Source organism: Haplochromis burtoni, unplaced genomic scaffold (assembly GCF_018398535.1).
Source record: "Haplochromis burtoni strain Fernald_Lab_line unplaced genomic scaffold, NCSU_Asbu1 Contig_37, whole genome shotgun sequence".
Lineage (NCBI taxonomy): Eukaryota > Metazoa > Chordata > Actinopteri > Cichliformes > Cichlidae > Haplochromis > Haplochromis burtoni.
The window spans coordinates 1,785,680-1,855,389 of record NW_024582398.1 but is presented as its reverse complement, the minus strand read 5'-3'; the positions used below and the strand labels follow the sequence as shown (position 1 = coordinate 1,855,389).

The window sequence follows — 69,710 nt, the reverse complement described above, 5'->3', positions numbered from 1 at the left end:
TTAAGTTGTACAAAACCGAGACTGTGCACTATCTGCCCGGCTACTATGGGACCCATAGCATAAGCGACAGAGTAGGAAATATCTGCAATAGCATAAACACTACCATACACAGAAACATGACGCACATCAACTAAAAATGCAAGTGTGGGCAGCAGGGCAGTGTCTACCAGCGCTATGCCAAAACAGATGCCGCACAGCGGGGCGATAAGCTGCCCAAAAGTTTTGCATGCGGGAACTGTGCAGGAGCTCGCCCCTATGATAACCATGCCCACAGCTCCGTAAAACCACTGCAAATTTGGATGTTGTGCTGCCAATTTAACCGTTATGTAAACACCGAGAACGTGAGGGAAGAAGGCTGGGAGCCAGGTGAGCCCCATTTCCCACTGAGATGAGTGCATGGTGGTTTCCATCCAGTTGGCTATAGTTGGCTCTAGAAAGGCAAGGGGGATGTTACACACTGTCAGTGCCCCGGCCACCACAGCTATGTAGGGATCAATCATGAGTCTGTATATGGGGGTGCCGACTGGCATGTTCTCTCTAGTCCTGTTAGAGAATGGCTTGATCACGGTCAGTAGCATTAAGCCATCCGCCAGGCAAATGCAGGCGAGCACGATGAACGGCACTCGTTTGCCGACAAACTCGTACAGGACGCCCCCGAAGGGAGGCGCCACCAGACTCCCGAAAGAGATGAACGCCAGAGCAATGCCGAGCGCCCTGCTTCTCTCTCCCTCCTCCGTGTATTTGTCAGCTATCATTGCGATTCCAGAGGTGTCTGCGAAAGCAGAACCGAGACCCTGCAAACTTCTGGCCATAAAGAGAGTCGCGTAATTCTCCCCGAAAGCGAAGATGCAGGTAGAGACAAACATGACAGTCAGTCCAATTAAAAGTGGAATGTCATATCCCACCCGGTCTATGAAAGTTCCCGACAGGGGGTTAACTAAGAGCTGGAGGATGGCTTTTGATGCAAAAAGTATTCCTATCTGGATATCTAAATTGTCCTTGTTGCTTTTGTCCTGGCTTGTGCTGTTTGCCGAAGTGTTGGAGTGCATCACAACGTGGACGTGTTCTGACTGCTCAAGCTCCAGATCAGCAAGATAGTCTGGAATAATTGGCACGATTACCATGTAGAGCATATTGTCCAACAGGAGAGCCACGCAAACAATCACCAGTATGATCCGTCTTTGCTGGTGAGGATCCCGCATCGCGGTGCCTAACTGCTTGGTTCTTTCACCCATCTCGGACAGTTTTACAGCGGCTGATTTGGCCAGCCCCGAAGAGCCTCCTTCTCCATCCATGGTGTGCTTTTCTTTAAAAAAAAAAGATTTTCGATTCAAAACTGTATTTGTGCTTCTTCCGTCTGATGCCGATCTTTTTAACACCTCGGATGACTCATTGGTGCTTTCTTTACACTGAAGTAACGCTCTCCGTCCTCACCTCGCCTGTGCGTAAAGGGAGAGGCGCAGATGAACTTGGTTGCCTCATCTGTGAAGATGGTTTTCTTCAGCTTTCTCCTCTTGTCCTCGGCTCAGCCACGTCCGATGATGTTTCATGATCTGCCGAGAAGTGACGTGGTGAAATCGTAGATTTTCTGCACCTTGCAGAGGTTTCAGCTTCTATTCTTACATATCAAAGTTTTTGTTTGGAGAGATTTTTGATAATTATTTGCACAACAGAGAACACTCAATCTCGCTTATCTCTGTTGTCACACCTCCTATCACCTGTGGCACTTTTGCGCTCTGCTCCGAGACCACGAGTGACTCCGTGGCCATTGGTGCACATTAACCCGCAGGTTCGGCGCTATTTTAGTCCCTTTTTTTGTCTCCTCTTTTCAGCAAGTGCTATGACGCATCACCAGCTTGCCCCCAAGTGGATCCCTTCTCCACTTGTCTCTTTTATGTTAATCTCCAACCATTGGCAGCAATCACTTCAACCAATAAGAACTGGTGAGCACTATTACAAAGGCGCAGAAGAAAAATCGTTTCGTACTCTCAGTGTGTGACTCTAGACTTTGGAGATATAGAAAAATATATTGCGCTTTGTCATCACCAGTATATACGCACAAGAGACGGTACATGTTTTCAGAATAAAAGTCTATCCATATCAATCGCACAAAACACAACATTTACGACATTTCTTAGACTTGCCAGTAACGTCATTGACCTTATTGTTTAAAGTTACTTTGTCACACTGCCCTTTTCTGCACCCAAAAGACTCCAGTACCGTGGACAGATTCAGCCCCCACGGGCTCTTTAAACGGCCAGGTTTGAGTCTCTCACTCATTTTTTGAAGCAAAGATACTTTTCATCGCCTTCTTAAAAATGTTGCCTAAACTCCCAAAAGTCATGGCGCTTGTTAGCGTTTGCATTTACACGGAATAATGTCGCATGCAGCTATCAGCGCAGACACTGTGCAGGGTACAAGTTTAACATCGGCGACACCTCGTGGAGAAAATTCATTGGTACAAACAACAGGAGTGGAAATCACTGCATTACCTTTACTAAGTACTACAGTCCTGACATTTTATACAGTTGTAGAATTATTTACAGGCTATTACTACCCAAAGGACCCATTAAAAGAATTTCAATTAAGTGCTTTAGTTTCGGTTTCTTTCAAATATTTTGTCTTGCGCAGTACTATTGCTATTTAAGTCTGTTGTTCGTTGTATGACGCTACAAAAGAAACTGCAAAATATTTTTTTTATAGTTGTTATTCTTACTTTCTGTCAGTGTGTGATTCTAATATATGCATTTTAACAAGACTTCTTTCTGTTTGTCAGTAGAGGGCGATAACGACCTACAAATGATTAAAATCACTCTATTAGCCTACAGTGAACAGGGTAGCGCATGCTCAAGGACAGACTACAAGACTGGCACCTCTTCGTTGGTAGCTACTAGAAAACTAATATTAATTGAAGTACAGCAATCTGGGTAAAAAAAAGAATAACATTTAAATTTATTAAATTAAAATTTGCTAATACAACAACAACAATAGTAGTAATAATAAGAATAATAATTAGGCTCAAATAGTTCTTGGTCATTCCTTTAAAAATAATTCTGCTCTATCCCTTGGAAACAGGGAATAAGGAGATGGGAGAGGTGGCTCAGGAGTTTTGCACAGGAAAGTGTATGAATATATATGTATGCACATGAGTTTGATTAAATATTAAATATTGAAGATAAAAAGATAAAAAAAAAAAAGATATAAAGATCAAGCAGCATGTACTTTATGTAAGTGACGGTGCCTAAGTGATTTATATACATATATGTATATGTGCAGGCACACACACACACACACACACACACACACACACACACACACACACACACACAGAGATAAACATACATATTACATAAACGCTTAAAAAAATGTATAATATTATTGCCTTATACATCATTCATGCATAACTTGGCAGAGTCAAGAGTTTCAGCCTAATCCTCAGGGCTGAATTATGGATGATGACTCAGCCTCTGACGTGAAGACAGTACAACAGAGAGGCTTAATGGATGAGACTAGGGGCGAGGTTTTCTAGATGCCTAGTGACGCAGGCGTGATCTAATCCTTTAAAAATCATTGCATGAAAAATCCACTTCAGATATGTCACATCTTTGACACAGTTCGTGGTCTAATGGCATCAAAATTTATGATAAAACTTGTGACCGAGAAACTATTATGAACAGATAGTATTATGTAACACTAAGCCAAGCATCAGAGCTAGGGTTTTACCATCTAACGTGCTTCCTTCCACTGATATGATCTGACCTCTGGACTGTAGTGTGTAATATTTAATGGAGGGTTTAGTTGCCCTTTGGCTTTCTTCTTTGATAGGCAGCTTTCACCTTTGTCTCTTACATGAGTAAACACATGCTCAGTATTAATGCTGTAAACATGCAGGACTTCACCAGCTAGGTCCATATAGTGTCTCTGGAGGTTTTACAAATAGTGTTTTCACTCAGCTGTCCCTTGTGGCTAAACTTCAAAGATGATTTTTGCATCACTCACTTTTCCTGTTTTTAGATATTTTAGGGCCGTTTAGCAAAGCGAGTGTTCTTCGACCAAAATTCTTCAAAATGTTTTCACCAATTTAATTCAGCTGCACAAATAGATGCTTTTGGAATGATACACTTCCATTATATCGGCTTGCTGTTTCGGAATTAAACACTATTGTGCCAATTTAAACTAGGATAGAAGAGTAGGGGAGGGCATGTAACAAACTGAGGTTCTTTTGAAGCATGCAAAAGAACAATCTTCACAAGTGATTACAACACTGTGGAAGTTATGACGCTTTTTCATTAAGCAAGCCTACAATTGATTGGTGTTGACGTGGTAGGTCAATAAGTGTTTTTTAGAACTGAAGATAATGTTAAAGCAGTGATATCCTCTGTATTTTAGTGACCTAATTAATTTTTCCAGCCAAATATAAATGGCACACAGTAGATTTTTAAGGCTGTTCTTTAAACATCTTGGACTTTTATTTTCTAGGGATGTATTTATTTATTCATTTATTTATTTATTTTAATTGAAGTTATTATTATCCTCATCCTTATATTAGAGAAAGCTGCCAAATAAGGATAGGCATCATTCTGTTTTCTAACATTGTCTGTGAAGAGTAATAAATTTAGCACACCTCTATTTTCAATTAACCTTCAGCTTGCCTGGTGGATCCCAAATCTTAACGTTTCTATTGGATGAAAAGGGTTGTAATCGCTTATTTGTTTTGGGGGAGGGCTCAGTCAGGCTTTATCTGTCTGTGACAGGTTCTACTTTGTTCCTGTGAACTTTCTGCTATTTCCACAGTGTCTACAGCTCTGACCAAATTAGATCACTAGACCACACACACACAATCAGCCAACTGTTTCTAAGAACTTGATGCTGATCTTTTAGTTCTTTAATCTTTCTCAAGAAAAGTCCTGATCGCAGCAGGAGACGTTGGAGGAAGGACATGATTGTGCCAAATATTTAACTCCTCCTAATGAGCAGAGCTTGCTCATATACTGGAAGGAAATCCGATGCTAATGAGCAGGCTGCATAACAGCATTCCCGAGGCAGCTTCTGATTAGGCGATGCATTTTTTCCCCCCTGCTCAAGCTTTTCAACTTACTTTTATCCCCACTTGTCACATTTTTACATTCAAGAAAAGATACAGGAAAAAAAAATTCAAACTCACAAAGACATTGCTAACTTAGCACAATGTTCAGCCTTTTTTTTTTTGGTTAGGCATGCTACTGAAAGTGCAGCTGAAGCAAATGGGAATGTCATTTAAAGTTATTGTCACTGTTCATACTGTACATTAGTTCTGAGTTGACTCGAGTTTTCTGTCTGTCTGCACTATTAAAAACAAAAATGTTCCAATAGCAACTTTAAGAGATGCCTTACTGGGGTAAAAATTCTGACTTCATGCAATTCAACATTTAAATGCAGGGGTTCATCATTCTAATTTAAGCAGCCAACAGTCTAATTTCAGGACTGCTTCACTGTTGCTCATTAGGCTGAGTCCTTCTCCCTTAAAGAAGGCTGCCATTGATGGTGAGAGAGTTTAATCCCCTTACGACCAGCCTGCGGGCAACAACGTCACACCTCGGAGGTTAGTGTGACAAGGATCGTCTCACAGTAGATTATTTCTGCTGTGGATACATTTAGCATCAGAGCTGGAGTCGTTTCTTCTACAGCAGAAATGGCAAACTCTTTTTACATCGTGGGCCACATATAGCCCACTTTGATCTGAAGCGCCTTGAGGCGACTTTTGTTGTGATTTGGCGTTATATAAATAAAACTGAATTGAATTGAATTGAAGTGGGCCGAAGCAGGGAAACCCCTCTATTTGTCAGTGTAAAGAAGTTTATATAGACATTTAATCCAATTTAATCCAAGAAAAAGAAGTGCAATTTCAGCAGTACAACTCAAGTTTTTCTACACAATAAAGAAATGCTGACATCTGTGAGCATGTCTAAAATGACAGAAAAAGCTAAATCTAAATTTACTCTAAAGGTTAACATAAATTTCTTTAGTAGATTGCAATAAAACCGTTTTTTTGTCTTTTGTTATTGTTTATCTATTACTTAATTACTTTGATGTAGTATGAATGACAGTAAAGGAGGTTCCTTATTAGTAGGAAAAACTGCAAAACAGTTAAAAATCCAAACTCTATGCCCTCCTTCACATTTTCCAAAGTCATCAAGTGGGCTGGAATAGAGTCCTCGATGAGCCAAATCTGGCCCCCAGGCCTTATGTTTGACAGTCCTGCTCTACAGTATGTGCCCCTTCTGTGGTGATCTTTGAAATATACGGGGCTTAGTAACTCAACCCACAAAGACATTTCATTGCTGGTATTATGAAATTGCCAAGCCAATATAGCTTAAGGGTAACTGCAAAGAAAATCACTCATTTAATCTGTTACAGGTAGGATTATGTGTTGAATAGATGCTCTGAAGCATCTATTCATGTGCATGCAGACAGAAAATGCAAACGCTTGCCTATTTACTAAAAAAACTACAGCATTTGTTTTAGAACTATTCGGCACACTGAAAAGTAAAAACAAAATTGTTAAATATGTTTAAATATATCTGAATATGTCATCAAAATTTATCTCAGTGTAAGTTAATATGAAATGAAGACAAAACGCTACCAAACTCTGTGTAGTTTAGTGTATGCATTTCCTAATTTAGACAAGTACCTGAAATGAGATTAAGTCCACGTCGCCTAAGAAGGAGCTTAATTGCGCAACGGGCTTAACACAGTAAATATTTCCTCACTGTACAGAGGAGCTGTATTATTTAGCTGTCTACAAAACAAAACCACTATTAAATAATCTGCTTATTAAAATACTTTAGATTTGACACTGACATGTGATAAAAGGCACATTTCTGCTTGCAGCAATTAGGCTTCTTGCTTACAAGCATCTCCATTAATCGGATTAAAATAGAAAGCGCAAACAGCAGAAGAGGAGCAACATCTGTGTTTATTGCCAGTGGATTCACGTGGATGCTTGAGCAGTGCAGGTTAAAGTCAAGCTGCTGAAAGAAAGAATGCATGAACATTTAAAATGGTCAGATTACCTGCAGCATGTTTTTTTGTTGATTGAGCTAAGTCCAACATGAGGTATGGTGGCTCCAAGCAAACAGACCGTCCTGTAATGTCATGTACTGTACAAATATGAAATATGAAAATAACACAACTGTACATCTCTGACCTGGCAATGTTTATTTCAAAACATCCTACTACGTTTGAATGAGGAACCTATCATGAAAGCAGTTGATGATCTTGGATTTTTGCCCGATTTTACTGGGTTTTCTTTTACTTTGACTTCTTAATATCTGGTTCAACAATCTTCTGTCCAGTGAGGAAATGCCAAACTCCCCCTCGGTAGAACTCATTTCCAAATGAGTAGAGGAGAGCGTTAAATATAGGATTTGTCTTTGCAATAACTGGAAGCATCTACAAGGGAAAAGGCACACAAAAAAGCAAAGGTTTAAGTTGTCTCACATACTATGGCAAGTGTGACATTAAAATGATTGACTCCTTTCATTGTCTTGCTTGTGGAATAAGTCACAAGAATGATGACTGAAACTGCAACTAAGAAACTGTTAAACTAAAAGTCAACAATAAGAAGAAGAAAGAGGTGTTTAACTGTTTCATTTTCACATAGTGTTAGGTTGCAAAAAACAAAATAAATACATACCATTCTTAGCTTTGGAGAGACGAGCTTCACATTGTCAAAGCAGGCATAGACACACATGATGACATATGGGCCCCAGCACATCAGCAGTACCCTCACAGGCAAACTGGTGTTAAACTGTAAAATAAAGTCCATTGTGTTACACACAACAAGGCTTCAAAAACGGAAAGAGTGTGTCACAATTAGTCTAATAATGATAGTGATAATGATCTTATCAAGCTTATGTGTAGTTGCTGAAACAAGAGATGAAGTAGAGATGCATTTCAGTGGTTTCGTGACCAAAAGTATGTGGTCAACACAAGGTAACAGATCACACTTGAATAGGATGGAAACCAACTCAGAGCCTTACATGGGTTGCTTTTCAGACATTCCAACTTATGATTGCCATCTTTTTGAGATCCCCTGCATGAATCGCCACCTTATCACGGTGGAGGGGTTTGTGTTTCCCATTGATCTAGGAGCTATGTGGTTGGGGCAATTTGCTCTGGTAAGGTCTGCCATGGCAGATTGTCTGACTCCTTACCTATGACAAAACAGTGGTACACATAACCTATGCAGCGTAACAATCCAGGGGTCCAGTGCTCTCTGCCCGGGATAGGGTTACTGGGGTCCTACCCTGGAGCCAGGCCTGGGGTACAGTCTCGAGGACAATTGTCTGATGGCCAGGCCTTAAGCCATGGGGCCCAGCTGGTGTCAGCTTGAAAAAGCAACATAGGTCCATCCTCCTGTTGACCACCCACACGAGGGGCCCACAGGAGGTGTTCAGTGCTTAGTGGATTGACTAGCAGTCAGAGCAGAGGTCCTGGTACTCTGATCCCTGGCTTCCAAAACTGGTTTGTGGTAGATTCAATATCACCTCACTTATGAGGGACGAGTCCAAGCTGATATAGATATAGTCTGACTCACTCAACGTACAACTTGGGGTATGGAACCAGTTTCCTTCTCACTGAGGGGTTTGACTCTGTTCCATTCTGGAGTTTCGGTGAGAAGCCATGGTCAGGCTTAATGTTGTTTTTTATACTTGCATCCCTGTTTTTTGCTGCCTGTGTTTTGGGGTTTAGATTAGATCCAGACCGTTTGTGCCTATATGCCAAATGACAGTTCAGAGGACCCAGCCTTCTTAGAGTCCCTTGGTGAAACCCTCTCCAGCACTCCACCAGAATGCTGACCAAGTGTAAGTCGGACTTAATTCTAATTAGTGTTGGACACTGCCAGGGCTGCCCTCTGAGCTTTCTCTCAGGGTTGGTGAGGAGCTTGATCATTCAACAGGGATTTGGAATAGAGCCGCTACCTCCACATCAAAGGGAGCCGGTTGAAGTGGTTTGGGCAGACTAGGATGCCTCCCGGACACCTCCTAGGTGAGGTTTTCTGGGCTTGTAATACAGGGAAGAGGCTCTGCGGCAGACCCAGGACTGGGTGGAGAGATTATGTCTTTGAGCTGGCTTGGGAACATCTGAATGTCCCCCTAGATGGGCAGGAGGAAGTGGCTAGGGTGAGGGAAATCTGGGCTTATTTGCTTAGACTGCTGTCCCCATGACGCCCAGATAAGTGCCGTGCCTTTATCAAGCCATAATTTTCATTTTCTATACAAATTAATCATTATCTCACATTTTTGGAGGATTTTCTTCTTTACAATTTTGCTTCAGTTCATTGTCTGTGGACTTTAAGCAAAATAATACAATTTTGGAAATTAACAGAAAAAATTAATAAATGCAGAATATTTTTTCAGAGAATGTTTTTCTTGATTTTTCCTCTGTAAATTGCCCTGTTTTTATTTTATTTTATTCATAACCTTATTCTTGGAAATTACTTTTTTGCCTGAGTTTATTATCCTTTTGTACCTGAGTGCTTTAATAATAATAATGACTATTTTTACCTACAATGGCCCTAATATTGCAACCGGTCTCACTTCTATGCTCAGCATAAAAAAACTACAATAAAGAGTGGCATACAAATAGAAGAATGGAGAAATAATAAGCCTGTTAAAGATTAAATAAAATAAAGAAGAAAAAGAAAAGCACTCACCAGCAGGTTTAAAGGTTGTGTTTCATTATGCGTAAAATTAATCTTCTTAAACTCGTGGTTTGATTAGAGCCCCTTTGATTAGAGCAAAATAACATTTAAACTGCTTTCTTCTACACAGCCAGTGATCAGACTCTTTTGTACGACTGTCCAATACTTAACAAAACAAAATATTTTGAAGGCACAATTGGATGTGCTAATACACAATGATTTTTAGTAAGACTGCAGCATGTATTACCCGGTGGTGATGGATCTTCTTGAAATGCTTGTAGATCAAATCATAACACGAGTACATGTTAAAAGCTGGGAGCATCAGGTAGAGCACCACCAGACTTAGCATGTAGGTGATGTAGTCCCTGTTAGAAAAATAACCATGAACAACAACAACAGCTGTAAAAGTCTATGTACCCGTTTTCCATGTGAACTGGCAGCTATGAAAACAGAAAACTATTGTTCATGGTAAGATTATCTTTTAATATTTACACATTTACCTGTCCCCTTTGGTGTAGTCCAGCGTACAGCACGTCCTCATGGGCTCAAAGTCATAGACGCCCCATCCCAGTAGAGGAACAGCAGACCAGAAGATGGAGAGAATCCAGATGATGCTGCTGATCGTGATAGATGTGGTCCAGAAAAGCTTCTGTCCTACACAGTGTTCATTTTTTAACAGAAAAATCTGATTTAGTTTTAGTCACAAACTTTTGACGTGAGCATAACTTAGTTTTAGTCTTATTTTGGGAATCGAAATGCTTTTATTTTAAGTTGACTAAATATCACAAGGTTATCGCCGACAAAATATAAAGTCGATTCAGTTGACAAAAACATGAAGAAATATAAAATGTAAACGTTTAAGAGTTGCTCCACATGGTTTACAAAGCGGCTTATAAAGCAGCTTATCCCCTGCCCAACATGAAACAAAAAATTAATAAATAAAAAGTTATACCATTTCCCAGGGGCAGATAAAATATGCATGTAGTGCCTTTACTCACTGGTGCAGTACTGGTGATATCTGTCCCAAGCGATTGCAGCTAAGAAACTGATGGATGCCAGTATGGATATCATCCCCTGGAAACCATGATAGGCACAACCATCTTGACCAAATGGCCAGTATCTGAAGAAGACAAAGAAACATGTGTCATACTACAATTTGCAGAAAAATGCACCTAAAGTTACACAAACTTATATATAAAAACAAAGTGCTTAGGTATAAAGGTATACAGCTCAATAAAATAAAATAAAATAACCAGAAACTCATTAATGTGGAGGCTATTCTGATCACAACCCATCATAATTCATAGGTTGTTGTAATTTGTGAAGCACAGAAAGTTTTTTCGTCATTGAGTTCTCTAATGAGAAATTAAATTGAAAGAAGTCAAAAAGTTTCACAAATAGTCATATACAGGACATATTAATGTAGATCAACACAAAATAAAAGTGTTTAAGTTGAGGAGTGTTATGACTACATGGTCAGCAGTAACCATCGCCATTCAGTAAACGGCATAAATATATGTGACCATATCACTGATATGGTCACATATCATGTCAGTGTCAGTGTCACACGTCAGTGGTGACAGAAAGGCCCTAACTGCAGCATTCTAATGCGGGAGTCAACCATTAGCATCACTCCCTCCATAATTATGAACAATAACGTCATTATCACCATGTAGGGCACATGTGAGGCAAAGCAAAAAGTCAAGCTATCACCTCATTTGGTATTTCATGCAGTTTCCTTTATCATTTTGTGTACACTAAATTCAAACTGTAAATAAAATCCATAAAGCTTATGTTGTGAAAAGGGAAAAGTCCCAATGTAACACCAAATGTGTCTCTGACCTTGAGCAGAATTTGGGAGAAGCATCAATAGGTTATCGTTGTATGCACGTGTCACTAAAATAGGATCAATTCTCTAGAAGGAGAAGTCTTTGAATTGTGAATGGATGGATGCTTTGCCACATATTAAAAGCAGCAGACAACAAGCATATGAAATATCATATGATGGGTCAGTATACACATCTGTATCATAATAAGTTGTTGTTTTTGTGTTTCATTATGTTCAACTGCACAAACTAAATAAAGTTTAACTTCATTTTATGATAGCTGTGACACTACGAGTGCAGTGGGCTGCTGGGTTTATGAAGGTGTACTTACAAATGATCCCACTTAAACTTAAACAATTGATTCTAAAATTTGAAAAAGTGGTTAGCTTGATAACTGGATTCCAATTAAACACGTGGACATTTTTACAATAAGCAAAAAATGAGAAGAGAAATGCAAAAACCAAGTTGATTTTACTTAAATAAATGTATTAATTAAAACCCCCCACTGTAGTTTGTACAAAAACAACTGTCTTGCGTAACACTTTACATAATAATTTTAAGGAAAAATCAGCTTTCTTAATAGGTCAAGCTGGAAATGTCTCACAACATCAGTGCACATTAAGTTTTATAAACTTTGGGCTGTTTGGTCACTTTCAACATATTTTCTTGCCAAATGTGAACAAAGTAGATTGTGGATTTTATTATGAAACCCCGAGACTTAGTCAGCTTGTGCTGGACAGCTTAATATGAAAACTTCTGCTGAAAGATTCAGATATAAAGTGGTAGAAGGCCAGAAAATACATTTCTAACAGAGCATGCCCTGTTTGTTACCTGAGATAGCTTGCATAGGCTGCAGTGAGTCCATTAATATTCAAACTGAGGTCAGCTACAGCAAGGTTGAACACCAGGAAGTTGCTGGGATTGCGCATCTCCCTCACCCTGAGGAAAGAAAGGATGCTGATGGCATTGAGGAAGAATCCCAGCATCCCTAAAAGTGAAAACAAAGAATAAATTACGTTTCTATTATTTGGTTTCACATTTAACCTGTAGCTGTATTTGTCTGCATGGCCGATCTTATTGGTTTTTTGGCCCACAAAGTGTGCAAACAAACAAAATGCAATTTAAGTAGTTTTGGTTTGGAACTTTTAACATCTAACTCATCTCCAAGCATTACCCCTAAAAATACAGCTCTTCCAAATTTATTCATGGTTATCTGGGTCCTTCCTTCTTGTATAACCATACAGCGCGCTTCACTTACCGCCAACAAGGAGTGCTGAACCGAATGTAAACATGTCAAACTCCGTGAATCCCTCCGGTAACGTATATGTTGCCATGATGAAGCACACAAATTAGACTTTGCAAAGAAGACGAGTCGTTTTCCTGCAGCGTAGCCACCCACAGTCTGTGCCACAATAAGGCCTTATAAAGGTGCTTTCACGTGAAAAAGCATGAACGCGCTAATCTTAGCAAAGCCCTCTTTACAATCCCCCGAAGAATGTCCTAACAAGCAGACTTCCTGCACACATTCTGCAAGTGAGTGGTTGCAAACACTTTGCGAGTTTTCTGCGCAATTCTGTCATCTAAAGGCTCTGAAAGTTTATTGCCGAACACTCTGTGGCGAAACCAACCTACAGCTTTGTAAGCGATAAGAGAAAGGAAACATGGGAAATGTTGTCTTTTAACTTAAAAGAGTGTTGGACTCTTAAGCAGACTTTGACCGGCAGTCTGGACAGTTACACTGATAACTCTTAAATGCACTTTAGGGCTCACCCCACCGATTGGGGTGGGCATAAGAAGACAAGATGATCACAGACTAATGTAATAATGGTGTATAAACACATGGGGAGTGGAGAATAGAGGTGGGCGGATCTATGAAATTTTTGCAAATGAAAAAAAAATATACCTCGAACATGCACTTTTTGTGTTGACCGTCCTGTCTATTTTATTTATAGTAAATAGCATATTCAAATTACAGACGTTGACCCAAAGTGCTTTAGAAAAAGAGACCTTTACATTCCAGGTTTCCAAAAAACTCCTTTTAAAAATATATGAACAGCCTAAAGGTGTGTTTTCTTGTCCAAAAAGGTTTGATCTGTTCATCTGGATGTAGCATTATCAGTGGGAGAAACGTTTCATCACTCATCCAAGTGACTTCTTGTGTTAACTAAGTATTGTGGAAAGTACTTATTATAAGCGTAAAAAGGAAAGTTTTCAGGCTAATCTTAAAAGTAGAGAAGGTGCCTTTCTCCTGAGTTAAAACTGGGAGCTGGCTCCACAGGAGCATAAAAGCTGAAGGCTTTCCAATTCTATTTTTAGCTCTTTTCAAAAATCACAAGTGCTCTGTTACGATAACAAGGGAGGTGTTCAAGACCTTGTATCTGAGAAGAAGGATCTTAAATTCAATTCTGGGTTTAACAGGGAGTCACTGTTGGGTTTTGGATTAATTGGAGGCTTTTCAGGCAACTTTGGGAACAACAGTAAGTTACTTAATGTCAAGAGCCAGTACCCACTTTCATGACTACATCAGGCTATCTCTTTTCTTTCTGCTGTAAGAACGAAATGTTTTCCAGACCAGCCTACACATCACTTTCAGGAAGTAGACCTCTTTTACCTTCAGAACTGTTTTATTTCCTTTTGGCATAGATTCAGCACGGTACTGGAAAAAATCCTAAGAGATTGTGGTCCACATTGACAAGATAGCATCATAGTTGTTGCAGATTTATTGGTTGCACGTGTGGGATTACATCCTATTCCACCACATCCCAAAGGTCTGTGATTGTATTGAGATCTGGTGAGTGTGGAGGCCATTTGGATACTTGCTGTCATGTACTTGCTGTCATGTTCAAGAAGGCAGTTTGCGAGGATTTGAGGATCTGTGACATGGCATGTTGTCATCCCATGTCACAGCTGTCCTAAGTTACCTTTGGCTATTGTGGCTGCTTAAACCTTTTAAAATGTAACATTTGGGTAGAGTCTGATTGCACCACTAAGCTTGCCACAGATTACCACAACCTCATTAACTATGAAGTAATGAATTGTCCCAATGGACTTATAATACCCTTTTCTAAACTGTCCATATTGTCTTTTCTGTAAGCTCTGTGTTCAATCCACACACACAAAAAAGCTATGACATGTGTACTTGTCATCTGCTGGCATCTGCTGCTCTGGAACATTTGGGGCGGTAAAAATGCCAATATTTCACAGATAAATTGACCAGTTGGAGCATCTGAATCACATCGCAGAATATTTGTGTGCTGCCCTCAATCCCAACAAAATGCCTAGCAAGGTGTTTGTTAGAAGCTGGTGGAGCAGTGTGATGCCATTCAGGAACATAAAGCAATGCCAGTTTCTCAATTTCAAAATATTTAATAGCACAATCTGTTAATCTGCTGGGGCTGAGTGTGAAGAAAATAGGATTAAAATATGAGCATTGAAGTAACTAAAGAGCGTTTTGAGGTTGAATAAGTTTTAGTCCAACAGCTGCATTATGACCTGCACTGCCAGACTTAACATAATGCCAGAGATCAGGACTGTAGCTTTCTTTAATTTAACTGTTTAATTAACATCATCTCAGTCAGAGAGAATTCGTCGTGTTTAGCCACACACAAATGAAACTGTGGCATAAAACACAAGGCTACAACTCCCTACAAAGGCTAAACATTGATCCGTTGACAAATAGTTAATTACTGCAGCATAATCTGTTGGTTTTGCAATGAAACAAAGGCTTTATTGTTGAAACTCCATTTGAACAAATGACCAGGAACTGAAAGCATTTTCAAAAATATATTTCCTAATTTAAAACTAGAAGCAGTTAAATGGGATAACTCCCATTTTCTAGACACTGGTCTTTTTCTACCTTTTTCTCATAAACAGCTCAGATGGAAATGCCCCCCACCCCAGTGCACATACAGGCGCCAATATACTGTGTTTACATACAGCACCTACTTTAGGTATTGTACTTTCAGGCATGTGAAAAGAAATGTTTTCACAGGACTCTGCAATCCTGTGAAAAACTAAGAACACCCAATGAGCAAGAGCTTGTAGAACCACCGCTATAAACAATAATAGTAATAGTTTTCTGTGTGATTTTATGAGTCTCTCATGTTATTGTGGAGGAATTGTATCCCACCCCTCTTCAAAACAATGCTTCAGCTCACTGAGGCCTGCAGACATTAATTTCTTCACAGCTTTCTTGAGGTCCTAACACAGCATTTCACTTTGACTGGGCTATTGCAGCATCTTGATTCTTTTCTTATTCACTCATTCTGTTGTAGATTTGCTCGTGTGCTTGGGATCATTGTCCTACTGCATGACCCAATTTCAGCCAAGCTTCAGCTGTCGGACAGATGGCCCCAAATTTGACTGTAGAATACTTTGTATTGCTTGGTAGACAGAGGAGTTCATGAACTGGTCAAGGACAGAATTTCATGAACTGTGCATTTTGGCAAATATCTTTCCTTCCCTGTCGAAAGGATATTGTTTTAGAAGTCTTATTATTTCTTTAGTGTGCAGGCTGCCGTGTTTGACTGTCAGCCCCTTGCTGCTACTTGCCTTCTTAATTCTTTTGTTTTCAAAAAAAATCTATGCATAGAGTCCTGTGAAAGCGATACATGTTTTTTTCCATAATGTAGAGAATTGCTTCTATTTTGACTTAATATTTTTTAAATTAATAATTGTATTTATTTAAAATGTATATTTTTGGTAATTAAAAATGAAAAATGTCATTTTGCATCAGTTTCTTTCATTATTATAACACTTTCCCATTGATAGATCATTTATTCTTGTAAATAAATCTTAATTGCTATAAAGACATTATTAAAAGATGCGCCTTACACCCCAATCCAAGATGTGGGGTCATATGGGGAAATGTTATAGGGACAGATGCGGGGTTGGAGGTTTTCCTGTCTGGGACAGCCCTCTTGAAAGAAATGGAACAAAGTTGTATTATCAAGAGACTGAGAGATGACTGGATTAAAGGATTTGAAAACCCTGCCGAGCAGCCATGTCTTTAAACCTCTTTACCTGTGAAAAAAACCCCTCAGACTGTGACAATACATCTGTCATCCACAAAGTATGTCATACTCAGATAGCCTGCATATGATGATGTATGAATGTGCATGTGTTAATAGCACAGAAAAAAAAATCACAAAGCACGATGAAATCCAAGTTTTTATTAATGTTCTTTTTGGGGGGAAGTAGATTCATGCAGTCTTGCAGAGATTAGAAATTCTCTCCATAAGAAAAACTGTTTTAAAATTGTATTCAAACCCACTGATTACCTGAACGGAGACAAGCAGTGTAAGTGTTTAACAATTGTTTACACTCAGTGACTTCCCACTGCCATCTAGTGGTCGCTCACTGCTACTATTTAACTACAGTCTGTAAATGAAGTTTCTAACAAAAACGACGGTTTGAGGACATTTAAACCTAATCGAGAGGAGTTTTTATCGCCTTGTGTTTCATATCAGAATTTATTCAGTTTGTTTGTTTTTGGTGAAACTTGGTCGATTTACGTGGAGCAAAAAGCCTTGAGATGGATAAAAATGATAAGATAAGAATAACGTTTTAAATGTGTTCAGATATTTCCCCTTTTACTCGAAAAAAAAGAAGAAGCAAATGCTCACTCAGGTATGGTAGATTTAGCGACTGTAGTTCGTCCACCTGCTACTTCTTTATGTCCTATAATTGCAGGTAGTTGTGTCATAACTGTCCATCCAATCATTGCTTGGAAAGTATGTCTAAGAATGAAAGTAAAAACGCGGTAACCTATCAGCTTCCAGGAAGCAATAGCCTAATCGTGTGAATGAAAATAACCCAAGTCCTTCTCTAATCCCTGCCTATCCTTTTTATCTCAGGATTCAGACCAGTCGGAGCAGAGTGGATCTGTGAGCGTGCAAAACACCACGATGCATCCCGCGTCCTGTTAGACCGAGTAGCGGCGCATGCTTTGTAACTGTAGTTTAGTTGCATAGTGTTCAGTAGCTTGCAAAATGAGTCGACATTTTCCTGCAGCTTTTTGTTTGGCTTTAGTTTTTCTTCCTCTGATGAGCAGTCCGTGTCCTGCCCAGTGCAGCTGCTTCTTTCACAAACTAAGCGACGGATCAAAAGCGAGGTAAACTCTGTGAATTGAATTCAGAGCACAATTGTATTATCATGCTTTGCGATAAAAGTGAGAATATAGCTTTGCTATATTCAGTGACTCCGTGTGCTGGAATTAACTTGGATTTGTTCCTTAATCCCATTTGCTTATAACTCAAAAATAGTCTGCTACGTTTTTTCTTTAATAAACTGAACTTTTTAAACTTATTTTTATTTAAAACTAACGTATAAAATATGCTTTCATCTTGAATTTAAAAATATCTTTAATATTGTTACTGCTACATGTTCTGTAGAGGTAATCATATTTTTTTATTGTTATTTTCTTGCAGAAGTGTTCTTTGCAATGATCCGGAAATCACTGTGGTTCCTCAAAATTTCCCAACCGACACGGCAAAGCTCCGCGTTGAGAAGACGGCAATCACACGGATTTCTAGCAGCACCTTCCACTACCTCAACAGTCTGGAGTTTCTCTGGATGTCTTTCAATTCCCTGAACTCCCTGACTCCTGACAGTTTCCGGGGTCTTTACAACCTTAATGAGCTCAGGCTGGATGGCAACTCCCTTACCTCCTTCCCCTGGGAGTCTCTGACAGACATGCCAAACCTGAGGCTCCTCGACTTACACAACAACAAGATCTCCAGCATGCCTGCAGAAGCCATCATGTATATACAGAACATAACCTACCTGGACTTGTCTAGCAACAGTCTCACAACCGTTCCTGGTGAAATTCTCACAATGTGGCTAAGTGTGAAGCCACCCCAGGACGCTGATTCTGCTAAACTAATACTTGGTGAGGATTGAACTTTGATGTATTAAGATTTCTTTGTAATCTGCCTTGTATGAGAGCTACTTCTTTAAAGCTCAGTTAGGGATTAGTCTAAATATACTGTGTGTGCAGTGTGTCAACTTGTTAGGCTAATTATGTTTATTTATACTCAATCCTAGGTAATGGTCTGGTCTTAAAATGACTCAGTGTTGGGTAAAACAACTTAATTTATTGTTTTCACTAATAAAGTCTTTCCATACATTCCTCTGCAGGTCTTCATGATAACCCGTGGCTGTGTGACTGTCGACTCTATGATCTGGTTCAGTTTCAGAAGTCCCCCTCGTCCTCCGTGGCTCTCATTGACACTCGACTAAGATGCGCTGATCCCGAGAGCCTATCAGGGGTTCTTTTCACTGAAGCAGAGCTGCAGAGGTGCCAAGGCCCTCGAGTGCATACGGCTGTGGCTCGTGTTCGGAGCTCACTGGGCAACAATGTGCTGCTGCGCTGTGGCACAGTTGGAGTCCCCATCCCAGAGCTGTTCTGGAGCCGTGCTGATGGCAAGAAAATGAACGGCACCGGTGAGTTTTGTTGAATTTGTTCCAGATGTGCTTAGATTTGATTTATTTCTGCACACGTGTCAATTACATTAAAGTTATTCTTTTTTTGTCAATCTGCTTATCTCTGTGGATATCTACCTTTTTGTTTTTTCAGTTCAGCAAGAGATCTCAAAGGAAGGCATCATTTGGTCGATTCTGAGCGTGCCTGCTGTCTCTTACCGGGATTCTGGGAAATATGTTTGCAAGGCGACCAACTTTGTGGGCACGGCAGACGCTGTCATCTCCTTGGTGATCACAGATTCCTTTCGGTCAGAAGAAGCAGGAGGTGGCGGTGGTGGTACTTCTAAGAGATCAAGGGGGAAGAAAAATGGTGGCATTGGCAGAGCGGCATACCAGGAAAAGCTTATTGCCAGATACGTTCCTCCACCTACATCTACAGCTGCACAGCCCATCATTGAACCTCTTAATGGCAAGGGGGTGACTGGGAAGTATGAGATTGAGAGCTACAGCATCTCTGATGGTGTTTCTCAGGGACGAGGCAAAGGTTCGGATGCACAAAAGCCACTGGACGTGCAACAGGATGCTTTAAGTAACCTATCGGCCAATGCCTCATCGTTACAGCAAGCTCCTGAGAAAAGGATAGTGCGTTCTGTAAAGGTGATTGGTGACACTGACCATACTGTCTCTCTGAACTGGCGAGCCCCTACAGCCACAAATACCACCGAGTTTAGCGTCCTATATGCTATATTTGGTGAGAGAGACATGCGTCGAATCAATGTGGGCTCTGGAAGAAACAGAATCACAATTGACGGCCTTGTGCCAAAGACAAAGTACATTGCCTGTGTTTGCGTCAAAGGCCTGATCCCAAAAAAGGAGCAGTGTGTAATCTTCTCAACCGATGAAGCAGCCAGTGCCAGTGGCACTCAGAAGCTCATTAATGTGGTGGTGATAACGGTGGCATGCGTGATTGCTGTTCCTCTTACACTGATTGTGTGCTGTGGGGCAATAAAGAAACGTTGCCAAAAGCTGCTGGGGAAGCAATCCAAAGAAATACAGGACTCGTATGTCACGTTTGAGACCCTCGGCCCTGGGACCAAAGCTAAGGGGATGGAAGGCGAGTATCTAACGAGGCTAAATCCTGACGAATCCAACAGGCTGCTCTCAGCGAGATCTAGTGTTGACTCAGAGGCCACAGCCAGGACTGAAGGGCTACCTAATGAGTACTTCTGTTAAAACCAAACATATGCCTCAGTTCCCAAAGGATGCACTTTGCACCGCCGTGCTCCACTGTTAGAAAGATTCAAATGATCCTCTTTTTAAAGGGGTATCCAGAGGACACTTGTAGCTCTTTTAGGACTGGATCTATTCAAATAAATTACAGCCTTGTGGGAGTAAAAGCTACCATTCATTTGGTGGGAAACAACAAAAAGGGAAAATATACACAGTAACACAGTTGTACATTTACAAGTGGTGTAGAAATAACTTTTTTTAATTCATCGTGCACTTTTAAGAATAAGAGAAAAATCTCTTGATGCCCTAAACTCTCTTAAACCCAATACATTCACTTTTCTTTGTTTTTTCCTAAGATGTAACTTATGCTTTGTGTGAAAATCTTTATTCTACACGTATTTAGGGAAACAATAGTTTATTTAGCCTGTTTTATATGTCAGTATGATGTGAATGTGCCAGGTTTACTGTTGGGTGAAAAACCTGAAATACAGTACATTTTGTAATGTGTAAATATTTGTAACCTAAAATATATGTGTATGTATGAATGTACTGTATAAAAATAAATATTTTTATATTGATTTATGCTTACTTTTTTCCTACATCTTTACTTTCCTTAAAAACACCCACACGTATCCCCTGTATCTATAAACTGCTACAAAACATGCTTAAACTAAGTAAATACAATCAATTAATACAGCTGTAGGCAAATCCGAGGCAGTTTTTGTAGCATTAATATATGAATCACTACAGTTGATACATATAATGGCATAAATTTGGACTAATATTCATATTTTCCATTGGATCAGTCTTTATCATTTTGATTATGGGTGCTCCAGCATCTAAATTACCTACTACCGTAGTACAGTCTCTGTATGATTAACTCAGCATTCAAGCAAACTGTAGCAATAAACGACGATTATGATATGCCTTATGTAAAAGACATTTCCTGAAATGCTGAACACGTGGCTAATCTGTTTATCTGTTAAATTATAATGCGCATGTATAAAAAGCGTGGGTATTAAAGGATGTGAAACTGCAGAGCTATAGTGTAGATGTTTGTTTTCGAACTCGCTTTGGTATATGCTGATTTGGCCTTTATCAACCTGAGAGACAAACAGTGTTTAGATTATTGAGGTCAGTCCTCTCCAGACATCTGTCTCTGTCTCTGTGCAGCCCTCCCTCTCAGTGTTGCTAAGCCTGACGGGCTCCGGCCCACTTAACACAGATGGGCCTCCTGTCATGTCAATGCTGCTGCTTTAGTGGGGAACAAATAAATTAAATTAATCTGATGCGAAGCATTTTAGGGTCATATCTGAGACAAGAACTACTATCAAGCCGAACTCATAGCTCTCGACTGAAAAACACTTGTGAATGTTAACTCTTTATGTCCTTTTGAAAAGATCTAACATTGTGTTTAGAAAAAGTGGACCATTGCTATAAATACACCTGTGTCTCACATGTCATTTGGCCTCTTAAGGGTTACGTCAAGGGAGATTAAGGTAATGGGCTTTCTTTCACGCAGCCCATGAGCATGTCCTGCCCTGACAGGCCTATTTCATATGCGTGTCTAGGATCATGGACGCCTTTTATGTCACATTGCATATCACTTTGGTATTCCAGTTCATCTCTTTTGGATCGTCAACTTGTTTGTTCGGTTGCTCCTGCACAGATGATAACTTAGGAAGGTAAGTGGCCACTAAAAATATGCTACATTGTAAAGCTCGGTTGTATATTTGCTATGAGTCTGTCCTCTTTTGAATAAGTTACGTGCTACAATAAACATTACTTATAGCATGACTAGTGTGAAATGCTCAAATAAACACTATCCAAAATTTGCGTTTAAGCTAAGTGTACTACACCAGTATCTTTGTATAGCACAAATTTTCTTGTCTGTCATTTTAGGTCTTTACTATGTATGGAAACCTCCATGGGAGAAATCCCAGTGGACATCCCACATGATTTCATTAAAATCCGAATTGAAAAATCCCATCTGACTGAATTACCCCGAGGATCCTTCTCAAAAGTGCCTGCCTTGGAGTTCCTCTGGCTAAATTTTAATGAGATCGCTCTGATGAACATGAAAAGCCTAGAGAGGCTCGCTAACTTGACTGAGCTAAGGCTACAAGGGAACAAGCTGACTTCAGTACCATGGACAGCATTTCAGGATACACCAAAACTCAAGATTTTGGACCTAAAACACAATCACCTGGATGTGCTACCCGAACATGCTCTGAGATATTTACCTGCGCTGACCTACTTAGATTTATCCTTCAATCAGCTTAGTGTCATAGCAAAAGAAGTCTTCATTAATTGGCCCCTTTTCCAAATAGCTGAGAAAGCCTGGGCAAAAGAAGGGATGGTGTCAAATGTGGTTTTGGGGCTGCATGATAATCCCTGGTTGTGTGACTGCCGCCTCAAAGGCTTTGTGGAGTTCACCAGGGCAGTCAGCCCTCCCATCATCCTGATGAACTCTTATCTGATGTGTTCAGGTCCAGCTCTCAAAGCTCACAAGTTTTTCCACGAGATTCAGTTAAAATCATGCATGAGGCCAGTGACCTCTGCCCCAGAAACCAACATCACTTTACCTCTGGGAGCAAATGCAACCCTAACATGCTTAGTGAAGGGCAGGCCAGAGCCGACCATTCAGTGGATGTACAGTCTGAAGATTATAAGAGGATTTGTTGGTAAGATTTTTTTTTTAATCACTACCATCCATTAAATTGTTGTGAACCTGCTGTTGGAGCACTTAGCGAAGTATATATAGTGAACTCCCAGGCTGCAGTGTTTTGAAAGAGACAATACTTACTGCATAATATCAGAATACCTGAGCATGTCATTACCAGATGAAAAAAATCCTGTGATTTGCTCTGATGCTCTGTTTTCACCTTGCAGCATCACAGACAAACATCGATGAGGAGACCTTCTCTTCCCAGCTCCTGATCCCCTCTCTTCATCTGGCAGACCGAGGACTCTACACCTGCACGGCCAACAATTTCATTGGCAACTCCTCTGTCAACATTACAGTTAACATCACCTCTTCTGATTCCTCCCTTCCTCTCCTACCGCCTGTCCCTATGCTGTCATCTGAGAAGAATGCCTACATTGAAATACACATAGCCAAACAGACAGTTTATGGAATTACCTTAGAGTGGCACGCAGCAACTGAAAATCCTGCAGAAACTTGGTTCACCATCCACTTTGGCAAATATGATTCACCAAAGAAGGAAATGATCTACATTGGCCCGGGCATCAACAGTTACTCGGTCAGTAATCTGCTTCCTGTCACCAAATACGAGGTGTGTGTGACCCTGAAGAACCACCCACCAAGGGAAGGTCAGTGCATTGTGTTTGTAACAGGAAGTGACATTAGTGAGATGGAGCAGAAAGAAAGGTTAATCCACATTATAGTTATTGTGTGCGCAATGGTGCTGGCTGTGCCGGTTGGCATGTATGCCTGCACCACAGAGGCCAGGTTCAGCTGTGTGGACCGGTTTGTGGATCTGTGGAGGATGCACAGAATGCATGATGAAAACCTGCAGGAGGGGGCGAGGCAGGGCACTTTTGACAGCCTGCAGGCAACCAGCGATGAAGCTTTGTGCAAAAGTTCGATGGAAAAGCCAACAAAGAGACGGAGGTCTGAGGATAAGTGCAAAGGAGGAAGTGCAGCTTACCTGTACTAGCATCAAAGTCAAAGTCAAGTCAACTGCATTCATAATACATTTCTACATGAAGTTTATTTGTAGTTTAAGTTTGTGCCTCTAAATGTATGTGTTACAGTTGAATTACAAAGCTAAGTATACTATTTTCTAAAATACATGCACCATTATTTTTCTGGTTCACACTTTGAAGACTCTTCTGACCATGTAAGTAAAAACATTAAAATAAAACTTTAAAAAAATTTGAATTGTACATATATTATATGGTAAAATAACATTTGTTCATGGGGTAAACATGTTTTCCCTTTCAGTGTTGGACTTTTGTTATAATTCCTCTTTTTGACTTTGCTGCTTATATAAACTCAGACGCACACATCCACTTTGAATGTATGTATATTGCAAGCTGTCACCTGAAAATGGAGATGCCTTTCTTCCTTGTTAAATGGAGGGTTTATTTTCTATTTTAGTGTCACTTTGTGAAATAAAAAAATAAATCGTGTGTAATTAAGTTATCATGCAGTATTGCAATATGATGTTGTGGATTGTACGTGTGTTTCTGGCCTGCTTTGATTTACTTTGTCTTGAAAATGTTTTTAATCTTTTTGTGTTTTCTCTTAAGGACTGCAGATTTATTATGACTGAATGAAATGCGTTTGATGTGGATTAAAAAGAAGTCAAAGACAAATGCTGAGACATACTCAGATTTTTTTATCACAATCACTCAGAGGATTTGTTACGTAAGCTGTATTTTCCCATGAATTTATACATACACTGCTAAGCAGATTAAAGTGATTTTCTATCTGAATCCTAGTCAGCAGAACATGATATTTCCATTTAATGCCTCTGAGCTGATTGTGTCCACACGGTGACTGTATTTTCACATGATTTTTACATGTGCATCAGTTACTGCATGTTATAATAATTTTATGTTTTAATAGATAAATAAAACAATTGAAAAATGCTATTATTTAGATAATATATTAATATATAGTATTTTTTCCAGACATAGTTGTTTCAAGAAGTTAATCACCAAAAGGTGATTAATTGATTAATAAATTGATTTAATATAATATGTACAGTCCAGTTAAAAAGAAAGTGATGTTATATGAAAAGTAGGGACAGTAGTAGTAAAAGACTGGAAAAGTTATGTAATGCTGACTTTTCTTTTTCTTCTTCTTTTTTGTTACCTGTTTTTTTCAGTATAGCAAATTATTCCAAATAAATGTATTCCTAAATAAAAAAAAAACAAGGTTAATTCAGCTTTGATCAATTTTAGTGAAGATTTTGCTTATTTTAGAAGAACAATGGGAACCTAAATGTACGTTCATTATAGCAGCTAGTACATGCCCAAGCTATAGAAACTTTGTGATTTGTATTTTTTTGGTGGTTGCTAGGCGACAAAATAACATTATAATATTGGATCTTCATAAGTACCTGCAGGAGCCTAAGATGCCAACTCTTGATCCTGTTGTAGGAGTTGGCTAAAAAAAAAGAAAAAGACTGATTTTGTGTATTATGGAAAGATACAATACAATACAATACAACTTTATTTGTATAGCACGTTTAAAAAACCAGTGGTACACCAAAGTGCTTTACAATAAAAACAGGTAAATTAAGACATGATTAAATAAAAGGCTATTAACAAAGTACCACATATGTCATCAGGTTGAGGGCACTAATTATACAGCAATAAAAGGGAATATAAGAACAAAGTTACTAAGAACAGATAAAGCTAAAAGGTAAAGTACATAAATAAAAATTAAACCAAATATAAAATAGTGACACTAACTTGATGGAAAAGCTATGTTGAATAAGTGAGTTTTTAAACGGGATTTAAAAGATAAAATGGAGTCTGACGCACGGATAGCGATGAAGGTTATTCCACAGATTAGGTGCAACCAGGGCAAAAGCACGGTCACCCCTAGATTTAAGTCTAGATCTAAGCTGAGTCAAGAGTAATTGGGCTGAAGACCTGAGGGCTCGCCCAGGGACATATAGACTAAGAAGATCGACAAGATAACGAGGGGCTAAATTATTTATAATTTTAAAGGTGAGCAACAATATTTTAAATTCAATGCAATATTTTATGGGTAACCAATGCAAATCAATAAGAACAGGGGTGATAGAGGCATGCTTTCTAGTGCCAGTCAGGAGGCGAGCCGCCGCATTTTGGACAAGCTGGAGTCTGTGAAGGAGAGCGGAGTGAAGACCAAAGGAGAGAGATTACAGTAATCCAATCTAGAAGTCACAAAAGCATGAATGAGCCTTTCAAGATCTTTATGAGGAACATAGTGCTTAGCCTTAGCAATAAGGCGCAGTTGGTAAAAGCTAGATTTGATTACTGAGGACAGTTGTTTGTTAAATTTAAAAGAGCTATCCAGCAGGACACCTAGGTCACTAACTGAGTCAGAGAAAGAAGTGGCAAAGGAACCAAAGGTATCAGCTAATAGGTCCCAAGGGATATGGTTGCCAAACGCCACAATTTCTGTTTTCTTATCATTCAGGATAAGGGAATTGCCTGAAAGCCATTCTCTGACTTCTCTCATGCACTCGAGAAAGCAGTGCAATGAAGGAGCAATGTCGTCATCATCTAATTGAAAATATATTTGTATATCATTGGCATAAAGGTGATAGGAAATGTTATATTTTTCAAAGATTAAGCCTAGGGGGAGCATATATATCTCATATATACTGTATAATGAGAATAACACTGGGCCAAGTACAGAACCTTGGGGCACACCACAGCATAAGGATGCAGTTGAGGAAGAATAAGTACCCAAGGTAACGGAGAAAGACCTGTTCAAAAGGTATGATTTGAACCAGTTAAGGGCTTCACCCCGAATCCCCACAGTGTGTTCTAACCTCGTTAATAAGATATTATGGTAAACCATATCAAAAGCTGAGGACAAATCCAATGAGACTAATACAACAGAATGCCCTGAATCAGTAATTAAGAGAAGTTCATTAAGGACTCTCAGCAAAGCTGTTTCGGTGCTGTGCGTGGTTTAAAACCAGACTGAAATTTATCACAGATGTCATGCGCATCCAGGTAAGCCTGGACGTGTGAGAGAACTATCTTCTCTAGGATTTTGGAGAGGAACGGAAGTTTGGATATCGGCCTATAATTAACAAAATCACAATGGTCAAGACACCTTTTTTTTGAGAGCAGGTTGCACTATAGCATGTTTAAAAACAGAGGGAACATAGCCAGAAGACAATGGTCAGTTCATTAAAAATAGAATACTGGGCCCAATTACATCAAAGCCGTCCTTCACAATGCGAGACGGAAGAGGTTCATATGCAGAACTAGTAATTTTCAGTTGCTTGACAATTTGCTTAAGTGTACAGAGTGACACTGGCTCAAACTGATGAAAAGTAGAAGCACATTCTCCAGTGAGAACAAAGCTCACCACTGGGGGGAGTGAGGATTTGAGAGATAGAATTTTATCAGTAAAGTATTTTAGAAATTGTTCACATTCCAGGCATTCTGGAAAGATTGAGGAAAAACCAAGCCAAGAAAGTCTTGAAAAGGACTTGTACTAGTTGGCTAGAGGCAGAAATCGAGCTGGAAAGGATGTGCAGTAGATTAAGTGAATAAGGTTAGAGATGCAAATATACTAGTGAGTGAAGACATGGTTTTTAGAACATACATGAGGGTAGCAAGACTGTGAGGAAAGGTGCTATTGGAGTAACAGATGGAGGTAGGATTACATCAGGGATCATCCCTGAGCACCTTGTTTGCAGTGGTGATGGACAGGTTGACCGATGCGATCAGGCAGGAGTTTCTGTGGACTGTGATGTTCACAGATGAGACTGTAGTGAGAGTAGGGAGCAGGTGCAAGAAAGCCTGGAGAAGTACAGGGTGGGCCATTTATATGGATACACCGTAATAACATGGGAATGGTTGGTGATATTAAAGTCCTGTTTGTGGCACATTAGTATATGTGAGGGGGCAAACTCCTCAAGATGGGTGGTGACCATGGTGGCCATTTAGAAGTCGGCCATCTTGGATACAACTTTTGTTTTTTCAATAGGAAGAGGGCCATGTGACACATCAAACTTATTGGTAATGTCACAAGAAAAACAATGGTGTGCTTGGTTTCAACGTAACTTTATTCTTTCATGAGTTATTTACAAGTTTCTCTTTGTTCACAGCCATTGACATGTCGAAGAGGTTAACACGTGAGGAGCGGATCGAAATTGTGTTGATATCTGGTGAACGCAGTAACCGGGTCATTGCAGCAGATTTCAATGCAAGACACCCTACGAGACCACCCATCTCCCATGCTACAGTTAGCAAACTGCTTGCTAAGTTTCGTGAAACTGGTTCAGTGTTGGATTTGCCAAAATGTGGACGCAAGAAAACTGTCACTAATGAAGAAACATCAGTGGCTGTCCTAGCTTCATTCAGCAAGAGCCCACAGCGTAGCACTCGCTGCATGTCACTGGAGAGTGGTTTGGTGTGGTATATAGGGTACAACGATAGTGGGTCCATTCTTCATCAATGGAAACCTCAAGGCCACTGGATATTTGAAATTGCTACATGATGATGTGTTTCCCTCTTTATGCACTGAAGCTGGCACGTTCCCTGAGTTTTTCCAGCAAGATGGTGCACCACCACATTATGGGTGCCAGGTCCGAGCATTCCTAGATGAACAGTTTCCTGGAAAGTGGATTGGTCGTCGTGGGCCAGTTGAATGGCCCCCAAGGTCTCCCGATCTGACCCCCTTAGACTTTTATCTTTGGGGTCATCTGAAGGCAATTGTCTATGGTGTGAAGATACGAGATGTGCAGCACCTGAAACTACGGATACTGGATGCCTGTGCTGGCATTTCTCCTGCGGTGTTGCTATCAGTGTGTGAAGAAGAGGGTTGCATTGACAATCCAACACAATGGGCAGCACATTGAACACATTTTATAAGTGGTCAGAAACTTGTAAATAACTTATGAAAGAATAAAGTTACGTTGAAACCTGGTAGGCTGGTAGAAAGGTAAAGACGCAAGGAATCGAGATAGTGAAGTTGGATGAGTTTAAATACCTGGGATCGGCTATTCAAAGCAATGGACAGTGCACACGAGAGATAAAGAAGACAGTGTAGGCACCATGAAGCCGGTGGAGATGAGTGTCAGGGGTGAATTGTGATAGCAGCAAGAACGAAAGGGAATGTTTACAAGAGGGGTGTGAGACCTGCTATGATGTTTGGTTTGGAGACAGTGACCCTGACAAGAAGACAGGTGGTGAGGCTGAAGATGCTTAGACTTTAGTTGAGAGTGACTAGAACGGACAAGATTAGAAACAAGTCCATCAGAGGGACAGCTCAGGTTGAGCAGTTTGGAGACAAAGTTAGAGAGGCAAGGCTGAGATGATTTGGACATGTGCAGAGGAGGGATACTGGAGATATTGAGCAAAGGTTAGACAGAAGGAACAGAAGAAGACCATAGAGACAATTTTTTCAATGTAGTGGAGGAGAACATACTCATGATTGGCATGTCAGAGAGTGCTAGGGATAGGATGGAGGTAGACAACCTACCATCATAACCCCAATAAGCTCAACAATTAAAAGAAGGTAAAGACTTCTATGCACTGGTCAAACCCATGGCTACAACTGCACTGGAATTTGGACATGGAAAGGGTGGCCACATTTTACCACTTACTGCTGTAGTATTAGTCATGGTGGTTCATCGATAGCCAGGTTGAGTTCCACCCTCAGCCATGAAAACAGTGACATTTACATTAGACATTCACAACAACAACAAGAGACTAACACAGCACAGCTGCTATAACATTGTGATTTATATTACATAACAGACTGACATTAGTCCCACGCTTGTTTGCACTAGTGATCCCTCCCCTTGCATTGCTATGATCTTCATAAGGCAAGATTAACCATAAAAACTCTGAGTACCAAAACATCAAAATTAAGCGCTGTACTTAAGCCAGTCCACTTAAGCCAATGCATTATTTGCAGTGAACTTTTCAACTATGGGGACAGTGTTGCTGTGCAAAAATAATGTATGTATTGTTTTCTTTATTTTAATCAGTGTCTTAGTTTTTGTGTCTTTACCACAACCCAAAAAAACTAAAAAACTACATCAAACCACCAGGACAAAATTGAGCACAGACCAAGATATTTTTGAATATTTATTCAAAATCAAGACAGTACAAAGACAGTACAAATATGTTACTTTGAAATACCAGGCAAGTGTTATTTATATGTAACATATATAGTTTTTCTAAACTTATTTACAATAGTAAGCTAAGATAGAATCAAGAACATCATATTTCTTGCAGTGATGACACTGTATTTGCCTACATTTGAAGGCATTTAAAAGTAACCTGGAAAGTAGCAGTGCAAAGACCCTACATTTTTGACACTACATTTAAATACCCATATGAATTAAGTGTCCAAGCAGCTTATATAAATAGTAATCTGAGCTTAAAAATTTCAAGCATATGACTGATTTTTATCAACAACATCCTTCAAGAGGAGTTAGACGGTCTAATTTTGACTTTGCTGTATTTACTGCATCATGATACAGCTGCGGTTTTGCCATGTTTACAGTGCTGTACAATTAAAAGAGATCCACATCCACTTATATAAAAGCATTTTTCTACAGTGACTCACTCAACAAAATAAAAGCAAGATGCTCTTACTGTGAAAACCTACAGTGGCACATTTTCATCATACAAAAGAGCAACTTCTCAGCTTTCAATTTCTTGTAATGCTTCTTAATGTTAAAATGATAATCCTCCTCAAGATGGCAGTGTGGTGAATTACCTAGTACTGTACTGCTGACTCAAGCTGTCTCCTGTTTTTATCTAAAGCAGGTCAACTGAGAATACACTGCAGCCCACTTCTATCTTGTCTTAAGACATAATTATGTAAACCACTCTCTTCTTTTGTTTGCTTGTAAATAACATAAAGGTAGGCTCACGTAACCTCATCATCACACAGAACTCGGATGAAGTGAGTTAAGAGCCATCAAAGAAGATATTTGCGCATTAAAGTTAATAATAACCTTGGTTATTCTCGTGTATTTTCTGCTCAAGCTTCATTTTAAGCTCCGACACTAAAGCAGAGCTGATGTTTCCCTCCTTACGGCGGCTGGACTTAGCCTTCTTGGAGCCTTTGGATGCCAGTGCGCCAGATATTGTTGGGACTGCACGCAGCCTTTCATTGGGCCGCACGTTAGAGGGAGGTGGAGGCGGAAGACAGGGAGCAATGGGAGGTGGAGGCTTCAGCCGGGGGCTGCCTGTCTCCTGCTGGAGGCTGCTCTCCGGGTTGGTTATGAGGAACTTTTCTCCAGGGTTGGTGAATTTGATAACAGGTATCTTGAAGGTCCAAGGCTGCTGGTCCCTGGGTCGCCTCTTAATGATGTGGCGTGCTGGCATGATCCTGTTGGACTTTGAGTTGCGCATGTACATAGCCGTAGAGATCAAGACAGTCCCTCCTACCAAAACACTAATGATAAAAGTGACCATGCCTAGAGCTTTTAAAGGATTGTCCCTACTTTTCATTAAAAAGGCTGCCATAGGCCCCTTGAGAGGAGTCTGTAAAAGAGCATAAATAAAACAGTTTGAACCTGAATTCCAAGTATTTGTCAAAAGCATGCAAACATGAAATTGGATGCCAAAGCACTGACAGAGGAGGCCCAAACAACATATCTATGAACACTCTAGCACTTTCACACTCGCACCCAGACATCCATCCTCTGTCCTACAATACAGGAAAGCTAGCAACTACATATGTCTCTAATGTTTAGGAATGCGTCTGGCAGTGCGATGCATTAGGATTTCTCTTTGACTGACGAGGGCTAAACAATAATAATGACCAGTTCATGGGACCAAAAAAGTTTGTGGAAATAAAAATAGTAAATAATAAAAAAGACTTTTCTTTCAATGTACTCCAGTACTCTTTTACAGACCTAACCCAGCCAGTAAACATTATTTTAATGTTCATGAATGAAAATGAAGGACAGGCATTGGTTATTTCTCACTTGACTCTGCGGACCACTTTAATGTAGTTACTCTCAGGGTTGATTCGGGACTTTTTCACTGCGTTACAGTACAGGATGGTGGATATGCAGATTGTTAGTAAAACAAGGGACGTGAGAATGCTCAAAAAAATTCCAAAAACAGTCAGCGGACGCTTGCTGAGGCCCATGAAGTATGAAACAACTCGACCTTTTATCTGAAAAGCACGATACACAACACACAAACAGAACCAAAAACATCATGGAGAGTGAAAGAATGGATTCAGGATGAAAACACAAAAAGTATTAGAAAAATATGGATCAATGCAAATGAGCAAAAACTTCAAAGGATAATGCTAATGTTTATATCAATATTTCAAAGATCAAAATGAGTGTGAATTTTTCCATCAACAAGTAAAATGTGTAGCCATGACCATATATACTCACTGGCCACATCATTAGTCACACCTTGCCAGCACTAGGTTGGCTTTGGCTCTTTTGCCTTCATAATTGTTGTAATAATCCAAAGCATACATTCAAAAAGGTGCTGGAAACATTCCTCAGAGCTAAGTATTGATTTGATAGCGTCACACAGTTACTGCTGATTTGTTGGTGTCAAATCCAAGATGCAAATCTTCTGCTCCACTATATCCCAAAGGTTCTCTATTGAATGACTGTGGAGGTCATGACCAAGAAACCAGTTTGAGATGATTTGGGGTTTGTGACATGGCACATTATCCTGCTGGAAACAGCCATCAGAAGATGGGTACATATTGGCCATAAAGGGATGGACATGCGCAGTAACATTACTCGGATAGGCTGTGGTGTTTAAACAATGCTCACTTGGTACTGAGGGACCCAAAGTATGCCAAAAAATTTCCCCACATGATTACACCACCATCACCACCATCACCACCACCAGCCTGAACTGCTGACAAGGCAGGATGGATTGATGCATTCATGTTGCCCATGCCAAATTCTGACCCACCATCTGGATGCTGCAGCAACAATTGTGACTCATCAGTTTAGGTAACATTTTTGAGTCTCCTCTTGCCTTATTTGGTGAGCCCAAATGATTGGCTGATTAAATATTTGTGTTAACCAGTAAATGAAAAAGTGTAACTAATGAAGTGGCCTTTGACTGTTCAGTGGATCAATCCCAGAATGGTTAAAACTGTTTTTTTGTCCAAATAATTTTTTATGATAAAACTTTGTTCTGAAAGGGAAAGCTACAAATTTAGAGTTAATTGGTTTTAAAACTCTGTAATAATTCATATTTAAAGCCACAAATTAGATTGTATTTAGAACCTGATAGTCCAGTTAGTATTAATGGATTTTTTTTCACTTCTTAGTAGGAAACTTTATTGTTAGTTCTGATCTTTAAATAAACTATAAGAAATTACCAGTGTTATCCTTTAAAGTAGATGAACTTAGTGAAATGTGACTAGCTGAAACAAGGACGCTGATTTAGCAGAAGCATATAGTAGCATGGCAACAGTCCCTATTGACTCATGTTAAAATGCACGTCTACAGCTCAGCTCTGGGACAGGAAGCACTGCAAGCATGCTCCGAGTTGGAACAAGTCTTACCGCCTCTGTGATATCGATGTTGACCACAGCTGTTGTGCTGAAGGACGGAGAGCCTCGGTCCCTGGCTTCGACCACAACAGACCACTTGCAGTCCTTCTGCTTGGTGATGTTCTGTACAATCTCCATAGACTTAATATAAGGCTTCAGCTTGATCTCGCCAGTGTCAGCATTGATGTCAAATGCATTGTCAGGATCTGCGGTCATGATGGAGTATTCAATGACGTTGTTTGGAGACTCCGCATCTTCATCCACGGCCTGTAAATAGCATCATGCATCAATAGCGTTTAGTTAAAATGTAAACGAATAAATCTTTATTCTTAGGCTGTGATGTTTCTGTAAAATGCATTAGATTTGACATATTGCATGCAATATGTCGTTCTTTAACCTAGCTTTGGCACATATATGCATACATTTTAAGATGAGTCAATTTATCATCCGTAGTACTTGGCTATGGAATTGTTGTTTCCCTATTAATAATTTTAATTAGTCACACTGATTACTTTATAAGAAGTGTTTTAAACCAGGTATTAATGCAGAATATCCACTGCAGGCTTCAGATTTTCCTTAGATTTGAAATCAAATTTTATTTAATTTAGTTACACGTTTCTAGTTAATCCACATAACTGAATACATTTTAAACAGCTGTTTTTTGTAGTCTTTATCAGAAAGGCGCAAATAGTGTTTTTTGTATTTATAGCCATGGAATATTAACAAATTTAGAAAGCTCTACACACCAAAATTTTAGTCTTTTGATGCCAAATTATGCAATCATAACTTTTCTAGAACCAAAGTTCAATACATTGAATGTTTAGTGTTATCTAAACTCCCAAAACATTCAGTTTACAACAAAAAAGCTGAAACTTGGTGAAAGTAGAATCACAGATTAAGCTAAAAGAGACGAGATAGATCAATTTCAAAGCAAAATGTACCTCTATTTTGACAGGCGTGCCAATAATCATCGTCTTCTCCACGAGCACTTCATCAAATTCTGGCGCGTGGTCGTTCATGTCAGTGACTGTGACAAAGACTTCAGCCAAGCTGTACTTCCCCTCTGAATCTTCAGCCTTGACATAAAAGTTGTACTTTGACCTGACCTCTGCATCCAGGCTGGTCCAGGGCTGTGTGGTGATGAGGCCTGATGAAGCGTTAATGGAAAACCTGCAGTTCAGATCACACAGTGCATGAGTCACAACCACAGATGTCCATTTAGCTTCATCTCAACTAACCAGGCGTTTCTAATACAGGCATCGTAATTCACAGCTCAAGTGACAGATTTTCATTGCTCCCTGTGAATCTCTACATGACTCACACTTTGCTATAAAAAACAGCTTTACAGCCTTCGTTGGACAGACGTGTTGTACTGTAAGGCTTCAGATGTTAATCCAGTTGATTTAAAAAACGTGTAGGAAAAACAAACTTGTACATTTTTGCTGCTTATGCTTATTTGCTTGGGTGAAAAATCCTGAACCCTGATTTGCAGGGAGAATATGTTTAATGAGTTGCTTCCTTAAAGACAGATCTCCAGCATATGAAATGCATATGTACATCTGTAGAGAAATATTGATTTACACAATAATTGCCAAGTTTTTTTTTTTCAATTTTTTCTTATTGTTATACACTGTTTGTGTTTTCTGCAGATCTGGAACCATAATGCTTCTAACTATTTTGTCATTTCAAACATTGTGAATGTATATTTGAGATTTTCAGACTTTCCAGAGGTTGTTTTAAAGTGATCACTAATCAGGAGAGCTTGACTATACCCTGTAGGGCTTAATTTTTTTTACCACCTGTTATATTTCTCTAACCTAAAAACACATTCATAACAATTTCAGGGATACAATAAGGAATAAATACTTGCTCGTACACACAGCAGGTTTACTCATTTTAAAGCTTGCCAGGAGCTTTCTGAGTGCCTTCTAGTTCAACATTGGGCATGCAGCCATTTTATTCAGCAGACTTTTCTGTCTTGTTTTTCGCTGTGAAATTTCACAAGTTTTCTTGGAACTGATAACTTTCACACAACTAACTCAGGTTGCAGCCTGCAGACAGGCATAAATTCTCACTTTCCCTTCGCTGTATGTTGCCTTGCTTCTCAAAGCTGCCGTTTCTGTGGCTCCAGCTGTCACATTGCATATTAATTGGCTCTGCCTATGTGAGATGGGCCAGGCTCTCTATTTTTAACCTACCAATCCAATTAGGAGATTAGCCAGCATCTTACAGCCATTTTAGAGCGAGCTGTTTGTGCAGCAGAGGGGCCAATCAAACCAGTTTCCTGCTTACCTCTTTCATCAAAGACACAAAGATGACTCAAGACTAGTGTCCTGTTGGCACTAAACACCCTGAGCCTCTGAGCATTTTTGACTCATACTTTCAAAATAACTTTAGGCTGTGAAATGCATTTTGTGGAAATGCCAGAATTAAAGATCTGATCAGAATGAACCTAAATTGGCAGCAATGAAAGGTTTATACTCACAAATCAGATCCTGATCCATAAATCGTATATTTGACTTCACCCCAAGACCCGGAATCTGGATCGTTTGCCTACAGAGAAAAAAAGGAAGGCGATTATACACCTACATACTCCTACATACCACACATACATACTCATGCTTACACAACAAAATATTTAAAAATTACACTTTAAAAAATTTTAATTACTTATTTGGAAAATTACATCATAATAGTGTATAGATATGTAACTTAAATAAATATGATTACTTTAAGGTGACTGAAAACAATTTATTGTGTCATTTATTTTTACTAAAACCCCCTGTGGACAACTATATAGAGTCTTAAGCTCATATACAGTGTGTTGCGAGGGGATGTTCAGCAAGCATCGGTCAACATGATTAACCTTGAAGCAAAATTAAGCTTTTTACTTCTCACTGCTTAACTTGGACACATTGCCTGGTTGCAGGGTTTCTACAGTATGATGACAAGCAAGGGACAAATGTGCCAATATTTTTTTTAATAATCTCCCTCGATGAGGAGTAACATAGGACATATGCCAGATTGTGACATGGAGATAACAAATTTCATAACCAGGAGTAGCAAACTGAAGCAAGAGAGCGCTAAGCCTGTTTTTGTCTGGCACCAATCTGCTTTTATCTAATGAACTGTGCTGAGCAATATGCATTTAACAGAGGAAAGATGGATTATATAATCACTTTGATCAGGTTAAAGCTGAGTTTAACTGTGATTGACTCACTGTTACAGATGAAACACTGGAGCCTCCAGGAGAGTTCTCAGGGACCCTGGCGATGTAATACTCAGATGTGAATTTAGGGATGTTGTCATTTGTGTCCAGCAGGTTAATCACTATGTCCGCTGTTGCGCTGAACCGTTCAGGAGTGTCAATCTCCACTGCCAGGAGCTGCAGGAAGACACACTCAGAGTGATTAAATTAGTGCTGAAAGCTTTAGTCAACTCATAATCAATGAGTTCATGGATAGACAGATATCTAAAGCCACACTGGCTACTCTGTGAAACTGTAAACCAAGCAAAGAAAATATTTTCAGATTTGATTTATGATTTTTAAAATTAATGACACTGCAGTCAGTGAAATAAATCAGAGACTTGCTAGGGCGCTCATGTTGTTATTGCTTATCTACAGTCATATTGATAGATGGATTTCTAGCCTGGGTCCTTTACAAGCACAAATGATTGGAGTAAATTATCTTTTTAGCTGTTTACAAAAGGTGAGCTATGTATTTATGTTGCAACATTCACAAAGTATTAGTATACAGGCAAAGCTTAAGTTAATGAAAATGCAGTTAATTCATGGGCTAAAGCCGTTAATCAAATAATACAGCAGGTCTTCATCATATTTCCTAGTAACCAAAAGAGATTACCCACCCAGTAAAATAACTAACAGGATTATTTCTTCGACACTTGTTAATAATAACGTATTGTAATGTTGTAATATTGCTCATACGGCGCCTCACCTTAAAAGAGAGAGTTGGCCCCTTTTCATAGTCGATGCCGGATGTGTCTTCCACAATGATGGTCACCTGTGCTTCATTCAGGACTGTCTGGGGAACCACACGAAGCACTCGGCTCGGCCCAACTAGCCTCAGTTTAAATTTGGCATTTGCTCCCTAAAAATGTCAGCACAATACAGAAATCCATTACATAAACTCACTGGTTCGTTTAGAACGCTTTTCTACTCTACCTAAGCACTAAAAGCGCTTTATACAACATGTCTTATTCACCCATTCACACAAACACTTTTTTATGCTTAAGTGCTTTCTGACATACATTCATACACACTCACACGCCATTAGATGCAACTTGGGGTTCGCAGTTAGCCCAAGGATTTCGCATGCAGACTGGAGCAACCACCAACTTATTATTAACATTATTACATAACTTGTGCTACCTCCTGAGCTGTTGCCACCACATAAATAAGAGTATAAGAGTGTCATGTAATGCTACATGAGCTATTATAAACAGGTAGAGGAGACTAACCATGGTGGCATAGTGAGTGACATTTTTACTTTCAATACTTTTGCTGGATATTTGCAACTTTGGGGCGGCATTATTGCACAACACGTTTGTTTTCACATATTTAGTTAACTTTGTACGTAATTTCTTTAAATGGATCTGTCAACTGGCTAATATTCTTTAAATTTTAATATTATTGCACCACCTTTGATCACAGTTATTGATTAGTAATAGCACACTGCTGCATGTCCAAGGAATGAATCAAAGATGAGTTAGATATTTGCAATTTGGGAATTCATGTACCTGATCAGAGTCGTTGACTGTGATCTTGAAGCCACGGAGGATCTCCCCTGCAGGTGGATGCTCATACATGGTGACTTCAAATTTGTTCTGTGGCCCATTTTCTCCATAAAAGGTTGGGGGATGGTTGTTGAGATCAACCACACGGACAGTCACTGTGGTAACATCATAGTCCTGGAGCTCATTGTTTGGGCCTATCTCAGATGCCTTCAGTTTAAAAAATACACAAGTAAATAAAATTATAGTCAATGAGAGTAAGAAGCACCGGTGAAAAAAGGTTTTCATGGGACTCTATGCAGTCCTGTTAAAAACTATTACAGAAGCAGAAGAAGAAGCAGCAAGATGATTCTAATCAAATGCATTTATTTAACCGATCATCAGCGAGACCACCTCTGTACGATAACAAGTTTTGGAATTTTGCTGGTCTGGAGCATTCAGGTGTATGTTAACACAATGTAGCAACTTTCCTAGGAGTGGACATCCCAGAAAATACGCCCCCAAGGCTGGGCAAAACCTGACAAACACGTTTTAGAAGGTTTGCCAGAGGAAAGTCTCTTCTGTCTAAAAAGAATATAGCAGAACACCTTAGGTTCGCAAAGTTGTGTCTGAAGAAACTCCAAGACTTCTGGAACAATGTCCCTTGGCTAGACAAGATCAAAGTGAATGTTTGGCCTTAATCCACAGCACTAAATCTGGTGAAAATCAAACACAGCATATCATCACAAACACCTCATACTGTGAAACACGGTGGTGGAGGGGTCATGATTTGGACTTGTTTTGCAGCCACAGGACTGGGACACCTTGCAATTATTGAGTCAACCATGAACTCCTTTCTATACTTTCTAGAGTCAAATGTGAGCCCAGCTGCCTGACAGACAAAGCTTGGCCAAACTTGGGTCATGGACCACGATGATGATTCTAAGCACAGCAATAAATCTACAACAGAATGGCTGAAAAGGTAAAGAATCAAGGTGCTGTAATGGCCCACTCAAAGGCCAGACCTAAAACTGATTAAGATACTTTGATTGGCACTTAAGAGAGCTGTGCATAAACAAATACCTGCAAACCTCAATGAACTGAAGCAATATTGTAAAGAGTGGACCAAACTTCATCCACAACCATGTGAGAGACTAATAAAGTCGTACAAAGAAAAAAATCTATCCGTTCAACTTATGGCTGCTGAAGGTGGTTTCAAAAGCTACTGCGGTGAAAAGTTTCTTTTAAACATGAAGATAAGTAGAAAATAACTTGTTACCTTGACTTTGATTTCATACAGCTCATTTTTCAGCAAAGATGGAAAAGTTGTCAGGGTGATGCAACCACTTGTGCTATTTATGTCGAACACACCATCACTACCTGAAAGGTGTTGATAGAAGTTTTGTTTGAAATCTGATCATAATCTAAAAGAAGACACAGTAACACACCTTTGCCTTACGAACAAGCAACTAAATCTTGCACTTTTCTCTTTTTGCTATTGTTCTTACCATTAATAATGGAATAATGTATCGGGTTAGGATTGCCTTGGTCACCATCTTTAGCGTACACTGTGTATATTTCAGAGCCCTAGAAGTAAAAAAGTACATCAACATAATGGAGACAAAAGCAATAACTGAAATCAAATTTAATTCAGTGAATGCGACAAGAACTTACAGGAACAGAGACCTCATAGATGTATCCAAAATATGGTGTTCCTACAAAGTATGGAGGCATGTCTTGGGAATCAATAACATTAATTGTTACTGTGGCTGTGGAAGTCAACACCTGATGCTTCCCCTTGTACTTTCCACCTCCATCCTGTGACAACAACAAGGTAAAAGCAGAGTTACCACATGGCATAATGTGGCATTTATATTTAATCAAAGACATGGTTAAGTTTATTTTACATTTGGCCATGTTGGGATTATGGGATCTCTGCTACATGTTATCTGTCACAACAGCTTGAAGCCAGCTCACAAAAAACACTAAAAATTTAGTTTAACCAAAAATATACATTTTTTTAGTATTCTAACCTAATAAATGCAATGTTACTTGCACTTTAAAGAGATGTCTTGCTTGAAAAAGTTAAGAGTTTGTTTTTTCTTAACTTGCTAAAAATCACAAAGTGCAGAAAGAACATGCATAAGATTTTAGATACATGTTCATGGTTTAGTATAATTTTAGAAGCAATTATTGTCTGATTTGCCACTTTAGTTCAGTGCATTGAGCAGGTGACCACGTGCCATACAGCTGAGATCTGCTGGCCCGGGTTCGAGTCCAACCCACGGTCCTTTGCTGCATGTCTTCCCCTCTTTCTCTGCCTCTGTTCTCCTGTCCTATCTTCACTGTGTCTATCGACTAAAGTTGAAAAAGGCAAAAAAAAACCTAGGAAAAACTTGCACCTTAATAAAAATCAAAAGTTAGGCAATGAAATTCATTTTTAATTGGGAACACTATAATATAATATTTTTTATACATCATAGCTTTACCTTTTTAATAACTGGATTATCTACTAAATGTTACACAGCCAGGTATTTAAGTAGCCAGAGCCGAGGCTACAAAAAATAAACTAGCTTTCACCACCAACTATTATTCACAGTGATAAATTATACTTATTTTTGGGAGCAGGACTTTCAGTGCGTCAGCAGACCAGCAACTTAAAATCTCACCAATTCCCAACAGACTTTTTTTAGCTCCCTGTTCCCCTTTTTCACTCTTTGCTTTTCTCTCACCCAAATCAGTGAAGGTAAAACAACTTTTACTCTGAATCTAGTTCTGCAGCAGTTTTTTTTTCATATTAAAAGGAAGTTTTCCTCTCAGTCACTGCAATGGGTTGCTCATAGAACATAATTATGTCATGTGTTTATTTAGTATAATGTTGTTTTTGTTGTTTTGTTGTTGTTTTGTTGTTGTTGTTTTTTTACAATATGCAGGATTTGGTTCTATATGAACAAATTGTATCAGAAGGAATGTTATTGATAAACTCCAATAACTAATTTTTAGATTTTATGTAATTTTCTACTTAGAATTAAATAATTTTAAACTGCAATTTCATTTATCTTTTTTAAACCCCATGATTGATGCAATTGCATGTCAAAAATACATGACTTTAAAGTTGAAAATCCTTTACATTTGAGGACAGAAATACCTGCAAACTAAGCTACTTACTGTGTTTACATGTATTAAGACCATTTGATTAAGCAAATAAAGGCACAACCCAAATGTAAAAGTGTCACAGTGACCTCTCACCTTTGCAACTACTGTCACAAAATGCGTTGGTGTGGTCTCAAAGTCCAAAGTCTCACCAGGTTTAACTCTGAGGATCCCACTGTGTCCATCAATGGTGAACTTGGTGAATGGGGAGGTCTGGTAATATAACAGTCACAGTTAATAAAGATAGTAGGAGTGCTTTATTTCGACTTAAATTTAGCAAACCAATAAAGCTAATTCTGATATGGTACCAATCAATTTTAGCCTGGCTCATTTTAACCTTGGCATTTCAGGGTAGCTTTGTCTCACAATTGACACATGGAGACTAACAACCACTGTGCTGTCAGCTGTTGGCCCAGACCAAACCTAAGCCCCTATTAAGCTTTCAATGCCATGCTCAAATGTAATTGAAATTTAATCCACTAAAGTAACACGATTTCCAGACTGCTCTATGGTATGAGATTAATCTTTCCCTGCATCACTGTCCCATCACTCATATGCCCTTTTCCTCCCTCCATCACGCGCAATGCTCGTGATGTCAGGTCGACCTCTGGTTATCCCTGAGTGTTAGGGTCATACAACGCTAGTTAAAAGTGTTGCTATTTGCTTATTTTGCATTGCAGTCTTGGTAATAAAAAATGTAATTGATTTTTAAATGGATTGCAAAGCAGAAATTGAATCAAACCATAGAAGAGCTTAAAAAAAACCTAGAACAAACAGAAAAATTAAGATATGAAAAAAATGAAATGCTAAAATTATGAAAAAAACCCAACTTGTTAACAGTTTTAAATACATTTTGGGCTCTAAGAGGATAAAGGTGTTGGCAGACTTCAGGGAGTATTCCAGGATGTGAGAGTTAAGAGAGCTGAAGATGTAAAGAGGTGTAAAGCTATAAAGAGCCCTCTCTGTGATTAGTACTCTCTTACAATCAACTCAGTATTCATCTGGACGCCATGTGCAACGCGGCTAAAAAAAGCTTTAACTTTAGCCTAGGTTACACTGGGTCACTTTTCAGCGCACGTGCTGCCGTAGAAGCCTAGCTGCTATATTTTGGAGAGTGCTTTTTTCTGACTGATGGCTCAGTAAACATAGATGCAGTAGCCAGAATTAATCAAGTATGATATTTGGATCTTTGTGCATTATATAGTTTCTAATTTGTGATATGTGGCTGGCATTTTTCACCTGAGTTTAAACAAAACTTCTTAAAATTCACAACAGCTTCTTTAACGTGCCTGAATTTTACTGGTGACTTTGTGCATCTTTACTTCAATTCAACTTCAAAAATATTTGCAATTTGGGAGTTACTACTCAAGTTGTTTTGAAGTTGCCATGATAACAAAAGCACATTACAGTGAGGCTGTGAAGTTACCTGTAGATAATAGGAAACACTTCCTCCTGAGCCCATATCTTTATCCACTGCTTGGACTCTGTAGATGCTACTTCCTGGAGCAGTGTCCTGGGAAAGGAGCAAAAAGTTCAATAATTTTCAAACATTATTGAATTTTGATTATTTAATTAGTTTGACACTTTTATTACATTCAGGAAAAAACACTCTAGAATGCATGCATGTAACTGTATAGTTATTTTATATAATATACCTCTGGAATATCAATAATAAAAGGCAAATTTAGAAATTCAGGTGGCTCGTCATTGGTATCCGTGACAAAGACTCTCACTGTCTCAACAACCTGAAACACATGTGAAAAGCAATTACAAATTTCCAAAACAGCTGCTTTTGCTACAGCTTATAAAAAAAATGACATTGTTTGCAGAGAAATAATCTAAATAGCGATCAGAGAAAATGTCATGATGCACAGTTAAATAGATTTTACAGGCTGTCATGGCACTTTTTTGAAGTACTATTTAATCCTAATATTTATGATAGAGTTTCCAGTTAAATTGCAGTATTAAAATGTGACTGTAAACTGAATTGCACTGTAGCTTATAGAGCTTACTTTATTACGGCCATCCGTTATGCTCACGTGCACTGAGATTTCATCTTGTTTCTATGAAAAATAAAGATGTCACATCACTTTGAGCCAAAGTGGGGTTTTTTTTTTTTGTGTGTTTCCAAACCAGGAGTCTTTATTAAAATGCTTACCTCTCTGTCGAGCTCCTGAATTAGAGTCACATTTCCTGACTTTGGGTCCACTCTAAAATATTCTGTAGAGCCCTTTTCAAAAGCAAGACCATATCGTACTGGATCTTCCTCCGGATCTGTGCCATTCAAGACATATATCTGTGTTCCTATGAGAAAAGAACACATACAGGGACAAAACCTTTGAAATGGGGCAGAAACGTGACATGTCTATATGCAGCACTAGTGTAAAAGGCACGTTTGACAGGTTAGGTCAGATGAGCCTCTACCCATAATGTTTTCTTCCCGTAAGACTGTGATGTACGTCACAATCCAAAAGATCTTATAGCGATTAGCTGGAGCCTTAGCACCATGTGAGATCATTTCATACAACACTTAGGCACTTAAAACACACATCTCAAACTACACTAAATGTAAAAACATGCTCAAATTATACCAAACTTAATTATAACAATAATAATTTTTAAAAAAATGTAATTTTACGGGAGCCTTACCAACGGGTGTATCCTCAGAGATGCTGAACAAGGCCATATTTCCATTTGTACTGCTGGGACCATTATCGTAAAAATATGGAGCATAGTCTGATTGCCCTTTGTGATAAAAAAAAAATGAGAAAGAAAAAGACGATTCACATTATTTGAGCAGAAGAGAGATATAAAAGAAAAACAATGACCTAATCTAAAAGGAAGCTGCTCCACACACTGTATAAACCCCACAAATGTCTCTCACCACATCAAATTATTTTTCTCCTTAATTATTATTTTACAGTGAGAAGAGTTGCACTCACTTGCTAAAAAGGGCAGGAATTGAAAGCAGGGGAGAGAAAAGAGTTAAATTAGAAATAATAAGGCTGTAGTATTAAGACCCAGACAAAAACAGCATTGCATGTTGAAATTTATGAAGTACAAGCAACATGAAAGTCCACACTAAGACAGACATGCCCTCTCTGTGTTAGAGGATTAACCAGATAAGTGCGAGGCAAGAAGTCTTAACCACACACAACAAAGACAGTAAAAGAAAAGCAGAGCCTTACCCGAGGTGAAGTGAAGCATAAGGAGAAACAGTAAAGCATGCGTTTTCTTTTCTTTCTTCATCCTGGTGGGGAGGTAAGGCTTGGCTGGCTCATGTGGAAGGCTTGGTGGAGGGAAAGCGAGCAGTGAGTGCCGTGCCCTTCTTGAAGCGTCTCAGCAGGCTCAGAAGTAGGAAGAGGCTGGGACAGCGTCTCAGGCACTAATCCAGTGACGCATCCCTTCTCTCTGCACACATCTTCTACCACATTGCTCTCACTCCAAATTCTCCTGGATCATTGAGAGACGAGAGTTCAAGTTTCACACAATATGGTGTGATCATCGCACCTCGCCACACATTTGACAGGCGCACACATGAGGCACAGAATCCATGTTTAGTCTGGAAACATTGATAGGAAATGTTTGCAGCTCAGATTTTTGTTTGGTTGTTATTATCAGCGGTTTGTTTTGTCATGTTTTTTTGTGCTGAGACGGGCCACCTGGCAGGTCACTAGGTTTCCTGGGGAAAGTAGACTGCAAGATCTAAAGAAAGCTTATTGGCTGTAAGTGCATGAGTGCAGCTAAGGCTAGTGTTGGTAAATGAGCAGGCAAGGTTGGCAACAGCGGGCAGTTTAGGCCACCTTGGCTATATGTGACTAATGGGCTTGTTAAAACCCTATAAATAAAAAGGAGAGAAGCCAATCACACCATGTGGGCGAACAAAAAAAAAAAACAAGAACAAATAAAAAATAAAATAAATAATACAAAATTAAAACTGTAATATGTCCTTCCGGTATGAATTACCAGCAGATAAATCAGGCGAAAGACAAAGCATAATGCTCGATTAAGAAGAGCTGATTTTATGAAAGAAAAAAAAATTGACACTCTGAAGAGCAGAGTGGAAAAATCAAGTATGACGTTTTGAGCTTGCAACCTTGACAACAGTTAAAGAGAGAGTTTTGCACCATTTCATGTCATGTGACTGCACGTTTGCCTGTCATTTGAGCTACCGTGTTAACTGTATTCCAAGGTGTAGAGTGTGCACTTCCTGTATTCACAGGTCTAAAAATAGTCCCTGGGTGAACATTTTCATTTAAGGCAGAAAAATGTTAGCGCACAAGCATAGAAACTCAGCATTATTAATTAGATCTCCTACATTCACAATAATAGATGTACAGTAGCATTATATAATTTTTTTATTATATTTTTCTATTTTAACATTTTGATTAAAGAGCTTGAGGTGGATTAACCAGTAGAAAAACATAAAAAATTATTCTGATAAGTACCACTGTCAAATACCAAAATAATATAATATGAAAGAAAAGATCAATATGCATATGCCCTATACTGCATTATATTACTGGATCATTATTATTTATAATGAATTAGTTTGTCATTCTAATGTAGCTGAGTATGATTTTATTTACTCATTTTGTGCATAGCTTATAATAATACTAATAATACAGCATAGAGGTCTTTTATTAAATAAATGGTAGAATAATTAGTAAATAAAGCTTTAAAATAAATTTGATGGAGTTAAAAATGTGAATCAAACATTCAAACAACTAACATTAAATAAAAGCACTTAAAAATGTCAGTAACTTCGGTAACTTCTATTAAAGCTGTAACTTCTGTTAAGTAAGTTATCCATCTTATTCGGTGGTGCTGAGTATTGAACAATTCACAGTAGTCTTGTCCAGTGGCTTTTGCAGAGGAGATAAATGGGGAGGGGCTATACCACCCCATGCCCCACCCCTGGACATAGCCCCTGCTTAGAGAGCAATAGACCTAACAGATGCCATCCTTAGAGTCATGCTGCTTGCTTGAACAATCATGTTTTTTAAAAACAAAACACTGACAACAGAATAAAAATAGCACTGATGATGCATCAGTTTCTACCGTGTCACGGGTTGAAGTGACAAAACGTCCAGCACAGATTACTGTCATCTGAACTTTTAATCACAAACTGCTTCATGCCTATTTTATGCAGCAACAGCCTTGGAACTCTACCAAATATTGGTCATCAATCTGAAAATGACTGGCAGTCACATATCCCCTTTAATGGCAGGTTTCTGCAAACTGGAGCTTTGTGCAGGCTCATCCATTATTGCCCTCTTTATCCCTCCCATCTGTGGGATTTTTCAATACACAGTATATATGAATCATACATGTCCTAAACGTGAACATTATGTGAGATTTAAAACCATGCCTGACAGCTGCGTGTGCCACGTGCATGTGCTTTAATGAAACACCTGCATATTTACAGATGTTAGCATCTGTTGCAAGTGCCCTGGTTTGAAGGTTTAATTTTAGATGAACAGCCAGATGGTACACAAGAGGATTACTACACTAAGCCTTTGTCATCTGCTGCAACACGCTGACTGTTTATAGGGAAATACAAGGTGGACTCCCGCTGGTCTCAGTCTGGTCTGAAGTGGGGAGAGCTAAATAAACATAAAAATATTTAAGTTTGAGGTTATTTAGTTGCAATTTTTTAGACCACAGTTTACACCAATTAAATTTACAAGGTGCCCTAAGCTTGTTTTACAGGTCACTGAACTTTATCGCTCTGACTTACTGGCCAGAGCAGATATTTTTACTGCACCGTCGACACGGCACGTAAGCACAGGTGTTACTAAGAATAGCAGCATTTCATTGTGTACGAGTGCACCTGTGGGCTGTAACAGTAACAGAAACTTCTAGAAAGAATTCAACCACGGTTCTACTATTTATCCCAGTGTTTCTGTAAAATGTAAAACTTTTTCTGTGATAAGACTCATATTATCTATAATGTTAATGTACTTTGTTTGTTTTAGGGCTGCTTTTTGTTTGTTTTCAGTGGGGTGACAGAGGTGGAAGGCACAAAGAAACTGCATATCTGATTTTCATTGCATTGGATCCCAAAATTTGCTTTGTTATCTAATAACTTTAGTCAAGTGACAGAACATGTATTTTGGAACCTTAAATAGAAACTATAATCCTACTTAAGAAGAGCAAGTTTTAGAATGGTCTAATCTTAAGGGCAGCAAAATTTGAAACAGTCACACAGCAAAAGATCCATCTGTGCATGTTCATGACTCTCTCCCCCCATATTTTTCATAGCCGCATGAATTTGCATGCTGTCCAAAGGAGGGACATGTCACCGTGACAACCAAGAAACCAGAGCTGTAGAAAAACTGTTGTATTTTAACCCAAACTGTGATCTTTTTCCTAAACCTAAATGAGTAGCTTTTAATTCCAAAACTCCACAAAGCCATTTCCCAACACTAACCAAGTTCTTTGTTAAATGTTTAAACTGAACCGAGTTGTTTTCAGTGCCCCAACTAACATATTTGGAATAAATAAATATAAAATACAATGGATGTATGAAATATCGAACATGCCATGAAATTCATGTTCTGAATGAGCAATCAACAGATTAGAGGTCATGACAATTTTACAAACTGCCATGACAGTGTGTACAGCAACGGAAGTAGAAGCACTCCTGTAGAATGTCCTTTTTCAATATCATACCCTGAAATATAAACCACATATCCATTAATCGATCATAATTAACTCGTAATTACTTGATCAAAACAGATTATTAATATGCATTTTTATAACGCATATACAGCACAAGTATAGTTATTTGACTGTGGGCAGTATTGCATGTCACTTAACTAAGTTATCATTCCCAATACGTTATCCAGTGCAGACAAAATTCCAAAAAATCTCCATCAGCAACATGTGCCAAAAACATCACATGGACATATTTACTTTGTTTAAATTACTTTTATTTCCCCCCCCCCAAAAAAAGAAAACACATTACGAACCTCTTTAACCCATTACATAAGTGCTATACCAGAGAATTTCTTCAGCAATTACATCCAGCACAGTCTGTTTATTGTACTGTGAATGTGGACCAATCTATGGTTGACATATGTGGCCTTTTGGTTGTTTTGTGACATTTTTCTGTATTTTCACTCCAAATAAAACCTGAAACACCACCAAGTGGAAATAAATAGAAAACAGAATAATACAAATGACTTCTGAGGGATGCAAAATTAAACTGACAGATTTAACTCATCTGTTAAAGCGCCCCAGGATAAACCAGATAAACCAAAGTAAGATCTATGTGTTATCTTCTTTACTTTGACAGGTATCTTGTACCACACAGTGCAATCCACATCTTTACATGCTTTCAAAGCATTCATGTTGATCTAGCAGTTAGATAGGATTTGGCTCTATAAGATAACATCAGTCATCTGGTTTATGCTGCTAGCAGTAAACATGACTGTCTCAGGCTCCGTGGAAGATAAAAGTGAAGCTCGAGTCATGATGGTGTTTACTTCCTCCTGCCGCTACCGCCGTTAGCTAGAATCATCACCAGCCTGATGAAAATATTCAGTGTGTCCATGTAAATCCCCATACACCTGTAAGATTAAATAAATGTATCAGATCCACATATCGGTACAAGTAGATTACCAACAATAATCTTCAAAACCAGTTATTTTTAGTGTACTTTAATTCCTGAAGTGACTTACGCATTGATAGGGTCATATTTCTGTACGCCATAGAGTGGGTGTGTCTCTGCCTTCTTGATAACCTTCTGTGTATCATAGAGGAGGAACATACTGAACAGGACCAGGCCTCCATAGATAGCAATGGAGTAGAGCCCTGCTCCAAATGCTGAGGTGGGTGGCAGGAACATTGATCCTGAAGAAGACAAAAGAAAGTTCAAATTGAGTCTGACAAGTACAATTTCTGTGCAGCTGTCAACTAAAAGTTACAATATAGAAAACTAATAAGTAGGTAATGATACAGCTCTAATACTGAACAACACACATATGCGAGTATGAATCTGATGTTTGGCTGTAGCTTCTGTAAAAACATTTGAAACTTGTAGCTGGCTGTCACAGACGTTAACTTGGGAGATTCAATTGTTAACCACCTTGCAGTTATTTATACATTTATATTAATTCATAAATATGTCTTAACTGCAAAGTGAACTGAATTTTGAAATAACTTCTGTTTTGCTTTTCTGGACAGAGACGCACACTATCCACCCCATTTTCTATTTACTTCTTATACCCAAACTACACCGTAGGTGTACACCTTCTCTTACAAAGTATCCAATAAGAAGATACGGAGAAGACTGAGAAAGCCCTTTTACAGGTACATTTCCCAATATACATTTCACTTCACCGACTCCACTACGGTTTAATTTGAACATATGTGTTACCCCTGACAACACACAAACACTGTGCTATGTATTACTTTTTAGCATTACTGTATAGTATTAAAATGCATTTCTACACAAAAATGATATCTACTGTAATCTCATGGGAATCAAAAATCATTTGGATGAAGAAAGAAAAACTAATTTACTTATCAGATTAGGTTTTTAAGCTGTATTTATATTGTCATTATGAAAATGTCAAGCTTTGTGTGGTTCTACAGGAACAAACACACAATAAATACAGTCAAAATCCTGCATTCAATACTTTGCTTTAGTCTTAAAGCATTTAGTGGAATGATGTGCATTTAGAAATTGTTTATCATAATATAAGTACTTCAGCACAGAACCACTTTGATGCAAAAAGGACACTGTTGTTTAAATATGTGACACCCTATAAATAGAGTGCATTGCATTAGGTTGGAGATCAGACTTTCAACAATGACAAAAAACACAACAACAACAAAAAAGCAGCCGCTCCCTTATACTTTTCAATGAAACCACAGAGTGAAATACAAAGATGATATTATCAGGAACATTTTCAGCCTGAATGCTCACTAGCTTGTAATACTCATGGCTATCTATAAACAAGATAGATGAAATAAAAGTGCTTTATACTAACCAAGAGAGGAGGCAAACACCACTCCAAGTCCAACAGCTAATGGCCCTCCCATATTGAGGAACTTCTCACTTGGGGCACACATTGCAACAGTAGACAGACCTCCCACGATGCCCGCGGTGTACCAGGCAGCCCTCACCATCAGAGGCCCTCCCAGGAGAGTGAGGGGGGCAATCACAGCACCCATCACGCCTTATCAATTATTGAAAAAAAAAACAGTTAAAAACAAAACAAAACGATTTCTTTTAAAAAACAAATGATATTAGTGCCATCAACTAGTGTATTGTTGAAGCAGCTTTTTCCTCTAACCTGTTCTAAGCCTGCCTTCTAGTGTTCACCCAAGGCAACTACATACCAGAGACAACAGGGCTGAGAAATTTCTTAAAAGCTATTTAAAAACACAAACCTGCGTGGAGCATCCAAGCAAGATGTTTTGGCACTGGGCTGTGCTCATATGAAATTGACCTGACCAGCATGCCCGCACCAATCACAGCAGCAAAAGTTGCTCCAATTGCCTAGGTGGGAACAAACAAATCATCATATTAATAAGTTCAACGGAAAAATTCAAGCACATCAGATAAACTATGATTTAAAAATTGGTATTTGACTAAACAAGCTCTGTAATATGTAATTCTAAGGTTAAAATAATAATGGTGCAGTGGAGTGAAGACCATTAAAAAACAAAAAAGCAAGCAAGTATTGTAAAGCTTACCAGCCAGGATCCTCTCATCATCAGACCCATTAAAGCTGGGGTCCTACTCACAGCTACAGCTGACAGAGCCGTCAGCCCAACACTGCCTGCAAAGTACATGTAGGTAGAGTGGATCCGGTCCTTCACATACTGAGGCCAGATCCTGTACAAAGATGAAAAGAAGCCTTTAGTTTGTATGATACCATCACTTTTCTACTGGTCTGCATTTCAAAATAAAATTCAAGTGCTGTTGGTAAAATAAATCTGTTACTCACATTGCTTTCTCTATGGCACCGATATCATTAGCCATGCCAAGTCCATAATAGCACAGAGCTCCAAGGCCAACTGCTGCACCTCCAGCCAGTATCATTCTCCCCATGCTATCAACTTCAGACACAACACAAAAATCATTTGAGACAGTTTACATTTTTGCCTCAGAGGAAAAAAGATTTACTATAACAAAACCATTTCAAACCATGAAATCTCACATTTTTCTAAAAATGAAGTTGCATTGCAGGATTTACATTTTAAAATACTTGTTATTTATCTAATACTGGGTTTTGAGTCCCGCCCCCAGCCAATTAATCACAGGTAAGACAGTTTTTTTTCTCACCTGAATGTATGACATATGGTGTAAACAGTATGTGATAATGAAATCTCTTGGTCCCCTTTCAACACTTGTTAAATCATCTATCAGAAACCTTGGGCTAACTTTTGATTCCACTCTCACTTTGGATGTTCATGTCAAATCTCAGGTTCAGTCTTGCTTTTATTACTTAAGAAACATTAATAAATTAAGTCATCTTTGTCTTGAAAGGTGCTATACAAATAAAATTTTACTTATTTATCCATAGACATGAATAACAAAAAATATGTGAAAGCTTAACAGGTCACCCTTAAGTCAGTAGACAGCATAGAATTCAGGCTATATAAAAGTAGAAAATATGTAACGGTGCCAAATGAAGTATGTATCAAAGCATTTACTTTTGATGGCTGTATCAGTGGCTGGTTCAAAAGCTGCTTCCTTTAGCTGGTCTCTGGTTGTCTTTGCACGGCGAAACCCAAACCTGGCCTTTGAGGAATAACCCTGAAAGAAGAAGCAGCAGCTTTACATGACTCTTCAAATGTTGAACATGAGTTAGGGTTTCACACCCACCATCAATCAAAAGTGGGGAAGCAGCAAATACCCAGTTTCAAAAAAATACCATGTTTACATAACAAATTAGAGCAGTGGCAATCTGACATTTGCACTGTTTCTAGTCCAGCTGCAAGTTGCACCCCTGTGATCATTACAAACTTATGACTAAAATTTCTAAGGTGTTCTACCAATATTATCCAAGATGAAATATTAAGCATAGCTGCATTTTTAGTACTTTACAAAGCAATGGTTTTTAGGCATGTTTTGCCCATACGTGCATTGACCTGTACAAAAAAGCATCCTAAATTTTTTTTTTTATTGTATTGGTTAAGAAAGGCATTATTGACCATCTGAACCGATTGCGTGTTGCTTTGCCGTCCACTCAACTTGATTATAACTTGCCTCTACCACCTTATCAGACAGCTTCATAAAGTCGGTAGAAGTCCATAAAACTCGGTTCCAATACTATTTTGAAGGCCACAATTTTCTTAAAGCACATATGTTTACTTTCTAGGTTTTTCTTTGGCTTGATTGGCAACAATCGTAAACACCTCCCAATAAACAACGCTGACATCTGTGAAGCAGCTGAAGCCACAACATGCAAAACGATGAAAATGTGGCCCAAGTGCAACCCACAATTGATATTAAAAGCACTGACTCAGGTGTCAGCATTACTGCTACAACTCAGCCATATATGTGGTCCAGATGGCAGGTGTGCCTAAACATACAGTTTATCACAGCTGTCAAAACCAGCACATGTAATAACCCGTGTAAAAAGCCTGACTCATGACATTTGGACCACACAACAAAGATTAGGCCCAAATGTGATGGTATATTTTCTACTGACATTTTTCCTTTATTTTACTTCACTATGTATTAATTGGTGTATAGCGGAGACGAAAGCCCAAATGCTTGCCAGGAGGCACTATATTTGGGAAACACTGCTACAAAGTCTGGCTAATGAAGGGTGAATGCAGCAACCACAAAGCATAGAAATGCCAAATTAGTGAGTCTGTGTGTGTGTGTGTCTGTGTGTGTGTGTGTGTGTGTGTGTGTGTGTGTGTGTGTGTGTGAGCTGGCGACAAAGTTTACAGTACCTGCTGGGGCCTGAGCAAGGGTGAACAGGTCTTCAGGATGGGTGACCGCAGGGCTGGGGAGCCCTGAGTGAGCAGTGGTCGGAGCCCAGCAAGCGGGAGAGCCTTCAGGCACGTTAGCCTCGCCACCAACATTGTCACGATATATTACTGTCCCGTGTCACTCTAAAACACAAACACAGAGAAGAATTTTTTTGAGAGGAATTAGTGTGACAGAAAGCTGAACTTTGAGCTAAGAGTCACAAAAACTGTAAAATGTGCTCTTGCACTAAAAAACGCCACAAAAATTGAGCTAGCTAATGCCGTAATATCATGCGACTAACCCTTAGCCTAACGACCGCTGAACAAACACATATTTAACTACAGACTAAATATGTCTTATCTGTTATATGGCTACAACGTTCAAAATACTAAATAGAAAGCAAATGTTACATACCGAGAGAAATGTCGACTATCACCTTTCCAGAAACAAGACGCCACGGTTTTGTAACCTTCCTGAAAATTCTTTACTTATGCGTCATCACTAAGCGACAGATTTGATGGGAATTGTAGTTCTAACGCAGTGATCCTCAATATTGCGTTAAAGACGTTATACCTTTTAAAGCATTCGGCTGATAAAGAGAAAATGATCTTAATGCGAATAAAGTACATGTAAAATTTCCCGTAAACAACCTGCGGCTGCAAGAGTTTATTCAACAACCTATCAGAGGTTAAGTCTCCATGGCATGACCGTGTTATATAATTTGCATTATTACATCATTGTTTTTTAAAGTTTACTACTGAGAGAGTAATAGCAAAAATGTGTTATGTTGTTTTTAACCGATCAAAGAACAGTTAATTAAAACAATGCATTTTGTTTAGTAATTATTGTCAACAGTTCTTTAGAGGGTGGCATTTTCAGTGTTTATCTCTGATGTGCTCTAATCACACTGCTACCAAAAAACTGTTTATCATCTTTTCTCAGAAAAATATTTTTTAAAAACTTTTATAAACAACTGAATGCATCCCTAACAACTCATTATGATGAGTACCAATCAGATTTCATCACCAATTAAACCCATCAACAACCTAAAGACCTAAAGATCACCAGTAATTAGAAGACTCATGATCGACACTGACTTCTTGACTTCTTAATTCAAAGTCTTTATGATTTTGTTGATTTAGATATGTCATCATGTCTAAAGGGTAGAGGTTTCTACATTTCGATTAATAGTTTGAGATCAGCACAAATTTAAAAATTCAATCAGTGGTTCCTCAAATGTCTGTTCTTGGTCCATTACTCTCGAATCTTCCTGCTCTCTCTTGGCCCTATCATAAAGAATAATAAATAAAGAAGAATAAAATATCCAATGATGATGATGATGATACACATAACTGTGTGTGCGTGTTTACGTTTATTTTTTGTAAACTTATATTCCTCTGGGGTTTTTTGTTTTTACTTTAATGTTACTGTACATTTTAAGTTTTTTATCTTGATATTAACCATGTTAAGTTTAAATGTAATGAAATGTGTCATATAAATAAAACTGACATTAAATTGACACTTCCATACTGTTGTGTACTCAAACCACTTTTAAAAGGTCATATGTTGAATTATTACGTTATCCATGTATGCAAAAACAATATCATCCTGCAAAGAAGCCATTCAAAATTGCTCTTTAGGTTACTCTAAAGTAAAAATGTAAAGTAAGATTGACCCAGCCTATCTTTAACGACGCTATCATGATATCATATCATGTAAAAGAAAACCATGTTTATTTGCAGCCCACCTTGTTCTCTCTGTAACCTCTATGTTATACTTTTCTCCACTAGGTGGAGTGCTCGCCCTTTTTTTTTGCGACGACATTAAAAACTAAAAAGTAAAACCTAAAACTGACCCCCAAAAGGAACACATAGGCTATTATTTAGGTAGCACCGCTATATTTAACCTATATTGTTTACCATGTCGTTTATGTGTGCAAAGTTAGCTTTTTACTTTAAAGAAATGGTCCGTGAGGGGCCGTGGCAGTGCGCCAGTGCTCCCTGAAGCTCCGCTCCTTTGGACCAAAGTTTCCCGTGTGATTCAGTGACTCGCAACTGTTGGATAGATTTGTCATTCAGATCAGCGAGCAGCCTGACCTGCAGCCCCCTCAAACATGATTTCATCTCATCTACGAGTTTTGCTCACTGAAACTAGGCCAGCCTCTCCTTTTGAATTCGATTGTTTTCTGTCATACAAGTGAAGCAGTCTTGGCAAAGTAATGGAATTAATTTCTCTCCGGAGTCGCTCTTTGAGGGAAGGCTGATCAAGTGGATGAAAAGCGGGACGCCTTCAGAGACCGCAGTTCATTTATAATGGTGGGTACAGAGAGCGGACAAGCTGTTCTTTACATATTCGCATGATATTTTAGAAATGAATAAAGAAAAACTAACACGTCATTAATAACACTTGGCTACAACGACATTACTCCAAGTGACTCGTGACTTTTCATTCAGTTTTTTTTTCTTTTTTTTATTAAGAAAGCATGATTTCGGTTTGTCCTTGTGACCCTTTAATGCGGCACATGATCTCCAGAGAGACTGCTGCTTCAGTCTGACTTACTCCCCCCTTTGCCCTTCTGTCTTTTAGTGTGGCATCTTTATAAACTAACAGATAAAGTTGCCGGAAAATTAGCACAATTTATTTACAGTAAAAACCTGCCCTCTGCATAAACAACTGCATGCATGTGTTTATGGCGAACAGATGTGTTGCATGACCCCCACAGCTGCTCTGAAATAACCACAATGACTAAACACACATGCATATCCCCCAGCATAATCTTAATTAATGGGGTATAGGTCATATCGTGGGGAAAATGGGTTGTTTCATTCTTGTCTATTCTATGTCTATTTTACTCAGATCTTTACCCTTAAACTAAAACCAATTAGGGCTGCGTCCATACAACTCGAATGATTTTAGCAGTTTCTACAGGTTTGTAGCCCAAACTCATTCACTATTAATTCAATAAACTATTGGAAAAGTTTTTAGTGACTGAGTAAATAACTTAGAGTACAATATTTCCTCCGATGCTTATAAAAATCTTCCCATAATGACTTAATGCAACTAAATATATACAAAAAAATTTTCCCACTGTAATCCCTTTATCTTTTTTTATCTATCAGAAAAATGTGTTGGACACTGCAGTGCACATTTGCAATGCAATCTCGAGCAAGATGGGTTTGGTTGGCTGGTGTTTAATTTGTCTCCACATAAGATTTACATTAAATAAGAGGCAGCTATTAAAAGCATTTGTAACAAGATGATAAATGGTGCAGTGGCAGTTTTGTTATGAGCAGATGATCAAACGTGTCATATGCCTCAGTGGTTTGTGAATATTCAAGAATGTCAGCTTCTTTTTTTCTGCGTTACCCAGCAGATGCAATAGGCTGAGATAATTGGTGTACATCTAATTTACCATATAAATGACAAAACATCAGACTACTTATTTTCTTGATGAATGGTTGATGTTGAATATTTTTGTTTATTTTGAATCATATATGAGGAGAACTACACACTCAATCCCATAGAACTGTAAGTGTTACAGAAAGAGACATTTTTGTTGCTAATCATCCTCTTGTGTCTTATTTATTAAGCTAAATCATTTTTGCTATATGTCGTAATTTGTTAATGCACAACAGTATTACACAGAGTGCACAACAGCTGTACTCTATCTTTCCATGTGCTAAATATCTGTTGGCTTGGTCAGACATTGGAAATTCATTTGCTCACTTTAAAAACTCCCATGGGTTTGAAGACTCACTCATTTAATTTGGTGCAGTTGTCTTATCTGACCAGTTCTAGATGACTTGGAACATCCACGAGCTTAGTCACTGACCCTGTGACGTCTGAATGACCTGAAAGTTTATGTTCTGCAATCTCTACCCAAAGGAAGGTTTAAACTCACTCCATGTGTAAAGAGGCCTTTGTGGTTGTGGCATGCGGCAAGGTGGTGCAAGACAGCGCTGAGTTTTCCTTCCAGTGAAAACGTGTCTTAGTACACAGGCTGTTCACCTTTTCATTACGTGCCGTTCCACGTCAACAGTGCTCTATTGGAGCTGTAAACTTCCCATTCCCACTCAGAGAATTTCACAGGGAGTGTCTAACCATTCCCCGTGTTTAGACTGCAGTCATCTGAACTGGCTTCTGTTCTCAAACATGGCCCTGGACAGAAGTTGTAACAGGATGTGAGAAGCGGACCTCCAGGTGTGAAACACAGAAAGGCAAAGACATTAAAGAATTGAGAAAACAGTGGTCATCCAACTGGGTTTCCAACAGGATTTGGCATCTTATCGTAACCTGATGCAGTTAAATGAAAAGGTTGGCCTGTTACTTATGGATCTTAACCCCCACCTCCACCCCACAACCTCCCAAAAAACAGCAGTTTGATGATGCTTTGCAAATATCCTCCAGGTGGAGGCTGCCTCATTTGCTCTTGCTGTGGTATTGACCCAACACTAGCAGACAAGGTAAGCAGGATTATGCTTAATTCTCAAGATTAGTCAGGGATCTGAGTCAAGCTGCCATTATCTTAAAAGTGAACCAATATTAATCTTTCAAGAATGTGCAAGACATTCACAAATAGTCCCCATTAAATCCACCCTTATCTTCATTTGATTACCCACCACTTGCCCTCTCCAGACTTATAAAACAACTGAATGGCCTCCAGGCTCAGAGCACGGCAATTTATGGTTCAGTGACAAGCAGGATTTCCCCTTTCAATTCCACGACTCTGCAGTCCTGTTAGCATTTGGACTTCTATTAGTCCTTGTGTAAGATATCCTCCTGGTGTTGAGGAGGAGTAGCTGGCAATTTGGACTGTTCTGTTATCTACATCAGTGGGAGGTAAAGGATCTCACTCCAAGCCAGACAACTCTGGAGTTTTTTTGGCAAGCAGCTTGACAGCTGTGGGATTGGAGTTTAATTGACAAAATTGTCCTTGATTGCAGTCTGTACCCACATTTCTTTGTGCCCTAATAGTTGTTTATCCACTCGTTTTTGAAAGCAACTTCTACAAAGACTAACTCATAAATACAGTTTGCACCATCCCTCAGACTTGCAGTGGTGGGTGGGCATGTACCTGAAACGCACTGCTGCACTTAAAGATAACAAGTACTTCCTCATGGCAAGGACTAGCTTAAATTCCAATGGGAAACAATGTGTTATACCTTTTTGTATTTTTAGCATCTTATTATAGGTGGGTTTTTTCTTTAGTAAGTGACTCTCATCATAGTTTTGCAGAACACAGTGGTGCTGTATGCAACTAACAAATTCAGAAATAAAAGAAGAGCGGAACCTCTGTGACTCAGCATCACAGTGCATTATTAGGTTCCCCATTTACAAAAATAGTGTTCTACCACAGCCTTGCTCAAATGTGTAAAATTTGTAGCTGACAGTTTGATGTTCATTTCATTTGCAGGATAAAACATTTGCTACAACAGGGAACACAAATAACTGGATGGCTCTTTAAGAACGCAACTGGTGACTTGGCGAGATTGGCAGAAGCTATTAAGAAGCAGTCTGTAAAAGCATATCCAGGCTCAGCCACATCCAAGAATGAAGATCAAATACACTCTACCCATTGTCTTTTTTATGGCACTTGTTATCATTGAGAAAGAAAACAACATTATCTCAAGGTAAGTCAATTTCAATCACGAAAGGAGGATTGAATTCTTTTCTGAGCGAGATATTAGATATTAAAAAAATGCTTTAGACGTCAAGGCTCTGACTCTATGTTAACCTGAAATGTAACATGCGTTTGGTTTCTCTCATGCTTTCAGGGTGTCAGATAAGCTAAAGCAGACCCCTCAAACCTCTCAACAACCCAGCAGTTTGTCCAACGTACTGCTGAAGCACAGTAGTTTCCGTCTGTCAATCAGCAAGAGGAATGTCACGCTGATGAAGCCGCGGGTGGAGGACTACAGCGAGCACCGAGGGGCATTGAGAAGGGGTAGAAAACACATTCTCCTGCTAACCACGACTAGGACAGGCTCTTCATTTGTGGGCGAGTTTTTCAACCAGCAGGGAGAAAACATGTTTTACCTGTTTGAGCCTCTGTGGCACGTGGAAAAGATGTTGACTTTGGACACTGGAGGCACCAATGCTACAGCGGCAGCCAAAGCATACCGTGATGTGCTCCAAAAACTCTTCCTATGTGACTTTTCTTTGCTAGAAACCTTCATCGACCCCCTTCCCGTGGACCACATCACCCCAGCCCTGTTTCGCAGGGAGTCCAGCAGCTCTCTGTGTGCGAAGTCTGTCTGCAGCCCTGTTGTCAAAGGGGTTTTTGAACGATATCACTGTAAGACCAGACGCTGTGGTCCCCTGAACCTGACAATGGCGTCTGAATCCTGCCTTAAGAAAGAGCACATTGCCATCAAGTCGGTACGAGTGCGCCAGCTCGAGACTCTGCGTCCTTTGGCTGAGGACACACGTCTTGATGTAAAATTCATCCAGCTGGTTCGCGATCCCCGGGCTATCTTGGCATCACGTATGGTGGCCTTTGCAGCCAAATACAAGAACTGGAAGGAGTGGGCCATGGGTGGAAATGTTCCTATTGACGATGACGAGGTGAGGAAGTTAAAAGGAAATTGCGACAATATCAAAATGTCTGCCGAGTTCGGCCTCAGACAGCCATTTTGGCTGCGCAGGCGATACATGCTGGTGCGGTATGAGGACATTGCTCGGTTCCCCATGAAGAAAGCAACCGAGATGTACAAGTTTACTGGAATCCCATTCACTCCACAAGTGAAATCCTGGATTCTGAAGAACACCCAGGCCTCGAAGGAGACAAGCGGAGTTTACTCTACACAGAAAAACTCATCTGAACAAGTGGAGAAATGGAGGTTCAAGCTTCCATTCAAGATAGCCCAAGTGGTACAGAGAGTTTGTGGACCAACAATGAAGCTTTTTGGGTACAAATTTGTGAGCAGTGAGGAAATGCTAACAGATAAATCTATCAGTCTCATTGAGGACAAAGTGTTCAGCTTTTTATAGATTTTAAAAAATGTTAACTCCAACACTTGATGCAGAAAATTTCAACCTTTCTAAAGCCTCTGTGATAAATTATTTTTATGAAGATCCTGATACAGAGTGATATATTTTCTGATAATGTCCTATTTAAAGTTTTTTTTACTATTTAAAACAATTTGACAAAGAATAGACTGTTGAGCAGAAAATACACATGAAACGTTTAACTATGAAAGCAACAGTCTGGAGTTTTGATAAAATCTTCACATAGAGCACATCTTTGTTTTTGCACTCTGCACAATTTCTTTTCCTGTCTTACACAAATGGTGCTTTCAGCTCGTCCTGCAAACCACTCCCATATTTGTTCCTTAGCAAATATAGAAAGTTATTAGGGAGAGCTTTTGAGCAACAATGAGCTGTTTCAAACATTTCCAGGAACCTCAATTAGTTATTTTTGTAAAGTCACTCCTTAGCAACATATGCTGCTCTTATGCCAAAGAACCTTGCAGAAACCGCTTTGTATAGCAATGCTCATATACGTGAGAGGAAATACCAGTGTCTTGCCAGGCAACTTCACTTTCGTCATTTACAGGTAATGTCCCATGATGATTTATTTATTTTTTCCATTTGCTAAACAGTCATTATGACAAAGTGTCTGAATGTGCCCCACAGGTTCTACCCCCACTATGCAGGGGTGTTTTTGCACATGTATGCTGTAGTTTTTTGTACATGAAAATGTGTTCAGGAATATAAGCACCCATCCTGTAAAACAGACTGTAACAGTGCTACTTTATGTTAACATTCCAACTGCAGCTGGTTTGCAGAATCGTGCAAAGTTTGTCAGGAGGTCTCTGTCTTTTGAAACAAGCCTCTTGGCTGGTGGTAACAGGCCTTGACGCTCTGGCCTGTCAGGCAATTTGTTGACACAGAACCTGTTCTTTTTTTTTATTTTTGAAAAGAAAAAGCTTGTTGCAATAAATCTTTACAGTTGAAAAACGCTTTATTTCTGAAGAGGACATATTTTTCACATGAAAGCACTCCATCCAGGAGTGTTCAAATTCAATAAATTGTCTGAAAAAATTTTACATTCTGCTGACAGGAGCATATTGAGCATGAGCACATCCCATTTTGTCATCTTTGTCAGATATTTTTTAAAAAGAGGCTAAACAATGACAGTATAACAGGAAGCAAATATGGCACATCACAGCCATACATACACAGATGGTGTAAAATAAAACAACACAGATGGCGTAAAATAAAACAAACACAGTAAACAGCTCTCCTGTAGAATCCCACTTCAATCAGTGTTAGCGGGGGTTTGCTTGTAGCTACATCCTGTATTTGCTTATGTAGCAACATTAATTTAGCAAAGAGTGATGAAGGATGGACACAAGTGGACACTGAAAGATTCTTTGCAGTCTTTAGAAAAAGATCACAGTGAAATCGGTGTTTTCCAGATGGTTTCCGACAATACTCTAACATCTGAAGAGACTTTGTGTGGGTACAGTGGGCACAGTTGGACTGATTGAAACTTTGACCAGATGTTGGGGCTAAATGAAAAATCAAAGCATTTATCACGATGGTGCCACCCAATGTCAGGTTCAATGTCAAGTGCATATATGGTACAGATATCTGTGGATATAAGGGACAGAACAAGTCATACCAATAGATAAAAATATGAAAATGAAATAAAAATGTATCCTTTTTTAACCATGAAGCATTCACACTATTGAGATCCTGTTTCTCTTTATTCTATCTTCTACCTTCTACCTTATTATTCTAGTTGCTCAGTTCTTTGCTGGTTAACTACTCCCCCAGTTTTCATCCGATTTTCACCATTCAAATTTTAAACTGTTCTGCTCTTTCTGCTAATGCCTCCTATATTTGTTGGTGCTAGTAACTTTTATACTATACGACACTATAAATAGTAAGCTTTTTATGCCGTGTTTGACCCATTTAGATGAATAGGACCACATTACAAGTGTGTTTGCTGATTTAGCTTGCCAGGGTAAGCTGTGTTCGAATCCCACTCATGGCAACATTTTTTCCAGTAGACAGGTTAATTTTTTAAACTCTTTTCAACCAAAAATTTCAGCTTCTTCACCTCTTTTCAGCAGAAAATTCAGCTTTTTCACCTCTTGTCAGCACAGATTTCAGCTTCTTCACCTCTTTTCAGCAGATAGTTCTTCAGCTGTTTTCAGCAGATTCCACTACACAGCATCCACACTGCATTTTCGCAGGAAATGCAAGTTTTTCTAGTTGAAAATGCCTTTGTCTCATTTCAGTCTCAACCCAGTTTTTATTGTTGTTGTTTATGTCTGGCCTTTTTATCTCTGAAACAATCAGCACTTGAGATATAAATAAGAACCAAGAAAGAGTGACTTATAAATGATACTGTGCTATATCTCAGTGAGCAGATTCAAGTTAATTTGGCTTCATTCTTTCACCTTTTATTTCTTCCAGTGGTACTTTGGCAGGGTGTTGCTTGAATTCCTCACAGCACTTCTAACAATTGCCTTCCAATGCTCCTTTTCTTTTGAGTTTGGAAAGCTTTTTTAAAAAATTAGAAATCTGTACATGAAAGTAATTCACAGAGAAAAAAAAACAGTCAGTAAACATTCACAGTTAATTTCATTGTTTTAGTTGTGAAACATGACCACTCACTTATTTCCCGTTTGAGTGGTTATCTAAAGTGACCATTGCTTTGTTGTCATATCTAAATATTTAAGCTTTTGGTACATTATGTTTGTCTTTAAGGAGGCAAGGAGGAAGGATACTGCAGTGACAGCTGCCTTGACTTCCAGTGTGTTTACCACTGTGGGCCCAGCTATTTAAGTCTTTCAACCTAGTAATTACCCGAACTTTACATATAATGTGGTCCAAGTCATTTTTGTCCACCTGACCACACCCTCTTACAGAAATGCAGAGAGAAAGTTTATAAAGACTCTCTATCTAGCTTTTTATATTAAATAGAGAGATTTTATAAAAAAGGATCATTCATTATCCATTCCTCCTCTACTGTTGAGCTAAGCCACCTCAATGCAAGTGCATTCACTCATATTAACAGGTCATTATCTGGTTATTTTGGTCGTTCTATTTGAGTAATAAAGAGCTGCCAGGTCTGCAGCATCTGAGTCCAAACCTAATGGGTTCAGTATTCATAAACTCTTTTAGTGGAGTGACTTTATGTGGGATGTGTGGAGGGTGGAGTCACTGTATGGTTGGGGCAAATATAGAATAACCACTTTCCAGTGAATTAAAGCCTTCTCAGCCCCCCTCCTCAGCAGTTAAATAAGGGCATTTAGGTAACCACACCCTCGCACTCTGTTATATGGTGCTTTGCCACATCAACCATGAGGGGTTTGAAATATGCAAAACAACCCTGCGCCGTTGATCCGAATGATAGTGTGTTGTACGATCTGCGACAAACAGACACAAAATTGAGGTAATTCAGACATGTCTCAGAGCGACATATAAAACTGCTGTAGGCGATAATGATGGTTTAGCAGGAGACATAAATCTAAATACACAGCAAATTATCTCACACTGAGGAATGCAATTCATAAAACTCAGGTTGTTGCATGTGATAATGAGTGACTACGTGAAGTGAGAGCAGAATTTCACTCAAGAACTCATCCAGTACACAACTTACTAGCTGTTAAGAGCAAAGCTGGAAGGTTTATCTGTCATTTATTGACACTCCAAAGCCAGACATTTTCCTATTTTGTGCGCTAACCTGGGGATTTATGACTGCTTTCATTTCTTTTTTTTCCACAACATACAGCCAGGGACAGACATCAGAGATCTGTGGTTGCACCACAGCTGCACTGGTGTGTCTGCTGTTAACAATGTTTCTAAAAGCAATGTCAAAATGAAAAGAAAGACCTTTTTCTCTCACTTACATACATACATTACACATTTTTTTCACTTGCATCTATGTACGTGTCCATTGATCTTCCAGTAAGATGGTAGGAAATGCTTTATCAAGCCGTGTCATGGAAGACTTGGAAGAAATCACAATGTACTGAACTACTGAGCAACATTTTCAAATTTCTGCGTGACATAACATTTTTCAGCTTTTTTTTTTTTTAGTTTGTTTTTCAGGAACTCCATTGTGGCTGACCACAACATAAAAGCCTTTGACAGAACGGAAATTAATGCCCATTTTCTCTGGATTTAGACTCTACAAAACATGTGAAAAGTGACTGAGAGATGTGGGCATGAGCTCGCACTGTCTGACCATTATGGTCAACAGAATGTATAAAGGCAGAAAATTACAATAATTGTGATGAATTGTGGCAGCTTAAAAAATGCAGTACCCAGTTTTCAAAACAGTAAAGTGTCTAGTTTCTTTCTCTGATGTGTTTTCATAAATGTAAAAATACTCTGACAACAAATGAATTCATAAAAAAATCAAAGCAGAAGACAACTTTGGGTTGTGTTTTGGTGTTTTGACTAATACATTTTTTTATGCTTGGTTGTGTTTTTTTTTTGTTTTTGGTTGAATGACCCCTTGGCTGCCAAAACATTTGGTTACATTTGTTATAGGCAATGTGACAGGTGATGAACACCAGGGGTTTTCTTTCCAAATACAGTACAATCTTTGACTCCCTCATTTAGTTTTCTTTTATTTGCATTTGTTTTCACTGGAACACCCTTTATCATTTAATTGTGACCTCAGTATTTATGCACAGTACTGCCAACCCTTACCCGTTCCCATAGGAAAACATAAAACATGGCTCTCATTCCAAATTTAGATATCCATTCTAGTTTAGAACAGCTTAAACATTTCATGGATATGTCAAACTAGTGTGGCATTTACTTTCAGTTGGGCCCCTGCAACACAAACAATGGGTTTGTGGGTGAAGGGAGATTTAAAGCAAATACTTGGGGTGAGGTCTGCAGGTGGTGCAAAGAAAAGAAGCTGACAAAGCTATGCTTTGGTTTTTCTGTGAGTAAGTATCATGCTAATACTTGTGCATTTTTTTTTGTTGCACTTACTATGAAACTTGGCTTTTAAATATAATTTAAAACCACAAAACTAACTTGTGGAAAACATGTGAAAAACACCGAGTGTTCACTCTTCCTTCCTTCAATATACTTTGTTTCTTTAGGCTTCACAGAGGATAAGTTTACGCCATAAACACTGTTGGAAAACAGGACTGTGTGAGGGACATTAACATAACATAATAGTTAAACTATGAGAACTGCCAACAGGAGCAGAATTTAATCATTCACTAGATCAATCAACATCAAAAATCACAAAAAACACTGTTATTTCTTACAAGTCTCTACTTTTTGTTCTTGAAACGCAGCAGAGCTAAAGTAAAATGCACCCACTGTAAGTGCTACCATTTGCATTTTGAATTCATGTTTGCGAAAGAATGGCTTCCTATGCCACAAAGCTTCAGTCTTTCCTTACATCAATACCTCCTTTTGTGCCTGCACCAAGCTAGAACGAGGAGGTCTTTAAAAAGAATTTAGAGCTACTGAATGGGTCACTCCATTTGTCCCACTCTGCTGGCTTTGCTCCAAACACAAAGTGCCTTTCTACTGCCACTACTAGTCACAATAAAATAGGCATTACAGTTGAGGTTTTATAAGGAGCAGGGGTGGCTAATGAGAAACATTATGCATCCCCGAATCTCCTCATTTCCTATAAGAAGTGGTGCTGATGCATTTACCACGTACAGATTAATCTCCAGCTTCAGCAGTGCAAAGACAGGTATGTTTTGACAAACCACACGTCATGTGTGCAAGACCCATGTGATTCTACTGCATGGTTTCCTTAGAAGTTTGCCCAACAGACCAAAATAACCACAAGGGCCAGAAAGGGACTATACATTCTCACTACTAGAAAATGTGAAACTTTGGAATAAGAATGAAGTCTAAAAGGTTTTATATTCAAAATTCTGTGTATTTATGGCAAGAAAGCAAACCACCTGCAATCACGACAGGTAATTTCAGGACATCCAATCAAATAAAATCCAAACAATAAAATTGCAAAGGAAGCTTTATTGCAGACAGACAGCCATCTTTTGTCCTGTTCTATCTCTGTCCCTCTAAATATACCCTCTCTTAAACTGTTTGAGGACTCAACACGGGAGAAAACAAGCCAGCCTTATACAAAGTGGTTACTCACTGATTGCAGGAGCAGGAAAAGAACATTTTCATACCTTTCCCTCTGCCACTTTTCACACACAAAGCCACCCTATTTCTAGTGCAAAGGACTGTGGTCTTATATGGTATGTCGGTGACGATAAAGCTGGGTAAAATACCCACTTGAGAAAAACATGCTATATATAGGGAGAGCCAGTGCTTTGAGTGAGCCAACATTTACCTTCTTTTATTGAAAGATTCTTATCAAAAAATTGAAGTGCTCTGTGAACAGGACATTGGAAAGATTTACTGACATTATTCCCACCGCAAGAAGTAAGCTTGCCTTACATAAGCCAAAGTGGTTTACAGTAACAATAGTGCAGCAGAACTGCTGCGCTGCATGTATACGCTACACTATCCTTTACAAAGGGCAAGAGTTAGTAAAAAATGGACAAAAGATATGTTTTCATACAGTGCCAGTCAACAGCAGCCATACTCTATGCTAACTTTAAATAATGTGACACCATTGCTAGTGCTGCATGGTTGTTCTCAGTCAGTAAGGTGGCACCACTCATAAAATAACAAAGACCCTTTCTTAACTATATATAGGCACTTAGCACTTGCAACAGCTAAAACTAAATTTAGTTAGTGACCATTCCTTGGCTGTTATTTATGAATGAAAACATTATTTTTGATAAAATTACATACTTGGTTCAGTTAATTATTCTGCAGCTTAAAAAGGTTGTTGCTACTTTGAATCATGAAGTTTTTTCCAAGCTAAAGAGCTCTTAACTAAAGCAGTCGATTGCTGCCAAATTGGCCTCTGGTGTTCAAATCGTCTGAGTTTGACTGACATTTCATATTTGAAATGTATTTTTCTGAAGTAATTTAAAACATGTTTGATTCATTTTTGTCTTAAAACTCTTTAAAAATGAATTTCATAATTTTAAGTTATGATACCATAGCAAAGTGTAATGGATTATACTACTGTATGTTTAACACTATATTATAATATGTAAAATAGAGAGCTGAAAGAAAATTTAGAAAGTGCATTTGTCATTGTCTGAATTATCAGAATTTTATATGCAATACGTACGTGGGTCCTATGCTGTTAATTCTCTTGGGGATAAAATAATAAACCCACAAAGTCATGAAAATAAAAGCACTGAACATCATAAACTATATGACATGCAGTTTGCCAGTCCACTTGGAAGCACCTCTCTACCTCTGTTGTAGAGAAGTATAAAAGGCAGGTGTTTGCTGTGGTGCACATAAATGTCCCTGCAAGGACAGAATCAGGTGTGCACACTTTTAAACACATAAGTCTCTTATTGTTACATTGATTATTAGCAAACTGGACAAGTGCTACACATACTGGGCAAAGCAATGCCCCTTGAAATACAAAAACATCTGCGCAGCAATAGAATATGCAGAACAGGTGGTAAGGCTAGAACCCTTCATTAATGCCTGATGACAGATAAGCACCAGTGTGATTAGCCTCTTGAGATGACAGACAGTGCAGGGTTTTTTGTTACATTATGTAAACCATTAAAAAAATGCTCACTTTAAAGGTTCTAAATTCATGAGCTACCAGAGCATTGATAAATGGGAATTTTAAACAAGCACTCTTCGGAAGTGATTTATTGTGTACACTTTAACAATTTAGGAACCTGATTCTCGGTTCCTAAATTAGAGATTAGGAATCAAGTCACTAATTCACTCTCTTTTCTACCTGACCAACAGCCATTCCTACCTTCATATCTGTGGTCCTTTGGCCACAGAAAGTTCAAGAGTTGCTTTTTCCTATTTACTTGGTAAGTTTGTGCAGGAAAGAGGCCTCTCTGAGGGAAAACACACACCTCTCTTTACTTTTCCAATGGCAGAAGCTGAGCTTAAGATGATGGAACCCCTTGTTACTCTTTCTAAGTAATTTGTCACAGTTGATCTTGATAGTAAAACAGTTTAGTTTAGATCCAAGGTTCACAAAATCTTTCTAAATGTACAAAGGAGACTCTGATTGATAATAAATTATAAACAAACTGTATTTTAATGTGTTTTTGTTTTGGTTTTTTTTGGGTTTTTTGCAGTGGCAATAATGAATATATCTCATACAGTAATTTAGGAGATGTGTGGTTAAATTACATCATAAGAAAACTAAACAAAGCTCTAACTCTGGACACACTGACCTCCCAGATGGCATGAAAATGACCAGTTTCTCACAGGCAGATAAGTCAGCACCCATGCTCACCCCTGACTTTCGTCTTTCACAGATGCTGCTAATCTCTGGCAGACTGACATGTTACCTTACGGCTGATAATCCGACAGAAATAGGTTTAAACAGTAGAAGCTGTAACTGTGGCAACGAGGTCTCTCCAGTGGAGTCACATAGTTAGTGTCTGGCTAAAGGAAACAAACATTACAAGTTTTATATGGAGTTGTTGAAGTATTGCTTTTTTTAAGCCAAATTCACATCACCATTTATTTATCAAAAATCTGTTTTGTCAGTTTGCAGTTTAACATACCTCATAGTTTATGTACTCAAACTAACAGGATATTTAAGTGTATACACTAAATTATATTCACTGATGTTACAAATACAGTTGTGCAAATATACAACAACTCACAATATCAGTGAAGTTGAACTAACTCATGAAACCATTAAAGGTAGACAATAGACATAAAAAATAAAATAAATATGTACATAAAAAAATAAACTTCTAAATATTATAAATAACAATTTACATGTCTTCACACTACAAATATAGTTCATATATTTATAATATAATATAATATAATATAATATAATATAATATAATATATGGTCCATGGGCTAACATCAATAAAAATAAATAGACACTAAAAGTGTGAATCTGCTTTTTTGCTTTAGCATTTAAACATTTATTTTATTGTTTGCTTTGCAGCCGTTTCCTTAGCAACATCTCTTTTAAAGTTAGTTTATTGGCTCTTAGTTTTTCTTTTCCCAGCCCGCAGCTGCAAAAGCACCAGAAGCTGGATATACTGCTGAAGTATTGATGATACTGTTTTACACATGATGTGATATAAAGCAGAATTTTTAAAAGTGAGTAATCAAAACAAAGATAAAACATAACACAGCCCAACTGAATCTCTTTACAGACTCCTTACTGGGCTGCAAGGGCATGGCTGCACCTCATAAAAGAGATAATTCATATGTTTGTGTTTCGGCTGCACGTAAACCTAAAATGAGTAAACACCCGTTGCAAGCACCACAGCACAACTGCAGCCCTTAAAAATGCCTCAAGACTCTCAGTTTATGTGCAAACTTTAAATACAAGTGAAATCTTCAACCTTCAATTTAGGCTGCCCCTGGTTTTTACAAAGTCAGTGATTTAAAAACAAAAATACAGAAAACAGCTCAGAGAAGGTGAACAAAGCCTCAGTGCTATATACAACACCGTAAGGTTGGCTTGGACG

At 38.8% G+C, this 69,710-nt stretch overlaps 7 protein-coding genes across 10 annotated transcripts in view; 3 read left to right on the top strand and 4 right to left on the bottom strand.

Moving 5' to 3' along the window:
• The window catches only part of slc18a3b (solute carrier family 18 member 3b), a 3,004-nt gene extending 1,025 nt beyond the window's left edge, over nucleotides 1-1,979 (bottom strand). The window contains exon 1 of the mRNA XM_005919547.3: nucleotides 1-1,979. This exon is cut by the window's left edge and continues 1,025 nt beyond it. Within this exon, the coding sequence (XP_005919609.1) occupies nucleotides 1-1,295 (1,295 nt within the window). The 5' untranslated portion in view covers nucleotides 1,296-1,979.
• Nucleotides 1,980-6,937: 4,958 nt separating this feature from the next.
• rgrb (retinal G protein coupled receptor b) lies at nucleotides 6,938-13,151 on the bottom strand. Its single transcript, XM_005919548.2, has 7 exons — nucleotides 12,770-13,151; nucleotides 12,343-12,499; nucleotides 10,684-10,805; nucleotides 10,186-10,339; nucleotides 9,933-10,050; nucleotides 7,676-7,789; nucleotides 6,938-7,431 (listed from the first exon to the last, which is right to left on the bottom strand). The coding sequence occupies exons 1-7, from the start codon at nucleotides 12,843-12,845 to the stop codon at nucleotides 7,291-7,293; spliced, it is 882 nt and encodes a 293-aa protein (XP_005919610.1). The 5' UTR covers nucleotides 12,846-13,151; the 3' UTR covers nucleotides 6,938-7,290.
• A 4,158-nt stretch (nucleotides 13,152-17,309) lies between these two features.
• lrit1b (leucine-rich repeat, immunoglobulin-like and transmembrane domains 1b) lies at nucleotides 17,310-20,929 on the top strand. The gene is made up of 4 exons (XM_005919549.3): nucleotides 17,310-17,623; nucleotides 17,940-18,400; nucleotides 18,649-18,954; nucleotides 19,088-20,929. Exons 1-4 carry the CDS (start codon nucleotides 17,502-17,504, stop codon nucleotides 20,164-20,166), a joined length of 1,968 nt encoding a protein of 655 aa, XP_005919611.1. The 5' UTR covers nucleotides 17,310-17,501; the 3' UTR covers nucleotides 20,167-20,929.
• Nucleotides 20,930-21,610: 681 nt separating this feature from the next.
• Nucleotides 21,611-24,504, top strand: LOC102300566 (leucine-rich repeat, immunoglobulin-like domain and transmembrane domain-containing protein 2). Its single transcript, XM_005919550.2, has 3 exons — nucleotides 21,611-21,848; nucleotides 22,066-22,847; nucleotides 23,056-24,504. The coding sequence occupies exons 1-3, from the start codon at nucleotides 21,739-21,741 to the stop codon at nucleotides 23,841-23,843; spliced, it is 1,680 nt and encodes a 559-aa protein (XP_005919612.1). The 5' UTR covers nucleotides 21,611-21,738; the 3' UTR covers nucleotides 23,844-24,504.
• Nucleotides 24,505-29,948: 5,444 nt separating this feature from the next.
• Nucleotides 29,949-45,086, bottom strand: LOC102300884 (cadherin-related family member 1). 3 transcript variants are annotated; one of them, XM_005919551.3, is made up of 18 exons: nucleotides 44,443-45,082; nucleotides 44,197-44,199; nucleotides 43,904-43,999; nucleotides 43,413-43,558; nucleotides 43,267-43,317; nucleotides 42,910-42,999; nucleotides 42,681-42,767; nucleotides 41,351-41,467; nucleotides 39,776-39,919; nucleotides 39,610-39,688; nucleotides 39,381-39,481; nucleotides 38,129-38,332; nucleotides 37,327-37,479; nucleotides 36,591-36,755; nucleotides 35,856-35,923; nucleotides 34,312-34,540; nucleotides 33,383-33,637; nucleotides 29,949-31,371 (listed from the first exon to the last, which is right to left on the bottom strand). In XM_005919551.3, exons 1-18 carry the CDS (start codon nucleotides 44,501-44,503, stop codon nucleotides 30,829-30,831), a joined length of 2,592 nt encoding a protein of 863 aa, XP_005919613.1. In that variant the 5' UTR covers nucleotides 44,504-45,082; the 3' UTR covers nucleotides 29,949-30,828. The 3 variants fall into 3 exon arrangements, with proteins under 3 accessions (XP_005919613.1, XP_042075674.1, XP_005919614.1); XM_005919552.3 differs by having other exon boundaries at nucleotides 31,240-32,011; nucleotides 44,443-45,086; XM_042219740.1 differs by lacking the exon at nucleotides 44,197-44,199 and having other exon boundaries at nucleotides 44,443-45,083.
• A 3,081-nt stretch (nucleotides 45,087-48,167) lies between these two features.
• On the bottom strand, nucleotides 48,168-53,721 carry ghitm (growth hormone inducible transmembrane protein). Its single transcript, XM_005919553.2, has 9 exons — nucleotides 53,610-53,721; nucleotides 53,177-53,338; nucleotides 51,926-52,028; nucleotides 51,217-51,328; nucleotides 50,963-51,104; nucleotides 50,657-50,765; nucleotides 50,254-50,442; nucleotides 48,940-49,111; nucleotides 48,168-48,828 (listed from the first exon to the last, which is right to left on the bottom strand). The coding sequence occupies exons 2-9, from the start codon at nucleotides 53,306-53,308 to the stop codon at nucleotides 48,741-48,743; spliced, it is 1,047 nt and encodes a 348-aa protein (XP_005919615.1). The 5' UTR covers nucleotides 53,309-53,338; nucleotides 53,610-53,721; the 3' UTR covers nucleotides 48,168-48,740.
• A 1,433-nt stretch (nucleotides 53,722-55,154) lies between these two features.
• On the top strand, nucleotides 55,155-60,267 carry chst3b (carbohydrate (chondroitin 6) sulfotransferase 3b). Of its 2 annotated transcripts, none has more exons than XM_005919554.2 (3): nucleotides 55,155-55,510; nucleotides 58,609-58,825; nucleotides 58,970-60,267. In XM_005919554.2, exons 2-3 carry the CDS (start codon nucleotides 58,746-58,748, stop codon nucleotides 60,183-60,185), a joined length of 1,296 nt encoding a protein of 431 aa, XP_005919616.1. In that variant the 5' UTR covers nucleotides 55,155-55,510; nucleotides 58,609-58,745; the 3' UTR covers nucleotides 60,186-60,267. The 2 variants fall into 2 exon arrangements, with proteins under 2 accessions (XP_005919616.1, XP_042075673.1); XM_042219739.1 differs by lacking the exon at nucleotides 55,155-55,510 and adding an exon at nucleotides 55,520-57,658.
• The last annotated feature ends 9,443 nt before the right edge of the window (nucleotides 60,268-69,710 follow it).

Bases quoted from the DNA above. Each gene is read 5' to 3' on its own strand.
- rgrb (XM_005919548.2), bottom strand. From the start codon at position 12,845: ATGGCAACATATACGTTACCGGAGGGATTCACGGAGTTTGACATGTTT. The intron at 10,051-10,185 runs GTAAATGTGTAA...TTTTTCTAACAG, and splicing joins GACTACACCAAAGGGGACAG to GGACTACATCACCTACATGC. The intron at 7,790-9,932 runs GTAATACATGCT...TTTATTTTACAG, and splicing joins AGAAGATCCATCACCACCGG to TTTAACACCAGTTTGCCTGT.
- lrit1b (XM_005919549.3), top strand. From the start codon at position 17,502: ATGAGTCGACATTTTCCTGCAGCTTTTTGTTTGGCTTTAGTTTTTCTT. The intron at 17,624-17,939 runs GTAAACTCTGTG...ATTTTCTTGCAG, and splicing joins AGCGACGGATCAAAAGCGAG to AAGTGTTCTTTGCAATGATC. The intron at 18,955-19,087 runs GTGAGTTTTGTT...TTGTTTTTTCAG, and splicing joins CAAGAAAATGAACGGCACCG to TTCAGCAAGAGATCTCAAAG.
- LOC102300566 (XM_005919550.2), top strand. From the start codon at position 21,739: ATGGACGCCTTTTATGTCACATTGCATATCACTTTGGTATTCCAGTTC. The intron at 21,849-22,065 runs GTAAGTGGCCAC...CTGTCATTTTAG, and splicing joins ACAGATGATAACTTAGGAAG to GTCTTTACTATGTATGGAAA. The intron at 22,848-23,055 runs GTAAGATTTTTT...TTCACCTTGCAG, and splicing joins GATTATAAGAGGATTTGTTG to CATCACAGACAAACATCGAT.
- LOC102300884 (XM_005919551.3), bottom strand. From the start codon at position 44,503: ATGAAGAAAGAAAAGAAAACGCATGCTTTACTGTTTCTCCTTATGCTT. The intron at 43,559-43,903 runs GTAAGGCTCCCG...CTTTTCTCATAG, and splicing joins CTCTGAGGATACACCCGTTG to GAACACAGATATATGTCTTG. The intron at 38,333-39,380 runs GTAACAAGTTAT...TTTAAACTGAAG, and splicing joins TGTATGAAATCAAAGTCAAG to GCATCTGAGATAGGCCCAAA.
- ghitm (XM_005919553.2), bottom strand. From the start codon at position 53,308: ATGTTGGTGGCGAGGCTAACGTGCCTGAAGGCTCTCCCGCTTGCTGGG. The intron at 51,105-51,216 runs GTGAGTAACAGA...ATCTTTGTACAG, and splicing joins GGTGCCATAGAGAAAGCAAT to GATCTGGCCTCAGTATGTGA. The intron at 48,829-48,939 runs GTAAGTCACTTC...TTAATCTTACAG, and splicing joins AAATATGACCCTATCAATGC to GTGTATGGGGATTTACATGG.
- chst3b (XM_005919554.2), top strand. From the start codon at position 58,746: ATGAAGATCAAATACACTCTACCCATTGTCTTTTTTATGGCACTTGTT. The intron at 58,826-58,969 runs GTAAGTCAATTT...TCATGCTTTCAG, and splicing joins GAAAACAACATTATCTCAAG to GGTGTCAGATAAGCTAAAGC.